The sequence below is a fragment of the Schistocerca piceifrons genome, chromosome 1 (assembly GCF_021461385.2).
Source record: "Schistocerca piceifrons isolate TAMUIC-IGC-003096 chromosome 1, iqSchPice1.1, whole genome shotgun sequence".
Taxonomy (NCBI): domain Eukaryota; kingdom Metazoa; phylum Arthropoda; class Insecta; order Orthoptera; family Acrididae; genus Schistocerca; species Schistocerca piceifrons.
Window position 1 is genome coordinate 56,511,807 of NC_060138.1, and position 72,089 is coordinate 56,583,895.

A 72,089-nucleotide genomic window follows, 5' to 3' on the forward strand; every position below is an offset into this window, starting at 1 on the left:
CATTTAAATAATTTGAAATTACAAAACCTTCAAAGGTGTGTGAAATCTTAAGGGACTAAATTGCTAAGGTCATCAGTCCATAAGCCTACACACTACTTAACCTAAGTTATCTTAAGGACAAACACACACACCCGTGCCCGAAGGAGGACTCGAACCTCCGCCGGGACCAGCCGCACTGTCCATGACTGCAGCGCCTTAGACCGCTTAGCTAATCCCGCGCGGTATTTGAAATTAAATAAATGTCCCTACTGCTAGACCAGAAACACACTCTCACACACAAAATTAAATATATAAACAAATTAAATAAACATATATCACAGGAAAAGAACAGAGGTGAGGCACACAGTAAATAATTGACCAACTTCTTCATGAATAGTATACATCGTATATAAACAATGACATAGATGAATAAATATACACATATAAGCATGATGCAACCGTTTTTTCGCGTAGCTGTGGAGTACTTATGGCCTGACGTATTCAATAGAAATCGGCCACTTTTACCTCTAATATCTCTTGTACTACGCAAGTTACATGCCTGTAATTTATACCAATTTAGGTTTACACTAATAGCTTTCTATAGACACGTCGATCGAGAAAATCGGATTAACCGTTTACATTTTGGAAATTCGTGGCTGGGTGTTACTTGTACAATATATCGTCTGATACTAAAATTTAAACCAATAAGGATATTGAAAATCTGATTACCCCATCAGAATCGTCGTGCAAATAAAGGTAATGTATATGTTTCTTTTTAAGGTTTGATGATTCATCTGGCTACTATTAATTTCTATACGAACTGTGAAATGTCTGCCATTAAGGTTTCACAAAGTCCGCCATCTTTGGCACTTCCGTCACGTCTCCTTCATCGACACAGCGTCACCATGGGATTCCCAGTCCCTGGACCACATGGTCCAGCCGTTGTGAGGCACCACTCTGTTGCTAACGAGCCGCTGCTTGCCGAGCGGCCCGTGCGGTGGCCACGAATTCGAAACTTAGAATGTTTTCAGGGCGCCACAACTCGCTACAACGTCAGCCAGCCATCACACTGATGCGGCTTTCCAACGTGTCTGCAGAGGACCTCTTCAGAGGCACCACAGCACTCCAATGTTCTAATCCCAGACAAATACAATACGTTACATCTTGCAGTGGAGTATTCCTAGACATATCCGACCAGCGCTTCTGGCTCCACAACCCACCACTACATCACTTCTACACCTTAGTGGCCCCATTCACTCCAGATCGCTTCAGCACGGTTTGCGTTCGTCGAATGTCTTGAGAACGTTACGTGCTATCACGTGTAGTGTTGTCAGTGAATTGAAGAGGAGGAGTTCTTATGGTATGGCTGTACTTTTCGTTAGCAAAGTGTGGTGCCCTTACTGACTATGCGGACATAAATGGTAAAGCCAGAAGCATACGGAAACATTTCAAAGAACTGTGTACTGCATGCATTAAATGAACAGCTTCGAAACCAATATTTCTTGTACAAATCTGCATGACATGGACTGGTCTTGCCACAGTCCTGACGTGAAGCCAATGGAATAACTGTGGAATGAGTATTAACGACGACTTTGCTCCACATCCCAGTGTCCAAGATCATTACTACTAAATGTGTGTCGACCAGATGTCAAGCTATCATAAAGGCTGATCATGGGCACGCATATCATTAACTTTCACTGATAGGAGTCTGGATACTTTTGATTAGTTAGTGTTGAAGGGAGCATTTAACATGTCTCGTGGTGCGTGATAAAAGAGAATTCTGGTAGGTGTCAACGCTTAATTTATAAACTTTAATCTTCTGTTCAGATTTCATCTTTATTCGCGTATTGCTGTTTATTCCTGCTGGGCCCACAGCAAATCTGAGGTCAAATATGACATTTTAACAATCTGATTTTCTCTTAGCTGTGAAATATTTTATTTGGCTTGTGCTTGTCGTAATTCTTCACTCAAGCTTGCTTCGGCTACTGTGCCACTGAAAAGAGTAGCTGTTGATGTTATACTTAACATAGGTTACTTAAGCTACGGTAACTTCATGTTTCACAAAGTTCTTCTACAACTTTTCTTATGTCTACGTCGATTAAGTTCAGAAAGCGTATTGGAGCGGATATCTGCCTGGCGACAAGTTGTATGCATCACGTAACTTAATCTGTAGGGAATACTACTTTTGATACATATGTCGACAGTTCTTGCTGTATGATGGTTCATGTATAGAGAGTAAATCGTACCTCTGGAGGTCGGAGAAAGTTGTTGTATGTCATACAAGTTAGAATTTTGTTGATAATGGCTGTCTGTTGTTTTTGTGTACCATGTGGTTTCAATTCTTTTTTTATATAAAATTAAAATGAGCTTTTTAAAACAATTTTTTATGTTTAAATTCGATTTGTTCGTTAAATATGTCGTTGTGATATCTATTTCTATTCCAGTTGTTTCAAAATGCTCATAGTAGGGCATTCATATATTGTATGTAGAATTCTTAAGGCATATTCGATGTACTTTGCTATAAGTTTTTCGTTCCTTAGGTTAAGCTAATGTTTGACTGGTTGCTTTCGTAATTTCTCGTATGTTCTTGTAATCGAACTGTAGAGCTTCTTCCCTTTCACCCAGTGTAAAACTTAGTGCAGTCTTTACATGAGATTTTGTAGGCGCATGGGTTGGAATAGATGTGGACATTTTTCTTTCTTGATCTTAGTTTTGTGCTTCAATTTCTTTTTGCGAGATGAATTATTAAAAACTCGAGAACATTAGCACGTACAATAAAAGGTATACAAATCCCACAAGTAGGTAAATTCATTTCGTTCGATTTTGAAACATCACGTTTTATTACGGAAATAACTGTGACAGATACTGTGCTGTGAGTAGGAGTCAAAGACGTTACTCCATGCATAAGAACAGTGAACATTATCCTTCTTGAATGTAACATTAATGACTCCGATTTTGTTCTGGCTCTGATAAAGACGAAGGGAGCCTGTAATAGTGAATATTGTGTGTTACAACTCGATAGGAAGAGCAAAAGTTTTATTCAAGGAAGAAATAAACGGATGTTCATCTCTGATTAATTATATGAGGCTTTTACTTATATTACCGTTTCTATTTATTTTAATTACTACAGAAAGTTTCAGCTACACTACGTCGACGTGGGTTGAAGAGACGCTGGGCAGATTGGCGGGCAAACCTGCAAGGAAACACGTCCTTACAACAGACTTAAGGGCACACAATACGAAACCTGCCACAGCTCTTTGCCGACGTGTTACCTCGCGACAAAATACACATAAGGTGAGTTTAATTTCAATGGACAGTTCAATACACCGCTTTAAAACCAAGAACATATATTAAACTTGTCTATAAAAGCAATAAAATACAGTGAATATAACAATATTATGTAACAAAACTACCAGTTCCTGAAACAACGGAAATTATAAAAGACAACCTGCTGAGATATAGGAAAGTTGCTATCATAGAAGCCTACGAAATCATAATCTCTTGCTGCTTACTTCATCCAATCTTTTTAATTTAATAAGAAAATCAGTACTGCAGTTTGGTCCCATAGGGACTTACCATAATAATAATCCAAACAGAAGACGACAAAGCAGCAATAGGAGACCGTATTGCACGTATAATTATAGATACACACATTAACACACTAGAAGATTTTTTTTTCAATTCAAATTGGCCATTACGTATCAGAATTGTACATCATCGCCCTTATGTAGACGATATATTACTGCTACCGCAGGAGGCGATAATGGCATTCAAATAATTCATCAGAAACTAAAACTTTGCACCAAAAATAAAATGACGAAGAGAGACAGAAGGAATCTATAAACTTTGTAGGCGTAAAAGTAAGCAATAACAATAGCCGTCACATGTTCGACATTTACAGAAGACCAACCACTGCAGACTATATGAGAAGAATCATTTCATCCATGCTCACACAAATATACATTTTTGAAATCGATGGTCAACAGAGTGGTAAATATGTCTCTGGAACAAAACGCAATTCAAAATGAGTTTTCAGCACTACACTACATAGCACAAAAGATCCATTTCAACTCCGACGTAGACTTCTTAGTATACGAACGTCGCACATGACCTAAAACAATACTTACACTGAAGACATAAAATTGTGAAGAGAAGACACAAGTAAAACCAGACCGATATGTATACTAACAATATACTTAAGCCACATATCGAGTAACATGAACGAACTGTTGATGAAAAAGAACATAAAACTAGCACTTAGAACAAACAAAGTGATCAGGAAAGACAAAAGTCCTCATTATTTTCCAACGCAGGCATCTACAAAATTTCAAACCGGAAGAAGTTTTACAATTCGTTTAAAGAAATATACGAGATACTGTGAAAGCAACTAGTAAAGATTGTGCTGCTACATAAAAAACTAATATTGTTCAACAGAAGACATCGAAAATGGTTAAAAAATTCTACTTTCAATAAGTAAATAACCTACTACGAACATTTAAGAAGAACTAGGAGATGACTCCCATAGGAACGGATATCCCAATGACATCATCCACGAACAAATCGATTTGAAACATAAAAATTATTTTTAAAATCTTATTCTATCTTTAGAAGAAGAAAACCAATTAAAACCACGTGATAAAACCCAATCCTTAACTGCAAATATCAACAAATTGATAATAATTAGCATACACAATTCACCATATCCGACCTTCAGAGGTAAAGTTTACTCTCTGAAGATAAAGCATTATGGAGTGGAAACTATGATTATATATATTAAATATAGTATTTTATACAGGTGAAAATACTTGATTCGTACAAGTTGTCACCAGCCAAATATCCGCTCCAAGACGCATTCCGAATGTTTATTCAGCTAGATGTAAGTAAAATTGTAAAACAACTTCGCGCGAAACATATACAGGCGTAAGTTATCTGTATTAATTGTAGCATCAACAGGTGCTCTTGAAAATGGCATATTACCCTAAACAAGCTTCTCTTTTGTACTTCAGCCCCAACATTAAAGAAAAGTAACTGACTGGAAGATGAAGAAGTGTTCTTAAAGAACAGTGTACTCAGAGGCATTACGCTTACGCAGCCTGACGTGTGATACAGGAGGAGTTTCCCATTCTGTAACATATTCTGCAATGTAATGACATTGTCTATCTGATGAATATTATGTGCCGGTTCGAGAATTACATCCAGACCTCTCCTTGTCCTTATGAAAGGCTAAGAAATAGGGTGGGGTTGGGCGCATAGTTTTAATGTACCTGCAAGTTGCTGTAGACCTGTTACCTGAGAAGGTTCTGGACTGTAAAAACCTGTTTTGCACGAGTCACGGTGTTATGCTAAAGGAAGCATGATCGCTGCTCATTCTCGTTTTGTAAAGTATCTGTCAAGTCAGGCAATAGAGCGAATTTCTTCCGCCAATGATCATATGAAATATTCGTGTTTAGACTATTGGTTCCAGTCAGGAACGACCATCATCACATCTGAGAAAACATGAGAAACAAAATACACCTAGTGGACAGATTACATCTTGGATCAATAAAATCTGATATAACGAAAAATTATTACTTTCATTGGTATGGAAACATACACTTAAGCCGGCCGTGGTGGCCGTGCGGTTCTAGGCGCTACAGTCCGGAACCGCGGGACTGCTACGGTCGCAGGTTCGAATCCTGCCTCGGGCATGGATGTGTGTGATGTCCTTATGTTGGTTAGGTTTAAGTAGTTCTAAGTTCTAGGGGGCTGATGACCTAAGATGTTAAGTCCCATAGTGCTCAGAGTCATGTGAACCATTTGAAACATACACTTAAAATTTGAGGGGGCGTACTTGTTTTGTGGTATATTCTAATGTAATAAGGCCATAGTAGCATCGTCACAAAATTCACAGAGAATCAGCTTAGAATTGTCACATGTATTGAAAATATGTTGTAAACTTAGCCACGGTGCCGGTGGAGTCAAACTGTCAATAGTCCTACTGTACATAGGTAACTTTAGAACAGTTGCTACAACATATGTTTGTGCTGTAAGCCTGTTACATGTTGCTACTGTAAGTCTACACACATACATCACTAACAAAATTGTACAGAATGCTATAAACGAAGAGTGCAATAGGCATAGTGGGATGGTGAAATGTATACGTAATTACAGAAATATAATGTAATAAAAACAGATTAAAGTTAAATGAAAGATTGTTTAAATAAAACGGTTAAGTGATAATATGTGCTTCTGAGACACTCTTGTAATCATTTTACATAAAAATACTAACGAACACAATGACGGTCTTATGAAAGCAATAAAATAAAATTGGTAGAGTAACCAGGGAAGAAAGCGAAAAGAAAATAGCCAAAGTACTAAATAATGAAATCATCGCTAGCTCTTCGCGCAGCCGTCAAAATACAGCATAGATGAGAAATCGGAAGCACTTAGCCGCCAGAATACCAAAACACCACATATCACCACGTCTAATACGGTTTCGGAAACACTTTGCATTCAAAATAGGACCCGCGTATCTCGGAATGCATAAATACTGGCCCTGTAAGGTTTTCGAAGGTTGAAAAAAATGGTTCAAATGGCTCTAAGCACTATGGGACTTAACATCTTAGGTCACCAGTCCCCTAAGAACTACTTATACCTAACTAACCTAAGGACATCACACACAACCATGCCCGAGGCAAGATTCGAACCTGTGACCGTAGCAGCCGCGTGTTTCCGGAATAAGCGTCCTGGGTCGGCGAGCGACGATGCTCGTACCGATCGGACAGCTCCAGACAGACTCCGACACTGGCCAGAGACCGCCAGCGGGCCCAGTCGAATTTGCTGCACGGAGATGTCCTCGGACCAACCGACCGACCAACAATCCACCAAAAGTCAGGCCCAGCTTAGGTGATGCGTGGCGGCAGCGGTCGGGCGGGCGATGTCCACCCTGAGCTCACTGCTGCTGCAAGCCGGCGACAGGCTGGCCCGGGCTGCGCTCCACACGCGTTGCGACTGACTGCCAGGGCCCAACTCACGACCCGAACTGCGGCCGTGAACTCTCCTGCCCGCAAGTTCCGAACGATTCCACGACAGATGACAACTGTAAAGTAATAGCAGCAGAGCAAAGATCGTATCAGAGGGGATATATCGGTACGCGCTACTAGCGCCGATGACGGTCAGGCAAAGCAGGAACTTAGTAACGCCAATGATTTAAACATCTTGGTGAGATGGAAATACGTTAAAACAGGGTGTAAAATACCAAATGGTGGGGCGGCAAGCCAAGCACTGCTCAGTGCGAACCATATAGGCCTAAAGAACATCAGCGCCGATTTTGAGATTTTGACGTTTCTTCGCGCTTCTGACGTCTGTTGATCTTATGGTGAGCCAAGTTTATTTGTGCTGTTGGTCCAAATTGTACAGGTTGTTTATAATTATAAACTTTCAAAACGCTGTAGATATAACACCACTGGTCTGAATGACGTCAAATTACAACTAAATAATATCGGAGAAAAAAACGAATGGCAGCAGAAAGGAAATAGTGTGAAACTTGATCAATAGATGCCGCTGTGTGTGTCAGAATATGTAAAGAAAACACCTGTCACGAGCACCATCCATTGAAGTTGGTACAAACACGCCGTGTCACGGCTTTTCCTCCTTTCACGTCTGCGACGTTCGCCATGACTGTCTCAATGCAGGATCGCGCTCTGCTTGTGAAGCTGTATTACGAGAATGATGACTGTGCAAACGTCGCTCTGTAGTAGTTCCGGACACTGGAGGGTTTGAAAAAAGGCACTGGTCCGATGACTCTCGTGGGTCTGAAGAAAATGATTCTGAAATTGGAACAGACGGGTTCTTTTGGTGTGCAATGTGGTAGAGGGAGGAAACGAATTGATTCAACGTCAGTGGAAGCAGTGACCACAGCAATGCAGGAGGAGACGAGTGGTGGTGTGCAAACGTGTAGCGCACGGAGAATTGCCCGAACATTGGACATACCCGTGAGCACGGTGCGTAAAATACTACGAGACATCCTTCTTTGCTATCCATTCGAAATTACCCATGTTCACGAGTCGCTTCCTGTTGACCTGCCAGCAAGAGAGACCGTTGTTTTAGAGTTTCTTGCTCCCATGAAAGTGGACAATCATTGGCCATGGAAGATATTGTGGACGAACGAAGTCCAATTCCATCTGACAGGATATGTCAATACAGAGAATTGTCGAATATGGGCAACGAAAAATCAACACGAAAATAAACCAGTATCACTTCATCCTGAAAAGGTCACTGAGTGGTGCTGGTTTACGGCATCATTTATCATAGGGACATATTTTTTCGAAGAGACAGGTGCTTCCGGTCCTGTCATCTGTACCGTCAGTGGTAAGCGCTATGGGTGTCTTTTGCGCAACCACGTCATTCTAGTTCTCACACAGCGTGGATGTGTGGATGGGTTCATTTTTATGCAAGATGGCGCACCTCTGCGCATTGCAAATCCAATTAAGCAGCAGCTGTAGAGCCCTTTCGGAAATGCTAGAATCATCTGCCTCCATTTCCCCACATACAAGCCGTCCCAATCACTTGATGTTAATCCGTGTGACTTCGGGCTGTGGGGCTATCTGAAAGGTGTTCAGTGTTCCGATTGCTAACTTAGCTGCATTGAAGGCACGCATTGCGCAACACATTGTGTACGTGACACCGGAAACACTTCTGTCAGTTGTGGGACATACTGTTTCCCGATTTCAGCTAGTTGCAGAAAACGGCGGACAGCACAGTGAACATGTTTTGCTGCAGTCACACGAAAATTAATAATCTAATTTGATTTTGATTCATTCTTTTTATGCAGTTTTCGAACTCAGGAAAATTAAAAACCGATGTGAGTGATGCTTCTTATGCGCTTTTTTTGGCCTCATGACAATTAAAAACCGATTTTTCCCATCCGATATGATATGACATTGCCGTAGTGAACTGGCATTCGTAGCTAACAGTATCAAACCTGTCCACCCATGCACACTGTGTAGTACAGTTTGTTTAACGTCAAACGTCACGTTAGGTATTGTTGTATGATTCGTCATTCGTTGTCGACTCCTATCAAATTATGACGCTTACAGCGGCGTCTATTGCTACATTTTGTAACTATTTATTTTTCTTCTGCCATACGTTTTTCCCGGTCTCCTATAATATTCCGTTGCAATTTGACGTCATTCTGACAGATGCTCAGGTCCTTTCTACAGAGGTTTGAATGTTTCATTATAATCACGCTGTATATACAGGGTGTTTCAAAAATGACCGGTATATTTGAAACGGCAATAAAAACTAAACGGGTAGCGATAGAAATACACCGTTTGTTGCAATATGCTTGGGACAACAGTACATTTTCAGGCAGACAAACTTTCGAAATTACAGTAGTTACAATTGTCCACAACAGATGGCGCTGCGGTCTGGGAAACTCTATAGTACGATATTTTCCACACATCCACCATGCGTAGCAATTATATGGCGTAGTCTCTGAATGAAATTACCCGAAACCTTTGACAACGTGTCTGGCGGAATGGCTTCACATGCAGATGAGATGTACTGCTTCAGCTGTTGAATTGTTTCTGGATTCTGGCGGTACACCTGGTCTTTCAAGTGTCCCCACAGAAAGAAGTCACAGGGGTTCATGCCTGGCGAATAGGGAGGCCAATCCACGCCGCCTCCTGCATGTTTCGGATAGCCCAAAGCAATCACACGATCATCTAAATATTCATTCAGGAAATGAAAGACGTCGGCCGTGCGATGTGGCCGGGCACCATCTTGCATAAACCACGAGGTGTTCGCAGTGTCGTCTAAGGCAGTTTGTACCGCCACAAATTCACGAAGAATGTCCAGATAGCGTGATGCAGTAATCGTTTCGGATCTTCCTTTGGAAGAAATGGCGGCCCAGACCAGTACTTTTTGAGGATGCAGGGACGATGGGACTGCAACATGGGGCTTTTCGGTTCCCCATATGCGCCAGTTCTGTTTATTGACGAAGCCGTCCAGGTAAAAATAAGTTTCGTCAGTAAACCAAATGCTGCCCACATGCATATCGCCGTCATCAATCCTGTGCACTATATCGTTAGCGAATGTCTCTCGTGCAGCAATGGTAGCGGCGTTGAGGGGTTGCCGCGTTTGAATTTTGTATGGATAGAGGTGTAAACTCTGGCGTACGAGATGATATGTGGACGTTGGCGTCATTTGGACCGCAGCTGCAACACGACGAACGGAAACACGAGGCCGCTGTTGGATCACCTGCTGCACAAGCTGCGCGTTGCCCTCTGTGGTTGCCGTACGCGGTCGCCCTACCTTTCCAGCACGATCATCCGTCACGTTCCCAGTCCGTTGAAATTTTTCAAACAGATTCTTTATTGTATCGCTTTTCGGTCCTTTGGTTACATTAAACCTCCGTTGAAAACTTCGTCTTGTTGCAACAACACTGTGTTCAAGGCGGTGGAATTCCAACACCAGAAAAATCCTCTGTTCTAAGGAATAAACCATGTTGTGTACAGCACACTTGCACGTTGTGAACAGCACACGCTTACAGCAGAAAGACGACGTACAGAATGACGCACCCACAGACTGCGTTGTCTTCTATATCTTTCACATCACTTGCAGCGCCATCTGTTGTTGAAAATTGTAACAACTGTAATTTCGAAAGTTTGTCCGCCTGAAAATGTACTGTTGTCCCAAGCATATTGCAACAAACGGTGTATTTCTATCGCTGCTCGTTTAGTTTTTATTGCCGTTTCAAATATACCGGTCATTTTTGAAACACCCTGTATGAACATTCAGTTGTTTCTCTTACTCTGCCTCGTGATGACTGGGTGTTGTGTGATGTCCTTAGGTTAGTAAGGTTTAAGTAGTTCTAAGTTCTAGGGGACTGATGACCATAGATGTTAAGCCCCATAGTGCTCAGAGCCATCTTTTTGGTTTCTCTTACATTCACTGAAATATCAGACCGACAACGGTGTGCTATAGGCCCTTATTGTTCTCCTCATTTGTATTGTAGTCAAGTGAACTTGTTGGTAGACACTACTTCAATTTAATCATATCCAAAATCGGCAGTTTGCGTTCGTAGTTGGTCGGTTACTGCGCACGAATTGGTTTTCACGTGCAGTGTCAACATGAACTCTGTTCAATCTCTTTTACAGTGGTAACAGAAAAGAAAATTACCAGGGAAAGTTACCCGCAGCGGACCTAGGATCTCCCAGACTGGAACGGTTCATTGAGAAAGTAACAAAATCAAAAAACCACAGTACAAGCGGACATTTAACAAAGAAGTGTACAAGAGCGTAAGATGTCCTGGCGCAATGTAAGAATGTCTCAATTTCAGCCTCGAAGCTAATTCATGGGCTAATACATGTGTTACGGATCTTGTACATTTGTCCGAAAAAATAAAAAAGCACGAAAACTCTCACATACACAAGAATTCGAATCGGGGAGTAGCACAAACATTAGTTCTTTCCTGCCCTAACCTGTAGCCTAGTTAATTATGTACAAACGATCAAAATTCGACAAAACGACTGTTTCTTTTCTTAGACAAGTTACGCAAATTATTAATATTATGATTGGTGGTGGTTGTAATTGTATAAGGTTGGTAAGAATAACTATTATACGGCAGCTGTTATTAATTTCACACTCTCAGATTTATCTGAAACTAAAAATTTGTTAACACCAAGAACGTATACTCACAAGCCAGCACTGGCTGCCACTTACCGGTTGCCTGAATGTAGCGCCAGTACGGTGCCGTCACCGCAAGCACAACCGAGTTCAGTGTAGCTATAGCCTCTTGCACAACTGAGTTTAAAGTAAGCTACAGCCTCTTGCACAACTGATTTCTGTAGCCTCTTCCACGCTGCCCACCTTCAGCACCTGTCCAGGATGTATCATGTTTCCTGTGCGACGTTTTCCAGCATTCCCTCTCATTTCCACTCATACCCGTAAGACATTAACTCTGTACTAAACATCTGTTCTTGTCAGCCTAATATATGAAACGTTATGCATTCCATGTTAATGAAGGAGTTGCCTGTACTTCGTGTCAGCTTCCTGGTAGCAGTGGCACATGCTGGCCTGGCACTCAGTCAGGTTGCCTTATCCGTTTACAAAGAGTTGTACCACTCACCGGTAAACGAAAATGGCGATATTTTGAAGGGCGGCATCACTTTCATACATCTTAAGCAATTTAATCGGCGATGCCAGAAAAGATGTAAGGAGGCATAAGTGCTTTAAGTTCAACATTTAACTTGCATTTGGAGTGATGTTTCATGGTTACAGTAGAGCTCTGAGCTACTGTCCCGTCGGTCGACACTACTGCAACAACAGTTTGGTCCATCAGCGACCACTTGGCGTCTGCCTGACGCCAATGCCAGTATTGCGAAGTCACCTCATTGCAGAGTTTAGCACAGATTACGGTACTCTAGCGGAACCTAGCAGCTGTCTGACTTTAGCACTAGTTCAGTGTGACTTTTCCTCATATCCCTTCACAATCTTCAAACGTTAAATCAAAAGAAAAAAATAGGATTTTATGAAATTAGTGTCTGACACGTCCTGCATTGCGGACCACTTAGAATGTCGTCAGTAGCTCGCACCGGCCTCCCAGCAACAGTAGCTAGAACCACACTTGTACTGCAGATGAGGGTCGTACGCGAATCAGAAGTATCTTGTCATGATCATTAAATGGCAATGGTCTGGCACCGCGCGCCGCGGTATTTGAATCCCCGCCAGACATTATGGACGTCGAAGACCCCTAGAGATCTCTGCACATCGCGTCGTAAGCTGTGCCGGCGCGCGCGTTCTGGCCTGCATGTTGTGTGATGGCGCCACAGCGGAACATGTGGTTCCAACAGCCAATAGCGGCGCCCCCGATAGAGTATTTACCAGCTGTTGCGTGAGCCTCGACAAGTCCCTCATATCACCACCCACCCTTCTGATGCCGTTAAACGCGCTAGTGGCACCACCACCTCTTCCGCTCCCAAAAAGGCCCCGCCCAGTCCTCCCCCCCCCCCCCACAATGCCATGGATGTCTCCCCGCCTGGCTCGCTCCCTCCGCCTCCTCCTCCTCCTCCTCCTCCTCCTCCTCCTCCCCCTCCTCTTTATGCAAATACCTCCTCTCCCATCCCGATCCTTCCCTTCTCGAGGCCCCCACAATGCCATGGATGTCTCCCCGCCTGGCTCGCTCCCTCTGCCTCCTCCTCCTCCTCCTCCTCCTCCTCCTCCTCCTCCTCCTCCTCCTCTCCCCCTCTTTATGCAAATACCTCCTCTCCCATCCCGATCCTTCCCTTCTCGAGGCCCGGAATCTCTCCCTCCACCTCCGCCAACACTTCCCTGGTGCCCCCATCTCTCTCCTCACTCCCAGACGGGATTCCATTCTCATCTCCTCCCCCAGCCCAACCCTCCATACTGACATCCTCTCCCGCCACCCCATCACCCGTTTTGGCCCCAACACCTCCCTCACCCCTGCTCCTTCTCCGTCCCCTACCCGCCAACCTCAACCCCCGTGTCGCCCGCTGACCATCACCACCGTGATCACTCAGCTTAGTCCGACGATCACGGAAGAGGAGGTCTTGGCGGAGCTCAAGGCACATCCCACGCTGGAGGTGCGGGCAGTCCGCCACATTTTCAACTCGGCCGGCCCCACCCGCATTATGCGGGTTTTCTCCGAGGACGCCCCCTCCATTGACCATCTCTTGAAGGAGGGTGCCCTCCCCTTCAACCAGCGCTGCAACGTCGACCCCTCCCGTTCGCCTCCTCAATCCCTGCGCTGCCAGAAGTGTCTGCACTATAACGCACACCCAACAGCCGAGTGCCACGAGGCCCCCACCTGCCCGCATTGTAGGTAAGCGCACTTCCTCCGGCAGTGCCCAACCTTCAATCCCCTCCCTCCTGCAATACCTACAATCTCCCCCCTCCCACCTACTCCCAAAAGTGTAAAGCCCAACCCCCTCCGACCACTCCAGATCTCACCATCCCTGTCCATCCTCTGGACGCCCCCACCCCTCCCGGCAATTCCCTTCGCCAAACCCCTACCGCTGAGGACCTCATCAGATTCCTCACAATCGTCCTTCAGAATGTTCATCCTTTTCAGCGCCCCCACACTCTCCAACAGATATCCGTCGCCGCCCGTTCCATTTTCCAACTCAAAATGTGCGCCACCTACTCCAACAACCAGGCCCATTTCACCTTCTCCCGTCTTGACATCCTTGTCTAACATGGTGCGACAGCACCGTATCCTTTTCAACAATATCTGCTCCTTTCCCGCCAACAAGAACGTCTTCTGGCACACCCTTGCCACCAACCACGTGGATGCCGTCCTCCTTAATGAAACCTTCCTCCAACCCCCCCACACCTTCCACACTTCGCCTATCTCCTCCACCGCACCGACTGCGCGTGGCAGAGTTGCCAATGGTCACCACCGCCAGATCCCCGTTCGGCTGCAACCTCTCCTTCCCGACCCCACCGAACACCTGATCCTTAGTCTCTTCTTCCCCGGCCTTACCGTTAAATGCGCCACCATATATGTCCGCCCTAACGCCTCTCTTCCCTTCGACTTCCTCTCCCACATTGACCGTACCTTCTCCTCCTACGAGATCGCCGCTGACCTCAACATCCATAGTCGTTCCGCCGCCAAGGTACGGTGGTGGCATCGGTTCCTCTCCTCCCTTCAAGGTGACCTCGTCCCCATTCCCCAGCACACCCGTCCCGAATCCAACTCCACTCGCGATGTTATCCATTCCTCCCCCAACCTCCTAGGACGCATAACGGTGGATGTCCTGGAGCATATTGGTAGTGACCATCTCCCTGTCCTCCTCACCATTTCAGACGGTCGTCACCCCCACCCTGACCCTCGTAATGACCCTCCCCCTAAGTACGTCCATGACTATTCCCGTGCCAACTGGAATGCCTACCAGGTCGATAGCCACCCCTTCACCTACCGCCACTCTGACAATGTAACCCATGCTGCTTCCTTTCTCCAGCAGACCTTGTCTGAGGCCATGGAGGCCCATGTTCCTACTGTCGCCATCCACCCCCACCATCCTACCTTACCCCCACAGGCAGTCCTCCTCCTGTGTGAATCCCGCCGTCTCTACCATGCCCTCCTCCGCATGCGTGACCCGGACACACTACGACGCCACCGGCAACTCCAGTGACACATTCGTAATTTGCTCGCGGCTAAGAAACGCCGGGACTGGCAACAGACATGCACCCAATTAAATGCTGCCCTACCTATCAACTCGTCCAAGTTCGGGTCAGCCTTCCGTCGCCTTACCGGAACTAAACCCTCCCCCTACTATCCTCTTCTCCATGACGATCACCCCTTCCCTGACACCCTTAGTAAGGCTAATCACATTGCCTCCTACCTCTCCGATGTGTTTTCCATCCCCGATGATCCCCAGTTCGATTACTCCCTCTTCCTGGATGTCCGCAATCGAACTGACACCTCTATCCCTCCCCTCGCACCTGGTTTCCAGTACTTGGACAACATTACACACATGGGACTCAATGCATCACTACACAGGATATCATTGCTACACTCCGCACAAAATGCAACACCGCTCCTGGTCAAGATCGTGTCACCTACCATCACCTTCGTGAAGCTCCTGTCTCTTTCCTCTCCACTCTGGCCAGGCTCTACAATGTAGTCCGGTCCACCGGTTACTATCCTGACCTGTGGAAAACCTCCCGTATCCTGATGTTCCTTAAACCTGGCAAACCACTCACCGCCGTCTCCTCCTACCGTCCCATCAGCCTTACCTCAGTCTTCAGCAAGGTCCTGGAATCTATTCTCACCCGACGCATCCGCCAGCATCTCCGCCAGCACCGCCTCCTTCCCGTTACCCAGTGTGGCTTTCGGCCGTCCTTCTCTTCTGACGACCTTCTCCTTCACCTCACTCATCTCCTTTCTGAACAGCTTAATTCCCGTCGCTCCGCAATCTTCCTCTCCCTGGACCTCGAACATGTTTATGACCGAGTATGGCACTCCGGTCTCCTATTCAAGCTCCAAACCTTCGCCCTTCGCATTAACTACGTCCGTCTGATCGGTTCCTTTCTATCCCACCGTCCTTCCTACGTCACCATCCATAACACGGATTCCTACACCTTTTTCCCCTCCGCCGGTGTGCCCCAAGGCTCCGTCCTCTCCCCCTTCTGTACCTTTTGTACACGGCGGACATGCCGCCGCGTTAACCCCCATCCACCTTCTCCAGTTTTTGCCGATGACACCGCCTTCCTTGCCATTGCCCCCACCCTTCAGTGCTCCCAACACCTTCTCCAATCCCATCTTGACCAGTTCACCGCTTGGTGCAACCAGTGGTTGCTCAAGGTCAATCCCTCCAAAACCCAGGCAATCATTGTAGGCAAAACCACCCCTTCCTTCCGCCTCCTTGATTTCTATCTCACCATCTATGGCCGTCCTATCGCTCTCACCCCCACCGGTAAGTACCTTGGCGTCGCCCTCAACTGTCGCCTCTCCTGGAACCCCCATTTCCAGACAATCCAAGCCAAGGCACACTCCTGACTCCATCTCCTGAAGCTCCTTTCCACCCATACGTGGTGTCTGGACCCCTCCACCATCCTCAACACCTATAAGTCCCTCATCTGCCCTATCCTTTGTTACGCCCATCTGGCCTGGATCTCCGCCCCCCTTCATTTTATAAATCCCTTCAAATCCTTGAACGCCATGCTCTCCGCCTCGCCTATCGCATCCGTCTCCCTTCCCCCACGTGGATCCTGTACGATCTCATTCCGTTCCCCCACCTCCTCTTTTCCTTGAGAGGATACAGATCCTGTACACCTCCCGCAAACTCAATCCTCCTCACCCACTTGCCTCGCTCATCCTCTCCCACCCCCGCCCACTGCCGCGCCTGTATTCCCACGTCCCACCCGGTCTCCATCTCTCCACTCTCCTTACCCTCTCCCACGGTGGCTTCCGCCAGCTCCCCCTCCCTGATGATGTCCTCCTCCCCTCCATCTACCCCTCCTATCAACTTTGATCCTGCCCCCCCCCCCACTTCCAGTGTCCTATCCTTTAGGCACCCTCCCTACCTTCTCTCTCCGATTCCCCCGATACCTCTTCCTCCATCTCTCTTCCCCAGGCTTCCCCTCCCCCTTCCTCCTTTATCTCCTCTGCCCTTGGAGCCTCTACTCTCCCCTCTCCCTCTCCCACCCCAACCCCCTTCCTCCTCTCTTGGCAGATCCCCGGACTCACACACGCTACGTGGACTTTCGCGCGCTGGAGATCATCGCCATCAGTGTCTCGTGTGTGTGCCTTCGTTTGTGTTTAGTGTTTGTTCGCCGTCACGCCACCATGGTTCACGTGTACCGTCGCCATCATCCCTGTTATGTGCGCCGTGTCAACTAGTGTTAGTGATGTTTTCTCGTCCAATGTGAACGGCTCCATGTTTTTTGTTTATTAAGTGACTACATTTTTTGCCCACCGTTTTGATTGTATTCTCTGTGCCACCTACATGTATTACTTATTGTAAAACTCAAGGCTGAAGAGCGGCGTACTCTGCTGCTGACAGCCCGCTTTGTGTAAGGTAATCAAAATCACAATAAAGAAAAGAAAAAAAAAAGCCTCGACAAGACAGCGTGTTTATCGCACTTTGATCTCGTTAAATATGGACGTCTTGGATTCGTTTGGTTGTCTCTGTCACTCTGTTGCGTTTAGCGTGTTGTCGTCGTAAGGTCTTTCTCCATCGACCGTCGTTGTTTCGTGTTCGTCCTTTCCGTTCGTTTGTTTGTGCACGGGCCGCTCTCCGTTTGGTCACGCTGCATTTCCTCGGCCACCCACGACCGTTCCGGTTGCGGTCACAACAGGTTACAACAAATGCCATCATTTTCACAGCGAAAGACCTTAATTCATCACGGATTGGCCCTCCCATGAACCATGGACCTAGCGGTTGGTGGGGAGGCTAGCGTGGTTCAGCGATGCAGATAGCCATACCGTAGGTGCAGCCACAACGGAAACGTGTCTCTTGAGAGGCCAGACAAACGTGTGGTTCCTGAAGGGAGGCAGCAGCCTTTTAAGCAGTTGCAAGGGCAACAGTCTGGATCACTGACTGAACTGGCCTTGTAACGTCTACAAAAACTGCATTGGTGTGTTGCAAATGTCAATGGCTGAAAGCAAGGGAAAAATACAGAAATAATTTTGCCCGAGGGCATGCTGCTGTATTGTTAATTGATGATAGCGCCCTTTTGGGTAAAATATTCCGGAGATAAAATAGTGTCCCATTCGGATCATTGAGCCGAAACTACTCAGGAGGACGTCGTTATCAGGAGAAAAGAAACTCGAGTTCTATGGATCAGAGCATGGAATGTCAGATCCCTTAATCGGGCATGTAGGTTAAAAATTTAAAAAGGGGAGGATGGGTAGCTTAAAGTTAGGTACAGTTGGAATTAATTAAGTTCGGTGACAGGAGGAACACGACTTCTGTTCAGGTGAATACAGAGTTATAAATACAAAGTCAAATAGGGGTAATGCAGGAATAGGTTTAATAATGAATTAAAACATAGGAGCGTGGGTTCAAATGGTTCAAATGGCTCTGAGCACTATGGGACTTAACATCTGAGGTCATCAGTCCCCTAGAACTTCGAACTACTTAAACCTAACTAACCTAAGGACATCACAAACATCCATGCCCGAGGCAGGATTCGAACCTGTGACCGTAGCGGTCGCGCGGTTCCCGACTGAAGCGCCTAGTACCGCTCGGCCACACTGGCCGGCAGGAGCATGGGTAAGCTACTATGAATAGCATAGTGAAGGCATTACTGTGGCAAAGACAGACACGAAGCCCACACCTACCACAGTAGTACAAGTATATGTGCTAATTAGCTCCGCAGATAACGAAGAGATTGAGGAAATTTATGATGAGATAAAAGAAATTATTCAGATAGTGCAGGGAGACGAAAATTTAATAGCCACAGGGGACTGGAATTCGGTAGTAGGAAAAGGAACGGAAGAAAAGTAGTAGGTGAATATGGAACGAAGGAGGAAGCCTCCTAGTAGAACTTCTCCGAGAGTACAACTTAATCATCACTAACTCTTGGTTTAAGAATCATGAAAGTAGCTCTACATCTACATGGATACCCTGCAAATCACATATAAGTGCCTGGCAGAGACCTGGAGACATCGGAAAGTTTCTGATAGATTGTACAACGGTAAAATACAGATTTAGGAACCTGGTTTATAATTGTACAATACATTTCCAGGGCACACGTGGACCCTGACCACAATTAATTGTTTATGAACCGTAGGTAGGAATTTAAAGAGGTGGGACCTAGATGAACTCAAAGAACTAGAGAGTTTAGAGAGTTTCAGAGGGAGTATTAGGAAACGATTGACAGGAACAGGGGTAAGATATACAATAGAAGAAGAACGGGTAGCTTTTGGAGATTAAATAGTGAAACCAGCAGAGGATCAGGTAGGTAGAAAGACGAGTGCTAGAAGAAATCCTTGGGTGACACAAGAGATATTGAATTTAATTGTTGAAAGGAGGAAATATAAAACTGCAGTGAATGAAGCCTGTGAAAAGGAATTGCGTCTCAGAAATGATATCCACAGAAAGTGCAAAACGGTTAAGCGGGAACGACTAGAGATCAAATGTAGGGATGTAGAAACATATTTCACTAGGCGTAAAAAATTAAAGAGACCTACGGAAAAAAGAGAGACACCTGTATGATTATCAAGTCCTCTGATGGTAAACCACTATTGTTAGGTTTAAGTAGTTCTAAGTTCTAGGGGACTGCTGACCTCGGATGTTAAGACCCATAGTGCTCAGAGCCATTTGATGGTAAACCACTTCTAAGCAAAGAAGGGAAAGCCGAAAGGTGGAAAGAGTATATAGAGTGTCTATACAAGGCTGAGATACTTGATGGCAATGTTATGGAAATGGAAGAGGACGTAGATAAAGCTGGAATGGGAGACGTGATACTGCGTGAAGAGTTTGACAGATCACTGAAACACCTAAGTAGAAACAAGGTACCGGATGTAGACAATATTCTGTTAGAACTATTGATAGCTTTTGGGGAGCCAAACTTGGCCAAACTCTTCCATCTGGTGAACAAGATGTGTGAGACAGTTGAAATACTCTCAGACTTCAACAAGAACATAATAATTTCAATACCAAAGAAAACAGGGGCTGACAGGTGTGAATATTACTGAACTATAAGTTTAACAAGTCATGGTTGCAAAACACTAACACGAATTATCTACAGACGAATGGAAAAACTGGTAGAAGCCGACCTCAGTGAAGACCAATTTGGATTCCGTAGAAGTGGAATACGCGAGGCAATACCGACCCTAATACGTCTTGACTCGCGTTCGGGAGGACGACGGTTCAATCCCGCGTCCGGCCATCCTGATTTAGGTTTTCAGTGATTTCCCTAAATCGCTCCAGGCAAATGCCGGGATGGTTCCTTTCAAAGGGCACGGCCGACTTCCTTCCCCGTCCTTCCCTAATCCGATGAGACCGATGACCTCGCTGTCTGGTCTCCTTCCCCAAACCAACCAACCAACCTAATACTTCTTATAGAAGATAGGTTAAGGAAAGGCAAACCTACATTAACAACATTTGTAGACTTAGAGATAGCTTTTGACAGTGTCGACGGGAATACTACCTTTCAAAATTTTGTAGGTTGTAGGGGTAAAATACAGGGAGCGAAAAGCTATTTGAAATTTGTACAGAAATCAGAAGTCAGTTATAAGAGTCGAGGGTCACGAAAGGGAAGCAATAGTCGAGAAGGGAGTGAGACAGGTTTGTAACCTGTCCCTGATGTTATACACTCTGTAAATTAAACAAACAGGAAGGGAATGTAAAGAAAAATTTGGAGACGAAATTACGAAGGTTGTCCAGAAAGTAAGTACCGATCGGTCGCGAAATGGAAACCACTGGGAAAATCAGGTAAAGCTTTGCACAGATGTGTTGGGCAGTGTCTCTAGTATGCCAGTCGATCGTGTCGCGTCGGTCTTTTCAGTTTTGAGTGAACAGTGAGCACGTAAAGATGCGTAGGGAATAGCGTCTCCCGCCACGTATGAGGACATTGGTTATAGATTTCGCCTGTGTCATGCAGCCAGCATAACACAGCTGTCGAGCAGTTCCTTCTTCGCGTCAATTCTGGGCCCTCTGCCGCACACTGCTGGCTCAATGAAGAGGCTCCTGCAGCGTTCCCGATGAGAAGTGTTTGATCACCCACAATACAGTTCGTAATTGGCTCCCCCTGATACTCATCTCTGCTCACAAGAACCACTGGCTATGGGGAAAATTTTTTTCCACAGCCATCGAGCAGCAGACCAGTGCAGATAACTGGCCGAAAGCACAGGCAGCTGCTTTCTGTGACGAAGATGGTGGGAACTTTATACAACACTACGACAAAACTCGAAGTTGGAGTGGCGACTATGTAGAGAAGCAGGTGGAAGGGGTACCTAACTTTTGTAAGCAAAACGTTTCTGGTTTTCTCCGTGGTTTCCATTTCGCGACCGAGCGGAACTTACTTTCTGGACAACCTCGTAAAAACAAGGGAGAAGACACAAAAACCTCGTGGTTTGTCGATGATACTGTAATTCAGTCAGAGACAGCAAAGGACTAGGAAGGACAGTCGATCGGAATAGACAGTGTCTTGAAAGGAAGATATAAGATGAACATCAACCATAGCAAGACAAGGATGATGGAATGTAACGTGTCTTGTACAATAGGAAACAAGGGAGACATGGATGGCCAGTATCCTCTTGTAGAACACAAATGCACACGTGGATTAATACGGTTCTTTATTTACAAGAACTGGCAATTTAATTATCCTTAATAGAGTCCATGTGCTGTGGTACAAGCTCATCATCAATAGTCCTCTTGCAGACACTATCGGAAATCTGGCTGTTACAAACTTTAGTCTCGCTGTTAGTTCCGATCTGGTTGCTATGTCCTGTCGTAGCCTGAGTGAGTCAGTGAGGCACTCCGGTCAGCGGGGGCGGCCTAAATACGTACTGTCGAGTGGGCGTTGGTAGCGTGTTGCTAGCGAATGTGACCTATGGTCTCTCTTGTGACAGGCACACTTGATCCAGCACCTACTACTGTTCTTCGTGCTACACCTTTGCCGACTGGTGTGCTGGCGACAGCTTACGCCAGCACAGAATGTAGTCGAATTAAATCAGGTGATGTTGAGGGAATTAGATTATGAAATGCGACCCTCAAATTAGTAGATGAGTTTTGCTATTTGGGCAGCAAAATAACTAAGGTTGGTCGAATTAGAGAGGATATAAAATGTAGACTGGCAGCAGCAAAGAAAGCATTTCTCAAGAAAAATTTGTTAACAAAGAGTACATATTTAGACGTCAGGAAGTCGTTTCTGAAAGTATTTGTACGATGTGTAGCCATGTATGGACGTAAAACATGGAAGACAAACAGTTTGGACGAGAAGAGAATAGAAGCTTTTGAAATGTGGTACTACAGAAATATGCTGAACATTAGATGGGTAGATCATATAACTAATGAGGAGGTACTGAACAGACTTGAGGGGAAGAATAATTTGTGGCACAGCTTGACTAGAAGAGAGGTTTGGTTGACAGGAAATGTTCTGAGGCATCAAGGGATCACAAATTTAGTACTAGGGGGGAAGGGGGAAGAACAAGACATGAACAGACTAAGCACACTCATAAAGATGCAGGTTGCAGTAGTTACTCGGAGAGGAAGAGGCTTGCAGGGATAGGGCAGCATGGAGAGCTGCGTCAAACCAGTCTTTAGACTGAGGGCAACAGCAACGAGCTAATTCACACAGTACACAAATTTTATACAAAATGCTTGCTCATGAATCAGCATATGCATGATGAGTAGTCACATGGAAACCTAACACCCACCAAAACTGGACAATGGAATGATTCCATTCAAAAGTAATTACCACACGCATTAAAACATTTTGAGATGGAACGATCAAATCTTGTTTCACATAACACGGTCCGCCGCTGAGGGATCCACCACCCCAACTGCTGTCACACTTCATCGTCCGACTGTAAATCGACCTTCACGGACGTGTTTCTTCAGATCGCCAAAAATGTGAAAATAACACACTGAAAGATCCGAGCGTTTCACAACCAAATCGCTTTAGCGTAGTCTTCGTCCGTTCGTCAGTGTCGTGGCGGTCTGTATTGTGCAACAGCATATTTCCGTCTGACAGCAATCTTGGGCCTTTTCACTTCATGGCGTGTCGCAGTTTTTGCAAAGTGTCTTCATTGCACCGTCCACTGGTTGTGGTTGTACGCTCGAGCAATTCAACGATCAGAGAACCGCTGCAGTCGAAGAAGAAGGTCACAATGATCTTACCAGAACTTGGGTAAATGATTTATATGGGGGGACAGATGAGAGATGTTTCCACAGTTGGCTTTGCCGTTTTCCCTTCGGCTATTGAAGTGCTGATGAATGGATTCATCCTGTGGCACAACAACGCCCCCCGCCCCCCTCTATCCACAACACTGCCAACTGCAGGAAGACAACACTTCAGCGATCTGTTTGGGAAACACTGCCGCATGTCCCTTGTCGGACAGGAATAGAATGTTCTTCATTTCTTACTAGTGCAGCCTCGATTCTGTTGTAGATTATCTTTTGCTCCTTGTATTTATCCCAGCTGCATTCATAATTTCATAGAGTGCGGTAAAGTCAATTTCGTTAAAAGCTTTCTCGAAGCAAAAACTTCCAGTCAACTTGGTACCACAACATCCCAAAATAGGGAAAGGAAAGAGCTTGCAGTATCTGACCGTCTACACCCCCTTGTTGCCCAATGTAGAACTTGGTGAAGTTTGGAGTAAGTTTGTAATTTGGGTGGCTTGTCGCATTGTCACAGCACTCACTACACTGACATAGCGACACACTGCAGCAAGTGACAGGGACGGTAAATTTTTAATAACCTATTCTGTTAATAATAGAAATATTCATCTTTTTTGTTATCTTCCTTGTTGTATGTCATTGGATTATTGTTCTCTTCTTTTCTGCGGATCATCTTTCTGTAATTGTCTGGATGAAAATCGGATTTGCCACTTCAATAATAATGTGAGATCTGGAGGACTTCCTTCAGAATTATATATTTTCAGTCATTTCACAACAAAATACAAATCAATAACACAAACATAACTCTTTCTCCACCGTCGCACTTCCGACACGTGAAACATACTGCACAACAGAACAGAGACATAGCTCTAACATGTAGCCAAGAAAATACTATCACGTATCGATCTATTTGTGCACAATAATCTTTCAGATACATTTCATAAATAAAATACAATTAATTGTCAATCTTTATTTTGAGAATTCCTTAATCAATATTGTAATTACATTAAGAATTTATAAACGTTGATATTTAAACATTTTCACATAGACAAACTGCCTGCTGGCTTCTGTCTCGGGTTCTTCGACCGACGTTCATCTAATGATTTTTCTGACGTTTCGCCAGCACGAGTGGCTGGCATTGTCAAAGCTTCACCCTCCATTGCCGGCAATGGAGGGTGAAGCTTTGACAATGCCAGCCACTCGTACTGGCGAAACGTCAGAAAAATCATTAGAAGAACGTCGGCCGAAGAACCCGAGACAGAAGCCAGCAGGCAGTTTGTCAACAAGTGGCCACGAAAGCCTCAACAATTTTGCATTTTCACATAGTTTTACAGCAGTCGATCTTTGGTTTATACGTCTTCACCACGGTAAGTTCACTTCATATGATCCAAGACCGGGTAGTACATTTATCTCACTAGAACCAGTTTTATTACAAGTGGGAGAGATTTCCATCACAGTACCGAAAAGGATTTTGCATTTTAAAGCCCATGTTTGCTTGACCTTTTTGCTTAGAATGATTGCATCTGTCAACTATTATTACTGATCATACCTCCTGTGACCTTTATATGTTGCGAATCTTCTTCACTTTGTACACTATTACACGTCGGAGGATGTATCAGGCGTATTCTGACATTTCTCCGGAACCCGTATTAATTACCATCTTAGTCGGTTTCCAAAACGCGTCAGCGGTTTAGGTTCTTGAGTCATTGACCTGATGCTTCGGTTATCCTTGTTTAGCGTAGCACAAAACAGAGCCATTCGCAGCCCCTACTGAATGACGGACTGCTCAATTACAGAGCTCAGCTGCATATCGTCATCTCGCGTGGAGCGCCCAGCTGTTGCTATTACCAGACAGTTTTCGGCGTTCGGCCACCGCTAACGACGTTATAAGTCAATCTCACGCCACTAAAACTGCGCCACGGCACTGATTAACTCGGGAATTACCGTTGCGTAGCAACGCGAAACCCTAAAAGTAACACAAAAAGTATTGTCGTTATGACGTCTGCCAGAGAAATTGCTGTTGATGAATTTACTACCGCTCAGTTATATGAAACTGTTTTCATTTGTGTGGACTGGACTGGTTGCTACGCAGCGTGGCACAGAGAACAAGATTTTAGTGTGCAACTCACTGTAAAAAGAAATGCTTCCTGACAGCATCATATCACAGATTATCCTTGTTATAGCGACAGCGTGGGCTACTGTTAATCATAGGGTATTGTAGGTAGTAATGTTCTATTTTTTATTTCTTATTTATTTATTTTTTAAATCATTTCAAGTCATTTTCAGAGGTATTTTTACCTAAGACTGGCAGTATTAAACACTTTCAGTACAAGTTTGAAGTAAAACAGCACAAACCATTTAGAGTGCCACCCTATACAATCCCATTACGCTACAGGAATAAAGTATTCCAGGAGATATCTAAAATGTTAGATGACGATATTATTGAACCAGCTCCCTCCTCATATAACAGTACGCTCCATATTGTACGAAAACGAGATGGGAGCACCAGGTTAGTGCATGATTCCAGACAGATCAACACAATCATAATCACTGAGACAGATCGCCCAGAAAAATTAGAGGAATTGATACAAAACTTCTACGGTGCTAAGATATTGTGTCAGGCAAATCCAACACCTTCCATGAAAACCCTGACGGGATAAGCAAATCCAGTAGTATGTCACATAAATCGTGACATTAAATTAACCACAGTAATACGAGTAACGAGTGAGCAAATGGAATACCACAGACTAACACAAGAATGCCTAAATGCATGTCATACCTTCCCATCGTGAGACAGACGCAGTTCCGAGGGGAGAAACGAGAACAGAAGCCGAGAGCAGAACCGTGTTAAGCTAGAAGGCCCTACGATAAGGGACGGACACCCACGTCGCAATCTAACCGCTAGGACCACCCCCCAGCCTATGTTAAAAGCTAGAGCCCTCCAGAAGAACAGTATAGATCTTACGATAACACTAAAAGGGCCACCCCAGCCGCAAGTTTTAGCGTGAGACTTTTTCACGTCTCTGTTACGTCAGGACCACCCCCCATCGCATGTTAAAAGATAGAGCCCTCCAGAAGAACAGTATAGATCTTAACGATAACACTATAAGAGCCACCCCAGCCGCAAGTTTTAGCGTGAGACTTTTTCACGTCTCTGTTACGTCAGGACCACCCCCCAGCCCATGTTAAAGGATAGAGCCCTCCAGAAGAACAGTATAGATCTTACGATAACACTAAAAGGACCACGCCAGCTGCAAGTTTTAGCGTGAGACTTTTATCGCGTCCCTGTTACGTTGCAAACTTTAAAAACATTGCCCCACCACGAAAAGTATAACGTATCTCATTGGATAGACAGAATTTTTGTAGGCGGAGCTTAAGGTTGACATTGAGACCCTGATTGGTCAGATGAAAACACAGCCAGATAGTTTTTTTAAATCAACTTCGGTAAATTGTAGAGAGGAGAAGTTAGGAGGGAGTTGCTTCCGAGACGGCGAGGTAAGTGGAGCTGTGCTGCCCGCCGCCACCTGACGAACACCGACAAGGTAATGAATGCACGCGATGCCGCATAAAAGCGCATAAAGCTTCACTCAGAACTGCAGAAGTCTCATCTGTTACACCCCCTTTTTGCGTAATACTAGTGTCGATCGTCAATTAAAGCTCATGGTGTTCACATTTGCCACTTGAAGTAAACATCTGAAACGCGATGATTTTTCTGTTATTTAGTTATTGAGAAGCCACATCAGCCACAAGTTAGATAAGTAATTAAAGATAAGTGAGGGTCACTGTAGACCATTTTGATAGTTTTCTCTTTTGTGAAACTTAATTTAAACCTAGATTATAGATGTGATATGGCATAGGTCATCCTTCGATCCATCGTAGAACGTGGAAACCCACTCAGGGAATATTCATTCACATTTTTGTTGAACGCAGTTGGTTTTTATCATCCTGTATTAAAACATTTCCTTTTATCAATAGTGCAATTTATAAACAATGTTTTGTGAGTAGAATAAAATTTCCAGTGGTAAACTTAATTGCTTTTTCGACGTTATTTTACCAGCTAATTAAAAATAGGAAAGCCTTGAACCCCTTCCACTAAATTTAGTTAGTATTAAGATTCTTTTACAGGGAGTGCAGTGGAGCTGACGCTGAAATCATTAAGTATCTGGTTATATCATCGCTAGTCTCACTGAACTCTTCTGGACTCTACAATTCATGTGTGGTCTGGCGTCTCCTTACCAGCAACAGGTCCCAGGTTCTAACTAGTCAATTCCTTAAAAAACACGCTCAGAGCGTCGTTGCGCGAAAGTGGTAGTGAGACACGATATAGAACAAACAGACACCACGCAGAATGTTAGATACTGACTTACTTCAATGTCTTCCTTTCATCCCAAACACTCGAGTGGCTTTCAAGAACAGGGCTCACTAGATTCCTATATGTAACTTCCTTTACATACCAACCACACTGTCCCAAAATTAGATCATTCGCCTTACCTACCACAATCAGCGTATGCTCATTCCATTTCCTATCACTTTGTAACGTTACGCAAAGGTATATGAAAGACGCGACGTTGTCAAACAGGACACAACAATACAATCGGCACTAACATACATTTGTCTAGATGTTGAGCTGCCGGCCGGTGTGGCCGAGCGGTTCTAGGCGCTTCAGTGTTCCTGCAGTCACTCAACCCTGACAACTTCCTGTACGCCACAGTATCGTCACCAAGCAACTATCGAGAGCTGCGTATCGTATCTGCTAGATGATTTACGTACATAGAAATATAATCTAAGACAAAAATAACTACACATCAGGAAGAGAGTATGCGAATGGGACGGAGATCGGTAGATGTGATGTACATGTACAGACAAACAAATGATTACAATTTCTACAAGAATTGGATGATTTATTCGAGTTGAAGAGCTACACAAATTGAGCAAGACAATAACGCAAGTCCATTCCTGGCCGTTATTTAAGCCTGTATTCAGTTTGGCACTAATTGATACAGCTGGTGGATCTTCTCCTGAGGGATAGCATACCAAATTCTGTTCAACTGGGGCTTACTTCGAAGCGAGACTTATCTCTGAAGACAATTCCCGTATGACCTGACAGCCAGGATTAATGGTCTGGGGTGTCATTTTGATTCACAGCAGAACCCTTTTTGATTGTTGTCTATGGCACCCTTACAGCACAACAGTACGTCGACGATATTCTGAACCATGTTTTGTTGCCCTTCGTGACAAAGCAATTTCACCAAGATAATGCCCGCCCGCACACTTCTGCTTGTCTTCATCTTGCCAATCTCTACCTTCTCAAGAGATCCGGTGACCTCCCACGCCAAACCGTGAGAACCTTTGGAGCATTACGGACAGGGCCCTCAAAACAGCTCGGTATTCCGACGATGTAGCACCCCAATTGGACAGAATTTTGCACAATATCCCTGAGGAGAATATACCAAACAACTCTTCAATCAAGGCCAAGCTGAATAAATCCTTGCACAAGGCCCAGAGCGGACCGACCGCCTCGTTATAGACTTGTTGAATTTGTGACACTCTTTCTCTGTCATGTACGGTACATCTGCTAATTCCGTCCCATGAGCACGATTCCTTCGTCTCTTCCTCTGACCTTTTTTTTTTTTTTTTTTTTTTTTCCCGAAGTCAGGTAGGGCTTGGATGGAATGAAGCAGAAGTGTGTAGGTGGGCATTATCTTGCTGAACAGTAAGACCTGGATTTCTTGCCATCTGGAGCAACAAAATGGGGCGTAGCTTATCGTCGCCATATCACTGTGCTGCATGGGTGTCATGGATGGCAACCAATTCCACATCCCAATACCTCTGTTAACAATCTGCAGTGGGGCACCATATCAAATACCTTCGGAAATCTAGAAATATAGAATTTACCTGTTGCACTTCATCCACAATTCATCATGCGAATGAAGGAAAAACATACTTTTGCACGAGTAACACTTTCTGAAACCATGCTGATTCGTAGACATAGGCTTTGCAGTATGTAGGAAATTCAATGTATTCAAACTCAATATATGTTCAGCAATTCTCCAGGAAGGATACTGGTCCGTAACTTCATCAGTCCATGGTTTACACTTTCTATACAAGATTCACCTGCCCTTCTTTCCAGTCGCTGGGGACTTTGCACGGGGCAAGAGAGTTGCGATAAATGCAAGCAAAGTAATAGGCGATAGCACTGGAGTACTCTTTGTAAAACGGAACTGGCTTTCCATACGTACCTGGCGACTTCGTTGTTCTCAGTTTTGCAGTTGTTTCTCTATGCCAGAGAAGGTATATTACTATTCCGCCCATACAGCACTCTGTGTGATGATCAAACGACGGTATCTGTGTACGATTCTCCTGCGTGAACAATATCTTAAAAACGAAATTTAAAACTTCAGCTTTCGGTTTGCTGTCTTCTACTGTCATACCAGACTGATCAACGAGTAACTGTGTCGAATCCTACTTAGCGGTTTTACGTAGGACCAAAATTTTCTCGTGTTCCCGGCCAGAACTTTAGCTAAAATATGACGCTGGTAGCGATTGAATGTTTCGGGTATACATATTTTCACAGACGCACAAAGCCCTGCCAACCTTGCCTCTCGCCAATCGCATGTTGTCTTTTGAACCGAGAGTGCAATAGACTTTGTTTCCTCTCGATTTTCTGAATTTCCTACTCAGCCCATACTTGTCCAACATTTTACTATACGTTCATAATGGCACACTTGCTATAAGAATTCTGACATTGAAAATGGAACTTACTGCATCATAAATAGTGAACTCAGTTGCAACTGTAGCAGAAAGATAATCATTGTTGATCTGTGTTCATCATAAGGCAAGAACGCCAGCAAAAAGTAGGTGATAGAACAGAAGAAACAGACAGAAGGCGAATAAATGTTTTGCTTGACTGAGGAACAGAGATGAAAGGAAGAGCAGAGCGAGCACAAAATACTAGGTCTACACCTACTTTGACGGCACGGTAGAAGACGCACCAAAGGTAGTGGTGGGGGTTTCGTCGTGTATTGCCACTGCACAGTAGGGGGGGGGGGGGGGGGTGCAGTTATGACAGCTGAAGCCTTCGCTCAAAGCATGACTCGCATAACTTTTAAGCTACAAATAAGTAGTCTGCAAACAACTATATTAACAGGTTACGGTAGCATAGCCAATAATTTGGCAATAACATTAACGAGCCCAATAACGAGCTACTTGAAAATTAGGGTATCGTTTTATGTAAGCGTTTGAAGTGAACAGCAATAGCTCAAATAATTAGCATGAAAAATTTATAGCGACCAAATCTTCATGCTAAATTGTCGGTTTACTCCCTGACTTGAGTATTACGGGCACATTAGGAACAAAACTAGATTTTCCTTCTGTAGTGGGAATCATTTACTTACTTTCAAAAGACGCATAAATTTCTTTTGTTCTGCACAAATATGCGAGAGGCATTCAAAATGTAATAAAGCACATCTTTTTTTCGGTTATTTCCGCAGAAAACAATGCGGAATTTCTTTTTCGACGTCGAGCAATATTCCCGCTTCAGCCCGTATGATTTCATGAATTTCCAGTAGGTGATAGGTGACCGGGTTACACACACCAGGTGTAGATGTATGAAACCGGGAGATGGTTGCAATAATTACACGTCTGTTGTTTGAAACTGATAAACAATATTTTATTCGAAATAATCTCCATTGCTATTTATACAGGTGGGAACCTGTCCGGCAGGCTATGAATAGCACAAAAAAAAGGAACAGTTCTTTTGAAGCGAACCAGTCAGCGAGCTATTTTCATACGAACTGAAGCGCTGTTCAGCGAGAGCGTGTCCCAGTGATGCAAATAATCGGACAGAGCCAGAGTCTGGAGAATAAGTCAGGTGGCCTAGAATTTCCCAACTGAACGCCTCGATCGTTACCCTTAGCCTTTTTGCTGTGTGGGATGTGGCGTTTTCATGGAGCAATATGACACTGCGCTGCCTTTTTCCATATTCTGGTCTTTTTTCATGTAATGCTTGATTTAAATCGCTCATTTGCTGTTGATAGCGATCAGTGTTAACGGTTTCACCAGGTTTTAACAGTTTATAATAGATGACACCCTTCTGATCCCACCAAACACGGAGCACAGTCTTCTTTCCAAAGCGGTTTAGTCTTGCAGTGGATGTCGACGGTATGCCTGGATTCGCCCTTTGTCTATAACGCTTAGGATTCTCAAAATACAGATTTTTCATCACCTGTCACTAAATGATCAAGAAACGACATTGTTTTGTATCTGGCGAGCGGCATTTCACAAGTGGTCTTTCGATTCGCTTGCTGTCTTTCGTTCAGTTCATGCGGAACATTTTTCCCACTTTCTGCACCTTTCCCATAGCTTTCAACTGAAGAGAAACGGCCCCCTGAGTCACAGTAAATTGTTCGGCGAGTTACTGTTGAATTTGAATATCATCTTCATCCAGTAAGGCCTGCAATTCGTTGCCTTCGAACTTTTCCTATGGTTTCCTGCACTCGTCGTTTCTCACGTCAAAATTACCACTTTTCAACTTTTTCAGCCACTCGAAACACTGTATTTTTCTAATAGCATATTCGCCGGAAGCTTCGCCACGCAATCGATGCGATTCTGCAGCAGTTTTCTATAAATGATAACAGAAAACCAATACTGTCAGCTAATCGCAGTTTGTGGGCACAAAACTCGCAATGTTTACGGTTTTTAAACTGATACCGATGTACGGAACTTGGGTTACTGCGTGTTGACATTCGTCGTCAGCCGTTGCAGGAACCAGATGGCGCTGCAGACGTGGTCTCGCCCTACACTGACGGCTACCACCATCTACAGAGTGGTCCATTGATCGTGACCGGGCCAAATATCTTACGAAATAAGCGTCAGACGGAAAAACTGCTAAGAACGAAACTTGGCTAGCTTGATGGGGGAAACCAGATGGCGCAACGGTTGACCCGCTTATGGCGCTGCCATAGGTCAAACGGATATCAACTGCGTTTTTCTAAAAATAGGAACCCCCAATTTTTATTATATATTCGTGTAATGCGTAAAGAAATATGAATGTTTTAGTTGGAACAATTTTTTAGTTTTATGATAGATGGTGCTGTAATAGTCACAATCATTGGCTCATAATTTTAGGCGAATAGTTGGAAACAGGAAGGTTTTTTAAATAAAAGTACAGAACGTAGGTACGTTTGAACATTTTATTTCGGTTGTTACAATATGATACATGTACCTTTGTGAACTTATCATTTCTGAGAACGCATGCTGTTACAGAGTGATTACCTGTAAATACCACATTAATGCAATAAATGCTCAAAATGAAGCCCGTCGCCCTCAATGCATTTGGCAATACATGTAACGACATTCCTCTCAACTGCGAGTAGTTCGCCTTCCATAATGTTCGCACATGCATTGACAACGCGCTGACGCATGTTGCCAGGCGTTGTCAACTTTCCCCGCAGAAAGAAATCCGGGGACGGCAGATCCGGTGAACGTGTGGGCCATGGTGTGGTGCTTCGACGACCAATCCACCTATCATGAAATACGCTATTTAATACCGCTTCAACCGCACGCGAGCTATGTGCAGGACATCCATCATGTAGGGAGTACATCGCCATTCTGTTTTACAGTGAAACATATTGTAGAACATTACGTAGGAAATCTGCATACATTGCACCTTTTAGATTGCCATCGATAAAATGGGGGCCAATTATCCCTCCTCCCATAATGCCGCGCCATACAGAAACCCGCCAAGGTCGCTGATACTCCACTTTTCGCTGCCATCGTGGACTTTATATTGCCCAATAGTACATATTATGCCGGTTTACGTTACTGCTGTTGGTGAATGACGCTTCGTCGCTAAATAGAACGCGTGCAAAATGTCTGTCGTCGTCCCGTAATTTCTCTTGTGCCCAGTGGTAGAATTGTACACGACGTTTAAAGTCGTCGCTATGCAATTCCTGGTGCACAGAAATATGGTACGGGTGCAATCGATGTTGATGTAGCATTCTCAGCACCGACGTTTTTGAGATTCCCGATTCTCGTGCAATTTGTCTGCTACTGATGTGCGGATTAGCCGCGACAGCAGCTAAAACACCTACTTGGTCATCATCATTTGTTGCAGGTCGTTGTGGACGTTTAACATGTGGCTGAACACTTCCTGTTTCCTTAAATAAAGTAACTATCCGGCGAACGGTCCAGACACTTGGATGATATCGTCCAGGATACCGATAAGCATACATAGCAGACTCCCGTTGGGCATTTTGATCGCAATAGCCATACATCAACACGATATCGACCTTTTCCGCAATTGGTATACGGTTCATTTTAACACGGGTAATGTATCACGAAGTAAATTCCGACATCAATGGCGGAATGTTACGTGATATCACGTACTTATACGTTTGTGAGTATTACAGCGCCATCCATCACAAAGCGAAAAAAGTGGTTCAAATAAAACATTCATATTTCTTTACGTACTACACGAATATGTTATAAAAATAGGGGTTCCTATTAAAAAAAAACCACAGTTGATATCTGTTTGACCTATGGCAGCGCCATTTGCGGGCAAACCATAGCGCCGTCTGGTTTCCCCCTTCAAGCTAGACGAGTTTCGTTCTTTGTAGTTTTTTCGTTTGATGCTTATTTCGTGAGATATTTGGCCCTGTTACTATCAATGAATCATCTTGTATAGGGAAATTCCGGATTCACACCTCAACACCTGGCAGGGCAGACTTCAAAATTCCGTCTGTAAAAGTGGTAAGTTCCAAGCAGAGAGCTGTGATGACTTTTTTTTTTTTTTTTGGCATCGCACCGTAGTGCATTGCAGATATTCATATGCACTTGCAGAATGTGTACAAGGATATGGTGGTGAACAAAAGCATGATGATTCGTTGGGCGAGGCGTCTGCCATCATCAGGTCGCAGGAACCTGTCCGGTCTCTCGCGTGCCAGTCGGCTGCACACAGGTGTGACTGCTGCAAGGTTGGAACGTGTGGACACTCTCATTCTAGGTGATCGACGGATCACGCTGCTTAACTTCTCGTTCTCTATTACAATGCAGGACCACAAAGAAATCTGTACACCAGAGAGGAGCTCTCAAAACTCCACCTGTACCTTCCGAATTCCATTTGTTTGGTCCAAGGAATGATCGTGGGAAGCAGTACGTGGCTCAGTGGTCCGCTATTGAAGCTGCAAGATATTGGCTCTGACGTCGGCCAGCGAAGTGGGACGATGTGGGCACAGCGACCCTCGCAGTACGGTGGCTTAAGGCCGTCGCATTGAACAGACGTTAGGTTGTCACCAAAAAGGTGTGGAATGATATGGTGTATTGTATAGTCCTGCATTAACCCACTGTTTCCAGAAGAAAATGTGTTGCATTACTAACATAAAGCCATTAATTCATATTGTATACGGCTTTTACCTGTCTATACAAGGCGCTGTCATTCTGAAAACGGCGATTTTATTGCTTCCCTCGATATACGTGATCATTTGTTGCATGTAGTGTGAGCACTATGAATCCGATTAAATCTTTCATCGACCTATTCGCTGGATTTTATTCTATATGTTTCTACGTTTATTTCGTGTATCTAAACGTTCAACTAGCTACTTCTCGTTATCTGATGACTATCAGCACCTGGTAAATGTGAAACAAAGTGAATTATACGAACGTTTTGATTTACTCTTTGTACGGGGTCAATCAATAAACTATTCTCCCAACCAATTTCAATAACAAGTGACAAACAATTAGTTATCTTTAAATGTAGTGATAAGGGAAAGGATTAATTCGCCCCAACACTTCACTTTAGATTTTGCATTTATTGTCACACCCTTCAGTGTAAACCACAGAACACGCAAGTGTAACAATGAGAGAATATTTTCACTCGTAATATTTGGTATATAGCTTACGAATTACTTAATAAGCAATAGGAAGCCATGATTACTCCTTTAAACAAACATAAACCATAAACTATATAGATCAACGGTTCATAGAGTCCCATAGCACTAGAGCAATGAATGAAGCCGGTGGGTGACACATGGGACAATCAGACGCACATTAAGTGTTACATCGTAAAGACGATCAATCATTAAGAATTATAACCACAGTTTAAAGAAAATTCATCTAAAGCAATTAACACCAATAGCAAATAATTAAGTCACCTCTCAGAAATTGCATCAAAACCAAGTCTTTCAGTTCTATAACAATGTTGGATAGTCGAATACGCCGGACCACCGCCACACAAGGCTAAATTTTACCAAACAGCAATTTCTCCTAACCTAGAACTATCTTAACAGTGTACAATACTTAGGTTATCCAGAACTGCTTCGTCTTTCTTGGGCATAACGCTGGAGTAGATAATTAACCTCTTATTTCATTCTCCTCGAACATTGAGCGGCAATAGACGCTCGGGCAACTCTTAGTGTGGTTCGAGAAAGAGGATGGCTCCACCAGGTGGAGGAAACTTTAACCCGACCTGGAAAGGGAAATCGTCTAACACGAGCCACTAAGTTGGACGAAGACCATTTGGCGAATTTTAATAATTACCCAAAGCTTGCTGGCCAGAGGCAAAGGTAACTTTATTTGTGATCACAAGAATTGATAAGTTCTGCAAATGAGATTACGGCAGAAGTACCACCGTAGTATCAATACGGTAATCCGGGACTGAAGAGAGCAAGACAACAACGGTCTCTAGCTGATAGACCCAACATTTAAGACAGACCGAGCAACCAACATCAATCGTGACTAGGAGGATTACCAAATAGAAACTGTAGCACAGTATGATGACAATTGCTGTAACATTGACGGCTGATGTGCGGACTGCGATGGTTGTTGTTATCCTCTGTTCTCTTTGAGAGCAATGCCCATCTGCTCGGTCGCTGATCTGTCGGAGTGCTGACTGCTGCTGCAGGAACTCCGCTGGTCATTTACCTCCACGTTCGACTGCTGCCGCTTCCAAATATTGTGGCTTAAGATATCAAAGTCTCTAAAATGTTAACTTAAGCTATAATAAGTATTTACCTACTTTTATGCCGTATCTCTGCCTTAAACAACCTTAAAAAGCACATAATTACTATACACAACCATAAGTAACGTTTAATTATTATAAATAGTTATTACACACCCTACACTCTTGTACTAAATCACCATCGCGAGTTCAGCAGAACGAATGATTGCACAAGTAAAAGTATTACTCCCGACGGAAATATTTTTCATAATTTTGCATTTAGTTTAACTCCCAATGTTGTGTCCATCTGAATACTGGGTACAGATCAACTTTCATTTAGAAATGGCAGTACTGATATCTTCACGTCTAAGATGTAAGTCCCCCCCCCCCCCCCAAGAACCATGGACCTTCCCGTTGGTGGGGAGGCCTGCGTGCCTCAGCGATACAGATGGCCGTACCGTAGGTGCAACCACAACGGAGGGGTATCTGTTGAGAGGTCAGACAAACGTGTGGTTCCTGAAGAGTAGTTGCAAGGGCAACAGTCTGGATGATAGACTGATTTGGCCTCATAACACTATCCAAAACGGCCTTATTGTGCTGGTACTGCGAACGGCTGAAAGCAAGGGGAAACTACAGACGTAATTTAAACCGAGGGCATGCAGCTTTACTGAATGATTCAATGATGATGGGTATAATACTCCGGAGGTAAAATAGTCCCCCATTCGGACCTCCGGGTGGGGACTACTCTGGAGGACGTCGTTACCAAGACAAAGAAAACTGGCGTTCTACGGATCGTAGCGTGGAATGTCAGATCCCTTAATCAGGCAGGTGGGTTAGAAATTTTAAAAAGGGAAATGGATAGGTTAAAGTTAGATATATTAGGAATTACTGTAGTTCGCTAGCAGGAGGAACAAGACTTTTGGTCAGATGAATACAGGGCTATAAATATAAAATCAAAAAGTGGTAATGCAGGAGTCGGTTTAATAATTAATAAAAAAAATAGGAGTGCATGTAAGCTACTAATAACAGCATAGTGAACACATTATTGCGGCCAAGATAGACACGAAGCCTACGCCTACTACAGGAGTACAAGCTTATATGCCAACTAGCTCTGTAGATGACGAAGAAATTGAAGAAATGTATGATGAAATAAAAGAAATTATTTAGATAGTGAAGGGAGATAGTGAAGGGTGACTGGAATTCGGTAGTAGGAAAAGGGAGAGAAAGAAATGTAGTAGGTGAATATACATTGGGGCTAAGAAATAAGAGAGGAAGCCACCTGGTAGAATTATGCACAGAGCACAAGTTCATCATAGCCAACACTTTGTTCAAGAATAATAAAAGAAGGTTGTATACATGGAAGAGGCCAGGAAATACTGACAGGTTTCAGATAGATTATATAATCGTAATACAGAGATTTAGGAACCAAGTTTTAAATTGTAAGACATTTCCAGGGGCAGATGTGGACTCTGACCACAATATAATAGTTATGAACTATAGATTAAAACTGAAGAAACTGCAAAAAGGTGGGGATTTAAGGAGACGGGACCTGGATAAACTGACTAAACCAGAGGTTGTAGAAAGTTTCAGGGAGAGCATAAGGGAACAATTGACAGGAATGAGGGAAAGAAATACAGTAGAAGAAGAATGGGTAGCTTTGAGAGGTGAAGTAGTGAAGGCAGTAGAGGATCAAATAGGTAAAAAGACGAGGGCTAGTAGAAATCCTTGAGTAACAGAAGAAATATTGAATTTAACTGATGGAAGGAGAATATATAAAAATGCAGTAAATGAAGCAGGCAAGAAGGAATACAAACGTCTCAAAAATGAGATCGACAGGAAGTGGAAAATGGCTAAGCAGGGATGGCTAGAGGACAAATGTCAGGATTTAGAGGCTTATCTCACTAGGGGTAAGATAGATACTGCCTACAGGAAAATTAAAGAGACCTTTGAAGAAAAGAGAACCACATGTATGAATATCAAGAGCTCAGATGGAAACCCAGTTCTAAGCAAAGAGGGGGAAGCACAAAGTTGGAAGTAGTATATAGAGGGTCTACACAAGGGAGCTGTACTTGAGGACAACATTATGGAAATGGAAGAGGAAGTAGATGAAGGTGAAATGGGAGATTACTGCGTGAATAGTTTGACAGAGCACTGAAAGACCTGAGGCGAAACAAGGCACTGGGATTAGACAACATTCAATTAGAACTGCTGACGGCCTTCGGAGAGCCAGTCCTGACAAATCTCTACCATCTGGTGAGCAAGAAGTATGAGACAAGCGAATTACCCTCAGACTTCGAGTAGAATACCATAATCCCAATCCCAAAGAAAGCAGGTGTTGGTAGATGTGAAAATTACCGAACTATCAGTTTATTAAGTCACGGCTGCAAAATACTATCATGAATTCTTTACAGACGAATGGAAAAAACTAGTAGAAGTCGACCTCGGGGAAGACCAGTTTGAATACAGTAGAAATGTTGGAACACGTGAGGCGATAGTGACCCTACGACTTGTCTTAGAAAATAGATTAAGGATAGGCAAACCAACGTTTCTAGGATTTGCAGAAATAGAGAAAGCTTTTCACAATGTTGATTGGACTACTCTCTTTGAAATTGTGAAGGTATCAGGGGTAAAATACAGGGAGCGAAAGACTATTTACAATTTGTACAGAAACCAGATGGCAGTTATAAGAGTCAAGGGACATGAAAGGGAAGCAGTGATTGGGAAGGGAGTGAGACAGGGTTGTAGCCTCTCCCCAATGTTATTCAATCTGTATATTGCGCAAGCAGTAAAGGAAACAAAAGAAAAATTTAGTGTAGGTATGAAAATTCATGGAGAAGAAATAACAACTTTTAGATTCGCCTATGACATTGTTATTCTGTCAGAGACAGCAAAGGAATTGGAAGAGCAGTTGAACGGAATGGACAGTGTCTTGAAAGGAGGATATAAGATGAACATCAACAAAAGCAAAACGAGGATAATGGAATGTAGTGGAATTAAGTCGGGTGATGCTGAGGGAATTAGATTAGGAAAGGGACACTTAAAGTAGTAAAGGAGTTTTGCTATTTGGGGGGCAAAATAACTGATGGTGGTCGAAGTAGAGAGGATATAAAATGTAGACTGGCAATGGCAAGGAAAGCGTTTCTGAAGAAGAGAAATTTGTTAACATCGAGTATAGATTTAAGTGTTAGGAAGTCGTTTCTGAAAGTATTTGTATGGAGTGTAGCCATGTATGGAAGTGAAACATGGACAGGAATGGAATAGAAATTTTCGAAATGTGGTGCTACAGAAGAGTGCTGAAGAGTAGATAGGTCGATCACATAACTAATGAGGAGGCACAGAATAGAATTGGAGAGAAGAGGAGCTTGTGGCACAACTTGAGTAGAAGAAGGGATCGTTTGCTAGGACATGTTCTGAGGCATCAAGGGATCACCAATTTAGTATTGTAGGGCAGCATGAAGCGTAAAAACCGTAGAGGGAGACCAAGAGAAGAATACACTAAACAGATTCAGAAGGATGTAGGTTGCAGTAGGTACTGGGAGATGAAGAAGCTTGCACAGGATAGAGTAGCATGGAGAGCTGCATCAAACCAGTCTCAGGACTGAAGACTACATCAACAACATTCTTAGTCTATCATTGCACTTCATGTTAAACACCGATCATAACGTGCTTCAGTACTGAGTTTTAATTATATATTTTGCATTCAGAATACAATTACTTTTCTTTGGCGCTCAGTTAGATTCATTTACTTTACTTCAAATTTTGCATCTCGTGAAGTTTAATGTTTTATCTCACGACAATGTTCACACGTGCAACACAGGCCAAGCAACAAGCAGTCTTACTCAGCAATTGAAGGCGTTATCTACAGTACACATCGCCCAAGGGGAAACCTTTGGAATCACTGTATCCAGTTTTCTCATATACATACAGAATCTTATAGAAAGCTTCCAATTTTACTTGCCAAACTTAACAAACTAAATATCTCGCAAGTGCAAGGCAATGATTTCATTCATAGCTGACATCTCGGCAGCAGTGCGTCCTGTCCGAACCCCATAATGTCAAAATGGAGGTGAGTAGTTACAGGTGTCCCCCAGGGTTACGTAATAGGACCTATACTCTTTTTATTGTGTGTGAGTGATGTGTCAGCAGTTCTGCCCTGCTGCAAATATCACATGTATGCTGATGACTTTCAGTTGTTACTAAGTGCAAAACCAGTAAATCTGAAGACAGCTACAGAGAATCTCAATAACGATTTATGTGCACTATCGAAGTCGGCGCCGAATACAAAGTTAAAGCGCAACCCATCCAAAACCCAAACTGTACTTATTTACTCTATGCTCAGTAGCCTGAAATATGAGACCAATATTAACATCTCTCCATCACAAAAGAGTCTAGGAGTAGCAATAGATGAATTTTTAATTTATACAGAGCACTTAACTCAGTGTGCAAGAAGGCATGAGCGTCTCTCCATGGTCTATAAAAATATAAAAACTCTTTCCTTTTGACGTGAAAAAGTAAATTGTACAAACGCTTCCAGTAATTGATTAGAGCGATGTTATCTTTCAAGGTCTTTCGCTGAAAACCTCAAGGCGCCTAGGACTGGTTATGAATGCCAGTGTTCGTTTTTTGACCATATTTCACCATCATAAGCACAGCTATCCCGGCTACGTATAGACAAACGCAAAGAATTCCTCGCTCTCTGTCTTCCCTACTCTCTTATTAACCTACACAGTCTTTCATATCTCTCCCTGACCTTAATTAGCTAGAAACTAAAAACCAGTGAGAACAAAACGCCACTCCATCGCTGAGACACTTTCTCGAAGTCTTCCACAGTAGCAAGAACTGGACTCCGGAATAACCTCCTACATTGTATTAGAGAACTGAATAACATCTCTGGCTTCAGAATACAGTTAATGGAATATCTAATGAAGCAACAATCACCGTCACTTCTGTCCCTGTACGCACTCGTTACCCTTGGGCATCCTTCTTTCAAATAAGATCTTCCTCATTCCCTAGTATTCTTAGCTTGCGCAGTCTTCTTAAGTTTCCTTTCCCCAGAAATCACTATATCAGGAAACATCTGTTTTGGACACTTATAACTTCTTTTTACTCTTGTGATATTGTTGTCATTCTTAGTGTGATTATTATTGCCAGTATTATCATTATTACTACTACCAATATAAGTGGCTGCAGCAACAGTAGTAGACGTATTGCCGATATTAACTGTATTAGTTCATAGTGTTATTTCCTCACACTGTCTCTAGATGCACACAAATCACTTTAATCCTTTTTGTCATGTTAAAATTGTTATTTCTTTGGTAATTATGATCTGGGAGAGGTACTGCACGTGTGAAACTGGTCCGCTGTACGAGACGAATTGATGTTCCTAATCATGTAAGGTTACATAAATAAATTTCCGACGAAGTGATTTTCGAGGTGAAAGGTTTCGTGAAAAGCCGAAATTGCGAATTATATAACCAAGGTCTCCGGAAAGTCATACCTCTTTGGGAAAAAAATGTTTCGCGCTGAAGTATAGATACGTAGAGAACGTCGAGCGTTATACACCAATTTCTTGATCTCAACATGATTTTGTTCGAGCTGATGATTAAAGCCGGCCGCGGTGGCTGAGCGGTTCTAGGTGCTTCCGTCCAGAACCGCACTGCTGCTACGGTCGCAGGTTCGAATTCTGCCTCGGGCATGGATATGTGTGATATCCTTAGGTTTGTTAGGTTAAAGTAGTTCTAAGTTCTAGGGCACTGATGACCTCAGATGCTAATTCCCATAGTGCTCAGAGCCATTTGAAACGTTTGATTATGATGATTCAATCTGGCTCCAATTCATTGTAAAAAAGCTCATTAATTCCTGATAGTACCGAAGTCTACAGAATCGGGCGAAAGTGTTCCTTCCTAACGATTTCCCTGAATAATACTTCTGGGAAACATCTTATACTGCCAGTGGAATGGGTTGTTTTTATATACTTCTCAGAAACCCTCGGCTGCACACCAGGGACGCTCTCAAATCTTGCTGTTTATTTTTAGACCGTGGAAGTTGAGCTTCCTGCGTCCGGCCGAATGATCTGGGTTCGGAATACTGCCCCAAGAGTCTTACAGAAGTACCAAGATTATTTTCGAGAGAATAAAAGGATTCCCGGGCATCGCAGTGAAGCACTTATGCATCACGCTCGATAGTCAATACATTTACCATTCAAATTTCACACAAATAATGCCAAACAAATTTGTTGCTTACGATCTTTGACCTTATCTAGTCGCTGAACTTCTACCATAACTTATAACTATAGTTCAAAGCACTGTCTAGCTCCACGGTATAATTATATAATACATAAAGTGCAAGATACGTTATAAAATGAGCTACCAACCACTAAGTTGATGACAATTTTAACACATTTTATTGTTTCTTCGCATGGCTGGTTTCGAACGTTTTGTCCACCACTATAAGACTGCACTATATTTACGGGACACACAGTTAACTGCTCTTGAATGTTTCGAATACCATGATGACCTGCCCTGAAAACAATTCTGACAAATTTTTCAAAAGGGAACGAAAATCGAGTATAAAGTAATGACTGAGCTGTACGATAGATGTGTAAGACTTCTTGTACTTACAGCGAATGTCTTGAAGTTGCTTTGAAGCTTTTTTCCTGTAGCTCGAAATATTTTATTGAATAAACACACCAGTAGCACTACGTTGTGTGTATTTTAACCACATTCAAGAATCCACAAAATTGAAAGAGGCTCGCTATTTGCACTTGAACGTTGAACAACTTGATTTTTCATTAACAACACTTTTTCTGCATGCGCGGATAGCAAACAAAGACGCTACAAAGCTAAACGTTAGCCATTTCTGATCTGCAAAGTGACTTCCCGCAGGTCACATCGCCCGACCAATATTTTATCACCCGTTTTCAGTATGTTAAGTATAACAAATTTCCGCGAAAGTGATACAGGGCTGCGTCAATATGACCACTATTGTTTTTCTTTTTTTGCGGAAGAGGAGGTGATGGTTTACAATTCTTTAAACTTGTCTAATACACACAACATATAAATTTCTCTTCTTTGTGGAACTTTTCACCTCAGAGTAGCAGTTACAGCCAAATCTTTAATTATTTGTCGGTTCTATGCGATCGTGTATATTTTCGTATAGGGTTTCAGCTATGTTGATTCCCTTAGGTCCACATGCGTTATATTCCAATGTTCTAACGTATCTCCTATCATAATATTCCTTCTAATGAATGTTTTCCTAATATTTCTTTCTTCGGTGTCTATATTTTTGTATAGGGTTTCCGCTATGTTGATTCCCCTAGGTCCATATGCGTTATAGTCCAATGTTCTAACGTATCTCCTATCATAATATTCCTTCTAATCAATGTTTTCCTAATATTTCTTTCTTCGGTAATTCTGATGTGAATCTAATCATTTCTAATTTTTGTAGTCGACTAAATTTTCAGTATCTGTCCCTAACACCAGATCTGAGAAGCTTCGATTCTCATCTCTTTCCGTTTTCCAAGAGTCCTTATTCACTTCCACATAGCGCTCCTATAGAAACATACAATCTCAAAAATTTCAGTAGTTTTCTTTCAGCACGGAATGCCCCCTATCCTTGTGTTCGTCGGCTTTTTTTGCCCTCCCTTTTGCCGTGATTTATTATTTTGCGCGAGGGTGACGGAATGCCTTCAATACATTTATTTCATGGTCCCCAATTTCAGTTTTTCACCATTATACGTGCTACTCCGCATTCCTTTCTTTTCTATTTACTTTACTGCCAGTACATGTTCTGTGCTTGTTCGACTGTTCATCTCACTCAATGACTGCTGTTATTTCTGCTGTTTCCCAGTGTACAAATTGCCCCATTCTGCTGCGTTGGAGCTCCTTCATTGAAACTCTGCATTAGCGCCTAAATGACGTAGTAAGTTAAGAATGTAGCCCAATACAGTAAGTTAAATTGTAATGAAATTTCCCCATTTTCGTAAATTAAATATATACCGGAATAATTAACGTACTTCTGCGTCAGCAGGAATGCTCTTTGTTTATTGTTACCAAAATTTTTGCGTGATAAAAGTTGATTCTCCTGTAACACACCAGATACTTCCTGCTACTGAAAAAAAATTCTTGAAATTATCCGTCTCGTTCTACATCCATCTTCTTTCTTGGAGTTCCTTTATCACGTTCTTCGTGTAATTAGAGTTTTCAAGCTTCATTTTTCCTTGTGAGATTATTCTGAGTATTACTAACATTCATTGGAAGTCAGAACCACCTCTAATTTGCAGTGACATAATATTTTTTGTGGAGGCGTAGCTTCCATTAACTGATCCTGCAAGGCCTGATACGGGAGCAGTGGTAAACCTACTTTTCCTTCCTTTTCTTGAAAAGCGTTCTGCAACAACTGAACTATCACAGCTGACAAGTTCCTTGTGACAAATAATTAGTATTCTGAAGACGGTAATGTTCTAAATCATACTAACTAATTAAACCATCTGTATAAATGCAGACTTCGCCTTGAAGTGTCCCAGTTCACATTTGTGATGTATGCTTTCTTTTCTTTCGAAAATAAATAGCCAGTATGTTTTGAAAGGGATGTTATTTTCATTGGGGCACACACACCAGCACGCTCAACTCCCATTCTCTGCCCATATCCCTCATCACAATCTACCTGTTAGTAACTGGCTTAACTAACTGAAGACACTGCAGCAACTGTCAACAACTGCACACCCTTCGCTTTTTTGTAAAAACGGAATTATCCTCGAATCCGCCTCATTGCCCAAGGTGACACACTCAGCCTAAAAGTGAGCACGTAATGATTACCAAGTAATTCGACAGAGAGCTATGAAAATTATTTTATGATAATTACAAAATGATTCATACAACAGGGCTTGCACGAGAACAACACCATTGTACTCTATCATTTTAAGCACAGTTTCAGCACTCTATCCACAGCTGCTTAGATCACGATGAGTTCAGTACTGCCGTTACACGAACGAGGATCAATTAAAGCAACTATAATGCGAAAATTGTACGAGGCTAGATCAGTCACATGTTTCAGAACGACACGTACCTTAATGTTCAGTGCTGTGATAGACGTCGCGCAAGCGCTTGCCCATATCAAAATGCTCGCATCTCGATACCACACAGCCAAACTGTAAGCCACACGGAGAACGCTCCGCGCCACTGTGGACAGACTTCATCCTGCCCGGCCCATTCCAGCGCCGTCTGCATGATTTCTATTCACTGATAAGAGGACGGCCTCTGACACGACTAATCGATCAGGCTCTCATTTGGGTCGTCGCCTGTGTACCACCCCAAATGAAAGAGGAACGTAGTTTGCCTCAATCTCCTCTTAAAGTTCATGACGCGCAATCGACTCAGAACCGACGGGATCGACAGATGATGGAAACTGAGCATTTTTCATGTGTGGATCCATAAAAGCACATTTTTCTACAAATCGAGGAAACATTTACAAACGCCGCTAATATATCTATGAAGTAAACGCTTTCCGAGGAAAGCGCCCTTAGCATAAGGACCAAGGTATTTGGCTATCGAGCCGACAACCTGTGTTCCAATTCACATACATTCCGCAGTTTTTCTTTATTTGTATTTTCTTCCCTTCGAAATTGGTGGGAATAGGAGGGTTAATAAGATAATTAAATCACTAAGGGATAATTAAAAATGGTTCAAATGGCTCTGAGCACTATGGAACTTAACATCTGAGGTCATCAGTCCCCTAGAACTTAGAACTACTTAAACCTAAGCAACCTGAGGACACCACACACATTCATGCCCGAGGCAGGATTCGAAACAGCGACGTAGCGGTCGCACTGTTCCAGACTGCAGCGCCTAGAACCGCTCGGTCATGCCGGCCGGCTAATAATTACAAGGTGGGCAAATAAATTTCTCAGACCACTTGGATTAGTATACAATTCAAAAATTAATCTTGGTAGCATTAGAATAGTTTTCTCACTCACATTATTATATGTCCTCAATTTTCCTCCATCAGTTCTCATATAAACACACATTCGAAGCAAATATGCCCAAGGTACTAAGAACATCTAATGCATACAGTAAGTATTTCCGCAGCTGCATGGTTCCTCCAGAACACTCGACTGAAGACACACTTGGTTTACAATCAAAAACATTTCTTTTTGAAAAATTAATGTTTAGGCATAAGACACATACGATAACATTGCTTGAAAGGTCATGCCGGAAGGCGATCAGGACTTGTGGAGTAAGGTGTTATTCAGTTGTACAATTCTCTGCGTGTTTCCAAAAGCCAGACTGCAGCGTTGAAGCTTCGAAGCACAGTTTTTAACTTGACATGAAATCGTGGACGTGAAAATCTACTCAAACTAACGATTACGAAATCAGAGAAATAAATTCGCGGGTGTGTTGAATTTGAGCAACCGTTGTGGGGGGGGAGAGGGAATTTCATTTTTAACGCTGACACATATTATAGGTAGTTGTCAACAGCAAAGCTTACATTGTGAATCGTGGCTGTGTAGAACTGCGTGTGTGTGTGTGTGTGTGTGTGTGTGTGTGTGTGTGTGTGTGTGCGTGTGTGTTTCAATCAAACAAGCAAATGTTAATTTTCTTTCCTAAACACACCTCATTTAGGGTTCGTACGATCTGCTGGCCTTAACTGCCTGTTACCCAATATGTTTTTTCGGTGTCTTGGGCTTATATTGTTTATCAACTTGCCTGTACACAATTACAGAATTTTATAGATAACTGACCCCTACGGTTGCCATAGCAGACTTGTCTCCCTGGTTCAAAGACATTTTCATTCGGTTTTACTGGTGCGAGGTGGGGTACTTCCATCTTGAGAGATGAGAGAATTGCGAACTGATGAAGAGAACTAGAAATTGTCAGTATGGCAGAGCCGCGAGGGAGCGACTTGCTCGTGGCGGATCGCGGTTCCGAGGCCCGTAATTAGCCAGTGGGAAGATGTTCCCTTAGTGGAAGATGACGGGAAATTGGGGTCGGCTCCCTTGCTCCAGAAAATTGCATTTGTCGGAAGCGGTAGACCAGAGACATTCGTTCGGCTCGGCTTTCCGCCCCTCTTCTGTGGCTCAATAATTTAATTATTGGGGTTACCGGCGAAAGAAAATCGTTCCTGAATCGACATCGAGAGAGACGTAAAAGTAGGAAGAGCTGCTACGGGTCCACACTTCCGAGGGTGATTCCTCCACACTGCTACGATTTCAGGACTCTATTTGCTAAGCTTACGCCATCGTTATACTGAAATATTTAGTCTCTATGATCGCAGTAAAAGTGACTGCGGAGCCAAGGGTTAATTGGAAATAAATGCGAGCCTTCAGTGGGGTATCTACATCTCAAGTACATGATTACTGTGCAATTCACAACTAAGTACTGTTCCACTATCGAAAGGAGCACAGGAAAAAACGAACACGTAAATCTTTCTGTGCGACTTTTGTTTTCTCGTATATTATTATGATGGGAATTCCTCCTTGGAACAAATGTGGGGTGGCGAACACCAAGAAGATATGACACACCCAGGGAACAGGTGGCGAAACCAAGGTTCAAGGCCTTGCAGCCGTTTTCTCTCTTGTGTTGTGGGTCACCTTAGGAGGGATTCTCTACAACAGAAGAAAGAGCTGAATGCATGCAGTCCACCATGTCCTAAGTGTGCCGTGGGAGATGTGTCCTCGTTTGCTGCCTTTGATGATATTAGGATAATGATTACGTAGGATCCCCATTCATCTGTTGCGAAATTAACAACGAGCCGATATGTGGGATACTTGATACCAGTAGCTCAGTTCTGAGTGAAAGGGGGTTTAGTACCCAGCAAGAAGCGCTTATGTAAGCAGGACTGTATAAGGATGGGACTCCATAGATTATGGTCAATACACGCTCCTTGGATATGGTAAGGTGGGGATTTGCAAACCTGGAAATTAGGGACTGTACCTCGTAAAATATCCACTAATTTGAATTTGGGGCCCAATTTAAGAACAAGAATAGGACTGATTCCCAATTACTGACGAGATCAGTTCAGCTTCCAGTGTTATAGGAACAGGACATTATTTCTTTGTTTACATTACGATTCTCAAGGAATTCCCTTACAATTAGCAGTTGGTCCTATATTGGAAGAAGTCCATCTACTGTTTAAAGGGAGTGAGGCGGATGAATCCAAGACAAACATTAAACAGAGAATAGTAAAAGTGGTCGCGGTCACGTCATATGCTCTAAGAATTGTATACTTCATTCTAATACGCATGGTAGTAATGGGCCAAGAATTGTTGGCCCACAGAATCAGTATATACGTTGTTTGCCTGTTACCACCAATCTTACGATAGAACAAATTTCTTTGAAGGTACTTTGCAGTTTCGTAGGTGCACGTAGATGTTTGATACCAAATTCTTCTAAGCAGTTCATGTTGCGTCCAAGACATGCTAGCGCCCTCTACAGTTCCCTGCGTTTTATCTTTGCCCGCTCACGTTGTAGAATATAACATTACACACGACCTTGGAACGAACGTCTGTTACAACTATTTACTTTTAACTTTTCAGTTACAGTGCGTTTTAAATTTAGACTGTGTCATGGTGTATCTCATTCTAACACTAAATCCTAATGAAGTGGGTAAACCATATTCATTTAGTATAAGAACAGGACTTTCAGTTCTAATTAGTCTATGGAAAGGTAATTTATTCTACGACAGGGAGTAACAGCACACCTTTGCGTTCATATAATAACTACCCAATATTAGTGATTGGGCTAGTCCTTAGAATACAGCCTAATGAGCTCTCCAAAGAACGCATAAATTAAGAATAAAAAGGAAAAAATGGAAAAGAGGTGAAAATTGGCAGCACGTTGCCTTCAGCATGGAAGGACCCATGCTCGATTCTTGGTACCTCATTAGATATTTTCGGATGTAGAGAGGTTTGGAAAGGAGTTCAGTCCTGTGAGGCCAAAAGAGGAGCTTCAGAATAAGGAAACAGTTTATTATTCATCATTACTGGTATTAATGGCTAGAGGGACTGGCGAAATGCTGATGGCAAGTGCCATGAACATAGATCGCCCCTCATACTGCTTTGTAGGCAGCAGTTTGGCAGTCGAAACAGGCCTATTCTTAAATGTTTTCCCCTTTTTTCTTTATGGAAAAATTACATCATCTATACAAATGAAAATAAATGTACATGTGTATGTATGTATGTTCCAGATATTCTCCTAAGAACGATTTCAACCAAATTTCATATGCATACTATAGTGTAAGAGGTGGGGTGAATGTGGGCTTCTAAAGCCTCACATATAGAGTACCCTGTAAGACTGGTGCGATATGTGGGTAATATCAGAATGTATTCCTAGGGTTGTATAAGCGAATGGCCACAACCTAGTAGGAAGAAAGGATGAGATTGAAAGAGGAATTGTGGAGGAGGAATGGACAGATAGAGATGGGAGTTGTAAGTGGATGCAGAGAGAGAGTGAAGAGCAAATCCACAGAGTGAGAGAGGGAGAGGAGGAAAATACTTCCTAGTGGGATGATGACACATACAGAGAGAGAATACAGAGAGGAAGATATGAGCATCGAGAAATTACAGGACGAGATGGATTGAGAGAAGGGGTGTAGGGGATGTGCCGATAGAGTGTCGAGGTAGAGATTAACATAGGGAGTTGGAGAATGGTGTGGACAGGGAGAGGCGGAGGATGAGATGGTCAGAGAGAGAGCAAGAAGGAAATGGACATTAGGGAAGTGGAGATGGACAGAGACAATGGCGAGGTGGGCATTGACAGGGAGATGGGGGACGAGGGGATGGATAGGGACCTGGATGAGATGGTCAGATATTGGGAAGAAATGGACAGTAAAAGAGGGGAGGAGAAGATGTGTGCAACACACATCCCGTACACATGAGTGAAGCCACGGGTAAAACGCTGGTAAAGAATATGAAATGCACCAGATATTTATGGACGCCAGTGCATTTAAATTTGGAATGCTACTACTGTATGTCTGGTTGCAACTGAGAACTCATATAATTACTTGGTTTCACAAGGATCAGTTAAGATTTGATAACTAACAGGCAAACTCATTACCAATATTGTTAATGACTTGTTGTATTAGAAGACCATTCCTTTTATAGAATATACAGACATACATTGAACTTCCTCAGTCAACACTGAAACTGAAATGGAATGTAAGAGCGACATGTTAGCCTATAGTAATTCAAAAATAATAATGTCAAAGAATCGAACTACCTAGCTACATAACGAGAACGTGTTCCATAATATAAAAGCCAATGGCGAACAGTTGTGGTCCTGTGACATGGTGCACGGTCATCAACAAACATTCCATCATTGAATGGCTGTTAACGGTCTGCAAGTAACCGAATACTATCACTTCCAGTCAATGGTCAGTTCAGTGGAACCAGAAGACCCATTCGATTCGTCTAAACGCCGGCCAAACCATTCCACGAATAATACGAGACTGGAACAGAAGGGAGAACCGATAGAGGTATTCAAAGTACCCTCCGCCACACACCGTCAGGTGGCTTCCGGAGTATGGATGTAGTTGTAGATGTAGAAGATGATCATGGATGACAGGAAGCTCTGGCCAAGTGTATATGCGACTGAAACCAGAAAGTAACATATTCCCATTAATTATCCATCGTAAGTTCTTTTCTCATGAGAATTTCACACCTTTTTACGCTATATACATAGCGTGTCATGTCTCAGTTTCAAGAGCATGTATTTTTTCTCTCAGTACGGTAAAATCAGTAGTAATTTCAGATGACAATTCGTGTTGCAGTAAACAAACTTTGTTTATTGAAACATCAAATGTTATTAACGTTATTATTACGATAAGTCAAACTGTAAATCACCTATGCACATTGCTTTTACATTGAAATGACAAAATTCACATACACATAAGGTGGTAGTATCGCATTCAGAAGAGCAATGCAAATACGGAGCTGTCATTTGTACTCAGGTGATTCATGTGAAAAGGTCTCCAATGTCATTATGACTGCATGATGGGAATTAACAGACTTTCAAGGTAGAATGGCAGTTGGAGCTAGATGCATAGCACATTCCATTTCGGAAAGCGTTAAAGAAAACAATCCGAGATTCACAGTGTCGGGAGTATGCCGAGAATACCAAATTTCAGGCATTACATCCTGCCACATGCAACGCATGGCCGATGACCTTCACTTAACGACCGAGACCAGCAACCTTACGTAGAATTGTCAGTACTAACAGACAAGCAACACTGCGTGAAATAACCGCTGCAATCAACGTGGCTCGTACGACGAACGTATCAGTTAGAACAGTGCGGCGAAATGTGGTGTTAATGGGCCATAGCAGCAGACAACACAGGCGAGTGCGTTTCTTAACAGCCCCATGTCACCTGCTGACCCTCTCCTGGGCTCGTGACCATATCGGTTGGACCCTAGAAGGGAAAATTGTGGCCCTTTCAGATGATTCCTGATTTCAGTTTGTGAGAGCTGATAGTAACGTTCGAGTGTAACGCAAACCCTGCGAAGCAATAGATCCAAGTTGTCAACAAGACATTTTGCAAGTTGGTGGTGGATCGAAAATGGATTGGGTCCTCTGGTTCCACTGCACCGATCACTGACAAGAAATGATTGTGTTCAGTTACTACCAGACCGTTAGCAGCCACTCAGTGATGGAATGTTTTTGGATGACCGTGCACCATGGCACAGGACCACAACTGTTCGCCATTGGTTTGGAAAACGTTCTGGACCATTCGAACCAATGACTTGGTCATCCAGATCGCCTAATGTGAATCACATCAAAAACCAATGAGATATAACCGAATCGTCAAATCTTGCACAAAATTCTGCACTGGCAATACTTTCGCAATTATGGGCGGCTATAGAGGCAGTATGGTTTAATGTTTCAACAGGGGACTCCCCACAACTTGTTGAGTCCATGCCACGTGGACTTACTGCACTACGCCGGGCAAATGGAGGTCCCACGCGACATTAGGAGATTTCGCTTGAATTTTGTCCACTCAGTGTAATAACATAATAAATCTTTGAAACAGATAGACGATATATCTGGCTATTCCACTCTATGCAATATATTTTAACACTTGTTTTGCCTGAGGCTTCTTCAACAGATAGCTGTAATGAAATTTTACAAGCATTGTCTAAGAAATATCAAAAATAGTCATTCCTACAGCTATAGGTTTGTCAAAAACTATGTTAAAAAGCTTACGTAGCTGAATAGCAACTCAGTTTTCGTTAAATACCACACAGTGCTGGAAATTCGGTCATGCACTCAGAGCAGCAGCTCTATATCTCCCTTCCTAACTTGTCACTCCCTCCATATCACTTATATTACGCTCTGTCTATGTCCTTTCACCAAAAACACTGTTATTCAGAAGTTTGAAGAAAGTCTTTTCGAAATCATTTTTGCATTCATACACATCTCAGGATTAGCATGGTAAGCTTGACAGAATGATAATATCTGGTCAATTTTTGTTAGAATTATATTTTTTTGTAGACACTGCTTTAAATTTGTGTAGTAAATCGCATGCTGCGGAAATCACTGCTGGCTGGTTGATAGTAAGCGACGGTACCGAGTATTTCCGAGAAGGAACTAACAAAGCCGAGACGGGCTGTGTCGTGCCCCGCAAACTTGGCCCGCGTCGATTTCGCCACGCCGCGCCGTGGCCGACCATGAGTTACACATTGCGAATACTAAATTTGCCATATCAGCTGAAATATTAGAGAAAATGCACCTGGAGACTCCTTAGAGAGGCACCTGTTATACACTCATCAACCTCTTCCTCTCATTTCAGTAAACTTAGTCCACTTCACACCCTGTTAGGAGAGTATACTGTCAGTGAAAACCGCTTCATCGCGCGTGCTCTATCGCGCCGCTAGGTGACCTGTAGAAATGAGACGCCACCAGCATCATGCATTCTGATAGAACATAATTGTGTTCCTATACATTCCATCAAATGTCCATCAGATAAGGTACAACGAAGGCTAGCGCTACTGTTGGAGATAAAGTTCTCGTGGCACAAAGCCGAGGCGAGCTGAAACGCCGTGCCGTTTGAGAGAGCGACAGAGTGGTGAGGGGGAGGGCTTACTTGTGGAACTGCTGCCACAAAGCGTTTTCCCGCAATTCCGCCACAAACGCAGCCTCAGAGCCGAGTTGCCGATGCCAGGCAATCTGCGACTGCGTAGGCCACCTCCCGCGTTTCACACGCTGCCCGTGTCAGCGAGAGCTGAAAGGTGCCACGCAGGACACAGAGGCACAACAAATAATCCTGGACAAATAGGGAGTATCATGACGAATATAGGGATTAGCGACCACAAGGGAGTTGCTGCTAGGCTGAATACCGCAACACCCACAACCATAAAAAAAATGCAAAGTACATCTATTTATAAAAGGTGACAAAATTGTTCTTCACGCCTTTTTAAGAGACAGTCTCCACTCCTTCCAATCTGATAACGCAAGTGTAGAAAAGATGTGGAATGATTTCAGAGAGATAGTACCGACAGCAATTGAGAGATATGTACCACATAAATTAATAAATGATGGTACTGATCCTCCATGGTACACAAAACGGATCTGAAAGCTGTTGCAGAAGCGACGAAAAAAGCATGCCAAATTTAAAAGAACGCAAAATCCCGAAGATCTGCAAAGTTCTGCAGAAGTTCGAAATATAGCGCGTGCTCCAATGCGAGATGTTTTTAATAATGACCACAACGAAACTCTGTCTCGGAATATGGCAGAAAACCCAAAGAGAGTCTGGTCATACATAAAGCACACCAGCGGCAAGACGTAGTCAATACTTTCACTACGCAATAATAGTGGTGAAGTCACTGATGAAAGTGCCACCAAAGCAGAGTCATTAAACACGGTTTTCCTACACACCTTCAGCAAAGAAGACAAAGTAAATATTCCCGAATTCCAATCAAGAACAACTGCGAAGATGAGAAACATAGAAGTAGATATCCTCGGTGTGGCAAAGCACCTTAAATCACTTAATAAATGCAAGGTTCCGGTCCAGATTGTATGCCAGTCAGAGAATGCTGATACAATAGCTCCATATTTAGCAATTACATACAACAGGCCGCTCACAGAAAGATCTGTTTCTAAAGACTGGAAAGTTGCTCAAGTCACACCAATACCCAAAAAGGGAAATAGGAGTAATCCGCTGAATTACAGGCCCATATCAACAACGTCGATTTGCAGCAGGGATTATGGAACATAGACTGTATTCGGACATTATGAAGTACATCGAAGGAAACGATTTACTGAAACATAGTCAGCATGGATTCAGAAAATATCGTTCTTGCGGAACACAACTAGCTCTTCATAGTCATGATTTAATGAGTGCTATCGACAGAGAATATCAAATTGACTCCATATTTTTAGATTTTCGGAAGGCTTCCGACACCGTTCCTCACAAGCGTCTTGTAACCAAACTGTGTGTCTTTCCTATATATAATAGACGGAAAGTCATCGAGTGAAACAGAAGTAATATCCGCCGTTCCCCAGCGAAGTGTTATAGGGCCTCTATTGTTCGTGATCTATATTAACGACGTAGAAGACAATCTGAGTAGCCCTCTTAGATTATTTGCAGGTGATACCCTCATTTACCCTCCTGTAAAATTATGAGATGACCAAAATGAATTACAAAATGACTTAGGTAAGATATCTGTGTGGTGCGAAAAGTGGCAATTGACCCTGAATAAAGAAAAGTGTGAAGTTACTCACATGAGTGCTAACAGAAATCCGCTAAATTTTTATTGCACGATAAGCTACACAAATCCGACGGCTGTAAATTCAACTAAATAAATAGGGATTACAATTACAAATAACGTAAATTGGAACGCTCACATAGATAATGTTGTGGGTAGAGCAAACCAAAGACTGCGATTTATTGGCAGAACACTTAGATCTACTAAAGAGATTGCTTACACTACACTTGTCCGTCCTATTCTGGAGTATTGCTGTGCGGTGTGGGATCCGTATCAGGTGAAACTGACGGATGATATTAGAAAAGTTCAAAGAAGGGCATCTCGTTTTCTATTATCGTTAAATAGGGGAGATAGTGTCACAGACATGATACGTGTATTGGGGTGGCAGTCATTAAAACAAAGCCATTTTTCGTTGCGACGGGATCATCTCATGAAATTTTAATCACCAGTTTTCTTCTCCGAATGCGAAAAGATTCTGTTAGCACCCACCTACATAGGGAGAAATGATCATCTCAATAAAATAAGAGAAATGAGGCCCGCAGAGAAAAATTTTAAGTGCTTGTTTTTTCCGCGCGCCTTTCGTGAGTGGAACGGTAGAGAGACAGCTTGAAGGTGGTTCATTGAACATTCTGCCAGGCACTTAATTGTGAATAGCAAAGTAATCACGTAGTTGTAGATATAGATGTAGACGCCACTGATAGATGTACTCGGCGCATGTGTAGCTATGGCACCAGTAGAACAATACAGGCTGATGAAAACGGAACAGCGTCAGTCAACGATTTACACGTTTCAATAGTTCACAACGTCATCTTCAGGTGGAGAATTACATTCCTACTATTTGTGCGGAAAGCAGACACGTTTTCACAACACCAGGCTGACCGAAAATGAGATTTGGTTGCGTCTTTCAAGGTACACTGAGGAGACAAGCATCATCCAATAGCTCTACGCACGTATAGAGAAGGTGATGAAACCGCGTACATAAGGTATAAAAGGGCAGTGCTTTGGATGAGGTGTCATTTGCACTCATGTGATTCATGTGAGAAAGCTCCCGACATGATTATGGCAGCACGACGGTAATTAAGAGGCTTAGTAGGCGGAATATTGTTTGGAGCTAGACGTATGAGATAATGGATTTCGGAAAACTTTAGGAGATTCAATATTACGAGATCCACAGTGTCAACAGTGCGTCGAGAATACCAAATTTCAGGCATTACCTCTCAGCACGGAAACCGCAGTAGTCGACGAGGCCGACGCCCTTGACTTAACGACAGTGAGCAGCGGCGTTGGCATAGCGTTGTCAGTTGTTGCGTTCTGCCAACCCGTCTAATACGGGGCGCCTAGGAAACCTGCTTTCTCCGATAGCTACACAACAATTCAAGCAAATCGTATTAATAGATTTTTTATAACGCTAATATTAATGACAGTACTTAATTTTGTGAAATTTGCAATGGGATGTGGCGACTTGAAACATAAGCAATCTCGTCAGTATATACAATTCATAATACAGTCGAAACTATACAAGTCCAAACGCACTGCTCTAGCGTCCACAGACTGCCTAGACTTCGACTGGGCCGTGGCCAGGCGGCGCGGCGCTTATGTCCTCTTCGTATAGATGGTGCTACTTGTCTCGTTGTCGTCCTAGAGAGGGGTCAGTCAGCGTGCTGTTGGCTGACGCAGTCTCACCGCCCTCTCTGCTATAAAGGAAATGGTTCAAATGGCTCTGACCACTATGGGGCTTAACATCTGAGGTCATCAGTCCCACAGACTTACAACTACTTAAACCTAACTAACCTAAAGACATCACACACATCCATGCCCGAGGCGGGATTCGAGCCTGCCACCGTAGCAGCAGCGCGGTTCCGGACTGAAGTGTCTAGAACCGCTCGGCCACAGCTTCCCGCTCTGCTGTAACGTTCCTGGTCGACGTGCCAACGCATGACATTACGCAGAAGCATCAGTGCTAACAGACGAGTAACACTGCGTGATATAACCGCAGAAATCAGTAGTGGACGTACGACGAATGAATACAGTTTTGCGTTAACGGGCAGTAGCAGCAGACGACCGAAGCGAGTGACTTCGCGAACAGCAATACCGTCTGCACCGCCTCTCCTGGGCTTGTTACCACATTGGTTTGCCCCTAGACTACTGGAAAATTGTGGCCTGGTCAGATGACACCGATTTCAGCTGGTAAGAGCTGATGGTAGGATTCGAGTGCGGAGCAGACCCCACGAAGCCACAGACCCCGGCGCTAGTGGTGGCTCCGAATGGTGTGGGCTGTGTTTACACGAGATCGACTTGACCCTCTGTTATGTTCGGCCACTTGGAGCCACTCATGAACCTCATGTTACAAAATAACGATGGAAGTTTTATGGCTTATAATGCGGCATATAACCGAGCGCAATGGTTCTTGACTGATTGAAAAGGATTCTGAACAATTCAAGTGAATGATTTGGCCATCGAGATCGACCGCTATGAATCTGTTCGTGCACAAAATCCTGCACCGGCAACATTCTAGCAATTCTGGACGGCTATAGATGCATCTTGTAGGGGACTACCTATGACTTGTTGGGTCTATGCTGCACTACCCCACGGAAAACGAAATCAGACGCGATATTAGGATATATCCCATAACTTTTATCACCTCAATGTAAAGTAGAAACAAATAGATGGCGTACATTTCTATTTGTTGAATGCACTCTTCATTGTAAATCAAGTGTTCCATGGTAACTGCTAGTTGTGTGAAGATAATGTACAACAGATAGCAGTATGTAAGACGTATTTAGCTTTACTTTAACTCAAGGAACGAAACTAACTCATTTTTCGCTTGACTTGCGGATGAAAGAAGGTGTCTACTCTACGCACAAACGCCAAGGATGTAATTCTCTACTTGAAGTTGTATCACAAATAAATTACTTGAATCAAAATACCTTTTTTAATCATATCTGATTAACAGTTGTAGTCCTGATGATGCCGTCCTTACTTAAGAATTACTATAAATACTGGTAAATATAAAAGTAGGCCGCTGATTTCTCTTGCAATAGTTTTACACATTGTAGGTAATTCTATATCGGGTCGTGGGGCTTAACGCACTGGGCTTAGTTCTTATCAATATTGTCCTACTGTTAACCCACCTATACGAAGTGGAGGCTGGAGAAGGGTATGAGTACAGAAAAACAAAAAATAAATTAAAGTCGTAAGAATATGGGGGAGAGGGACTAAGGATATATCTCTACTTGGTTATTGGAAATGCAACAGCACGAATATGCACATCCTTCCGGATCTAAACTGACATGGGGAACTTTGAGTTCAGCCCACGTAACACATCTGTATCAAAGAAAAAGATGTCCTATGGTCTATGAGATGCGTGTAAAGTAGTGGCGACAACACTAGCCAATCGCATTATAACATCGGCCACCAACTTGGGCAAAGTGCGTCCGATGCCTTCCCTCAGTTTATGGATGGGTCACAGAGGTTAGGCTAGGTTAGAAGTTATAGTATGCATGACGTAGGTTAGATTTTAAACTCCTAGCGAGGCGTGGATGTCACGAAGCCTCTGTGCTTGAAGGCGAATGCTGCAATGCCGCCTTTGCTATTCAAATGATGCTGAATGCATGTGATGGTGCTATGTCTGTCCCGAAAAGAACGTGGCAAGTACTGCACACAGTGTACTCAGTTAACGGAATAACCAGTCATATTTTACAAATATATGACATAACGAGAGGAACCTTCTGTTATACACTGCACATTGAAAAGTAAACTAGCGAACACTCCGCACAACTTCAAGCATGTTCAAAGGAGGAGATATATATCAGTTAAACTTCTATGACTGTTATTCAGCAAATGTGTGAAAGACAAGCATAAAGATTAAGATAAGATAATCTTAATACCCAAGACATTGCAGAGGGGAACACGTGCATCACGTTTGTAAATCCCTTCCTATAGCACAATCGTCAACCTACTGGCATAAAACGCTAACCAATACTGACCTTACCACAACCCATAATGATCCATTACAGTAACTACAAGCCTAAGATACGCCAGAATTCAACAAATTATTTGTTGAGTTTATGTTTTACTCCTAATGTTTCCCTTAAAATTTTTTCCTACTTGTGCGTTCCGAGATGTGGACGAAGATGTAGATAAAACTGTGATTTCAGTCCAAAGTTTCGAACTATATCACAAGCATGAAATTTTTCACACTCAGGACGCCACAAAATGTCAATCTTTCTGGGATTGAACTTCTCAGTTTCTCACAGACCATATTTCATGTGTGAGAACGCCAGTCGATTTTACTGAAGAAAACAATTTGATCTGCATTTCACCGTTTGTCGTCGGAAGTCGGTACATTCGGACTATGTGATGGGTTACAGTGCGACTGCGTACATAGCGGCGTACTGATTTTCGATGATCGTTCGTGTTCGGCCGATATCGGTCGTCAGTGGAATCCACTGATATCGGTGCCACTATGACGCAACCTTAGACGGAGTCATCCGACCACACAAATACATGTTACAATGACTTTCCGCATTATGCTCTGTGGCCATGATCCTTTCCCAGTTAGACAAACAGTTTACGCTTAATTGTTCATTTTATCAAGTTTTGCGGTAATCTTGAATGAATAAACATTAGTAGCTGTCTTGCGACTCCTTAACAACAACAAAACTAAGAAAGTAAATTATTATTGCATGATATACTTGCAACTCCCTAACGGTCTGCGGTTGCTGCACGAACTCAGGCGAATCAGAGAATGCTACGCCGTATAGTAACAGGCTCCAGCTGACGTTACTCCCAAAATATAAGTTTATCATTTCACAAATCTCCTCTCAAAGGAGTTTGTGCATCTAAGTTAACAACGCATTTGCCACATCGCTTCGCACGAAGGGAATTCATCGTGCATCAACATGAGCACACAGTAAAGACGTGCGGCATGGTGAAGACAGAGAAAATTGAAAGAGACCCCTCAATCACTCATTTACAATTTGCAAAGTTAATCTGTACAAAGATTCCTACGTTTTCTCGGTTAACTTGTCGCGTCAAACTGGAATTAACTAACAAGCCCTCCGAGATAGTCTGCATCGACGGTGTCGGGGACTAGGTGTGACTGTCGCCACTTTATACCCAATAGGACAACACCTAAGTGGTTAGATTCGGTCATCACGTCGCCATTGAGATTCAGAATGCTCAATGGCGCCGTCTGGATCGAGAACTGTAGTCTTGAATCCTAGAAATCAGGCAGATTCCTATCGTCTGTATATCTGGACCTGCTGTATTTAAGCAGAAATAGCCGATCAGTTTGTACGTCATGGAATATTATTTTCTTATTATGGGTTACAAACTGTAAGAGTGTCAGATGCCGGGCACTCTCAAAGCAGTAAGAAACTGCAACGCCGCATTGCCAGGAACCTATGAAACTGATTTGATTTCTTCCTTCGCATTACCAACAAATTTGGCATTCTGTATTGTGGTGATGTTACTGCTTCCCAGACAAAAGTAAGAAGCTTGTACGTTAATAACACCCTACGGTTAATTTCACCATTTTCACAAAAACGGCAAAAACACGTCTGATACGAAAAAAAAGCGAAGCAGCTCTTAAGCAACTAGTTTATGATTGCTGTAAGTAGTGTTTGCATGAAACGGCAAAACTGTATTTAATAGTGGATTCCAACTGTTTTCATTACCAAGAAGTTTGTTTCATTATGATGGGAGACCGCTGTAGAGACTTGGACGCACAGGGTGATTCCATGTCGCGGGTTTCCTTTTTTGAATTTTGTAATACCCTTTGCCTGTAGGTTCTCCACAACAGTTTTAATAAATAAAGAGGATCTTACCTGATTATAGTAGAGCATCAAATATCCGAACTAACTGGGGGCATGGAATTAGAAAAGCCGGTATATTTAGATAATTGAACTGTATACTTTTATTTGGCCATTTAGAAATAGAAACTACATAATATATTTGTAATGACATGAATATTTTTCATTATTACGAGAACAGCTACAGTAGGAATGTATGTAGCATAGACTAGTACACAAAAATATGTAATAATACTTTTTTGCATGCACAGAACGCGTCTACAGGTGTAACGTTTAAAGATCCTTAATTTTGGTCAGTTAAGACAGGTCCTTTTTCCAATTCTATTTGTTTTTACTATCACATCCAGCTCCGATCATGTTTTTACGATTTCTTGAGTGACTTTCTCTCCCTCCTCTTCACTTTGCAACAATCACTTATGGAACAATTCTTCTCTGTAATACAATTAGAAATTTCCAATAATGCCTTGATCCATGAGCTTTAATAAGGAGGTTATGTTAGGTAGAAGAAAAATCAAATTTATGAACTACTCCTTTTCTTGTAAGATATCACATAACGAATGAGTTGGTGCGTTGTCAAGGAACAGCAAAATTTTCTCTCTTTTGCCGTTCTTTGTGTGATGGGCTTTCACAGAGGGTACATTAGCTTCAATAATACATTCGTTGAAAATCGTACGGTGCAACTTTTGTGAGGTGCAAATAATAGGCATCGTAGGTTTATTAACACGTTTGTAACGAAGCAGTTTCTAACTTTTGCCGTTGAAGACTACCAGTACCACTAGCACAAGCTAAAGCGTTAAGACGATCGTTGCTTGTTTTAGGACCTAGTGCTGATAACTGACGACATGAAGCAATGGTTTTTCTTGGCAAAGGTTTCCAGCTGAGCCCACTTCCGCCAGCATTGTACACGTTTTCGAGAGCATAATCTTCTCCTCTTATTGCCACCCTTTGTTTGATTTTGAAAGAATTACCTCTTGTAGGATTAACCGACAGTCTTTCTCCTTATAGTTAAAGTTCATAAAAGCCGTGTCTTGACTTACAGTGCTTCAATCACCCGGTGCTTGCCTTAAAGTTGGACTGCCCTCCAAGATTTTCATTAAATTGAAGTGCCTTTTCACGTGGAACTGGGCCAGTGAGATGTTCATCTGGTGTAAAGCGCTTCTAAACAACATCATCTACATCCGCGTTCGTGGCGAGCTCCATAGTTTTACCACTTGTCGATCCATCAGAAGAATCAAGCTTAGATAAAAAATTCGGGATACTCGTCTGTTGTCTTTTTATATCTCTAGCTGTCGACCTACCCATCTAGTACTAATTAGAAAAACAGGTTGCAGATTCACCTTCCTCTATCCTTCTATTAGTTTCGTATTTATCTCCGATATAAAGAACGACACATTTACATCTAAGTATTCTATATCGCAGGTTTACTGTATGCCGGGAAGTTGATACAGGTGGTCGCAACAGGGAGCCAAGGGTTACTACTGTCGGCATCTCGGTAATGGCAAACATTTCTTCAGAAATATCCGCTGAATAAATTAGTTTTTTCTAGCAGAGTTTAGAGGCAGGAATTGACTTTTGGGACCTTCTGGCGCATTCAACATTAGTTCAAAAAAAATGGTTCAAATGGCTCTGAGCACTATGGGACTCAACTGCTGAGGTCATTAGTCCCCTAGAACTTAGAACTAGTTAAACCTAACTAACCTTAGGACATCACAAACATCCATGCCCGAGGCAGGATTCGAACCTGCGACCGTAGCGGTCTTGCGGTTCCAGACTGCAGCGCCTTTAAAGCACGGCCACTTCGGCCGGCTCAACATTAGTTCAAAAAATTGCTCTGAGCACTATGGGACTTAACATCTGAGTTCATCAGTCCCCTAGAACATAGAACTACTTGAACCTAACTAACCTAAGGACATCACACACATCCATGCTCGAGGCAGGATTCGAACCGGCGACCGTAACAGTCGCGCGGTTCCGGACTGAAGCGCCTAGAACCGCTTGGTCACCGCGGTCGGGCAACATTAGTTACTGCTCTTTGTAAGCAACAGAAAGAAGAGTTGGTGCCTGGCTGTTCTATTTACATCCATGCACTCCAGAATGTACGAGACACCTCACGGTATGTCAATACCTCAAAATGTGATTCAAGAACGTGTAGATAATACACTTTGAGTTATGTGCAGTGATCATATGAGACTCAGTTTGTTGTTGTAAGACCTTTTACCTGGAAACCGGAAGATGCATAGCAACCACGGCGAACATCGGAATCTTCTCACCGTCATTACCTTCTGATCTATAAGACTTGTAATGAATAGCAAAAGTGTTCTGTTGATTGCAGTTCGTATACTGGCTGCAATAATAGCTCGCTTTGACTGTTATTTCTCCTCAAGGCAGAGAGGGTGTAAAGGATCATGCTGCATTTTATTGCAGATTACAGGGTGCCGTAGCACCATGAAAATAATACAACCCTTAAACACGAATGCATCAGTGGCACTGCAACATGGCCGCGTGAGATTAGGCTAGCGGTCTGAGGCGCTGCTGTCATAGACTGTGCAGCTGGTCCCGGCGGAGGTTCGAGTCCTCCCTCGGGCATGGGTGTGTGTGTTTGTCCTTAGGATGATTCAGGTTAAGTAGTGTGTAAGCTTAGGGACTGATGACCATAGCAGTTAAGTCCCATAAGATTTCACACACATTTGAACAGCTTTGAACTGCAACATGAACTGATCGCAGAAGCTGCAATTCCGTTGGTAATTACACTCACCAAAAAACGTTTTGCATCAACCCGGTTCCCAGAACTCCTCAAGATATAGGTTAACTGTCGATATTGTATCACAGACACAGCCCCTTTAACAGTTCAGTGATGTCTCTAAACCCACCCAAAGATGTCACCAACCATACATGACCAGCGCGTATTAGACGGAGGGGATCGGACACCCTATCAGTTCCAGTCATTCCACCAGGAAGGAGGTACATGGCTCGTGCTGTCTGTAGTCCAGCCATGCCGTGACGGTCAATACCGCGGTTCGATCGCGTCCGCATTGGTACTTTGTGACAGAAAGGGCTCTCAAGAAGGGAAGTGTCATCGTGTCTCAGGGCTCTCAACAAGGGAAGTGTCATCGTGTCTCGGAGTGAACCAAAGCGATGTTGTTCAGACATGGAGGAGATACAGAGGGATGCCATGCCTCACTCAGGCCGCCCAAGGGCTACTACTGCAGTGGACGACCGTGGTGGAACCCTGACAGCACCGCCACCATGTTGAATAACACTTTTCGTGCAGCCACAGGTCGTCGTGTTACGACTCAAACTGTGTGCAGTAATCTACATGATGCCCAACTTCACTCCCGACGTCCATGGCGAGGTCCATCTTCCGAACCACGACACCATGCAGCGCGGTACAGATGGGTCCAACAACATGCCGAAAGGACCGCTGAGGACTGGTATCACGTTTTCTTCACCGATGAATGTGGTATATGCCTTCAACCAGACAATCGTCGGGGACCTGTTTGGAGGCAACCCGGTCAGGTTGAACGCCTTTGAGGCACTATGCAGCGAGTGAAGTAAGGTGGAAGATTCCTACTGTTTTGAGGTGGCATTATGTGGGGCCGACGTCCGCCGCTGGTGGTCATGGAAGGCGCCAAAACGGCTGTACAATACGTGAATGCTATCCTCCGACCGATAATGCAGCTTTATCGGCAGCATGACATTCGTCTTCATGGACGACAATTCGCGTCCCCATCGTGCACATCTTGTGAATGACTTCCTTCACGATAACGACACTGCTCGACTAGAATGGCCTGCATGTTCTACAGATGTGAACTCTATCACACATGCCTGGGATAGATTTAAAAGGGCTGTCTATGGACGATGTGACCCACCAACCACTCTGAGGGTCTAAGTCGAATCACCTTTGAGGACTGGGGTAATCTGGACCAACAGAGCCTCAATGAACTCGTGGATAGAATGCCACGACGAATACAGGCATGCATCATGCAAGAGGACGTCGTACTGGGTATTAGGGGTACCGGCGTGTACAGCAATCTGGACCACAACCTCTGAAGGTATCACTTTACGGTCGTATAACATAGAATGTGTGGTTTTCATGAGCAATAGAAAGGGCGGAAATTATGTTTATGTTGACCTATATTCCAATTTTCTGTACAGGTTCCGGAACTCTCGGAACTGAGGCGATATAAAACTTTTTTTGATGTGTGTAGTTCGCCTAAAGCGTTACAGTTGGTACAAGAAAGTATGCAATCGTCTGTGCGTGAATCACGTGGCATACTGAACCACCATAAAGGAAAGAATTAAACAAAGAAATGATCTGTGTGCATTGGAAAACGCTGGAATATTTAACTAAACGATATTGTCACGAGGTCAGCAAGCCTGTTATTCAGATGGACTAACAAACGTCCAATACTTTATCGTGTGCCTCGAAACTATCAACTTCACCGAACAACAAACGTTAAATTTCAACATACGTAAATTCACGTTAAACATCTGAATATGATGCTAACAGTATTAGTTCACACTGCGATATACGAGACGTAATCGCACCACACATTTGTAACACGTGGCCTATGACCAACAGAAAGCCACTTCAAAGCAATTTAACACATTACCGGCCCATTGAAAGCCGCTGTACACCGAAACGCAGCCCTGGCAAGAACAGAGAGAGCTTTGTGTGGTTCACACAGCGTGCACACAGCGTAAACTCGCGACCGCTCTCGCTACCGATTGGCTACTGCTGGAACTCGGAAATTGTCTCCCTTGATGTATCTCACTTCGGTAATTATTCAGTCTGAAACATTCTGTAATCGATCGCTTCGTACAGAACATCTTTGCAGTATGCTTTCAATACCCAAAAGAAAGATTGCAGTCCATAAAACTGATGGAAAGCAATATAATTAAACAGAAGGGAAGTATGGTGATCCCCAAGGAGGTTTTACATAATCATCGCTGTTTCTGATCTACATATGCGATTAAGGACATAAACTGTCTTTCAGAGTCTTGTGAAGTCGTCATATGAGCAAAACGAATTGAAAAATGATTTAGCCAATGATGTGAAAAGTGACATTTGACTAATGAAAAGTGTGAAATAATCCGGATGAGTACGGAAAGGAATGCGTTAAATGTCAGTAACACGATAAATTGCACGAAGATAAAGGCTGTAAACTCATTTAAGTAATATGGATTACATTGAATTTATTGGCAGAAAACTTAGAAATTGCAATAGGGCTGCTAAACATGCTTACACTACACTTGTCCGCTCTCTTCTGGAGCATTAATGTGCGACGTTCGATCCACGTCAGATAGGGTTGACGGAGGACAGCGGAAAGCTTCAGAGAAGGGCAGCTAGTTTTGTATTACCGCGAATTAATGGAGCGAGTGCCACGGATATGATACAACCTTTGGAATGGCACTCATTAAAACAAAAGCATCTTTCGTTACGGAAGGACCCTCTCAAGAACTTTTAACCACCAACTTTTTCCTCAAAGTGTAAAAATATTTTGTTGACGCCCACCTTCATAGATGTAGATGTAGATGGTTCCGAAAGTTGTCACTGTGACAGAAATTTTCGATGATTACCTTTCGTCATACCTACATCAATACTCACTTTACTTTGTATTTGTGTAGTCATTGGCCGAATTGGAGTTTTGCATAAAATAGCTCGTATTTCGAACCCAGGAACATGCTCATGTATAAAAATTCTCACTCTGCTCTCTCGTAATACTGAGTAATTGACTGTAGATTTCTCCCGCCGGGCTGGTTCATTCATTTCCATTCACTTCAAAATCTACAAAGACTGCTCACGGTAAGTAAAACCATGTAATTGCCAGCACCAAATCTTGATCATTTAGACCCCCATGGCTGAAATGGCACTATTTTAATGACTGATGAAAACCACTTCAGCTATTTTATTACACATTTATTGTGTTGTTCCTAGGACACCTTCAGGTTGTCGACTTCTGATGCATAGCTTTTTTTGATGTGTGTATTTTGCCCTTCGAAGGGGAAAGCTGTAGCCAAAAATTTTTCTTAAAGCTTTCGATGCGAAGAAAAACACATTCGTGTTAGGGATTGCCATTCCACATGGCTTATCATATCCATGATACAACCGCGTGAAAATATAAAGCTACCAGCCTATCCTTGATTTCTGTAATCTCAACTGGTGTTGAATCCGTAATATATAACAACTCTCCAGAAGGGCTATGTGAAGTGTTGGCAGAAGAGCCAACACCGTGTTGCTAGAGGAGGCCGAAATGTACGCTTTTAAGATCACGCAGACTGGCGTGAGGTCTGGAGCATTACAAGGAAATTTAGAACTTAGAAAAACGGACGCAGTTGCTGTAATACTTTAATCCATTTGGAGAACATCGCTCTTGTTTAGACATTATTACAATATAAACTGGTAATGGCGTCTTGCTAGGTCGTAGCAAATGACGTAGCTGAAGGCTATGCTAACTATCGTCTCGGCAAATTAGAGCGTATTTGTCAGTGTAGCATCGTTAGCAAAGTCGGCTGTACAACTGGGGAGAGTGCTAGGAAGTCTCTCTAGACCTGCCGTGTGGTGGCGCTCGGTCTGCAATCACTGACAGTGGCGACACGCGGGTCCGACGTACGTATACTAACGGACCGCGGCCGATTTAAAGGCTACCACCTAGCAAGTGTGGTGTCTGGCGGTGACACCACATTATGAATAGTTTCTAAGTTCGATCCATAAAACACGATCTTTGGTTCACCTTGCCTATCATATTTTCTGAACAGTCTTTCCAATATTTCGCTCCCAGCTGTAGGCCTTAATTTAAACTGATAACTTCTAAATTTGTATCATTCATCACGCAACAGATATTCAATGTGCTTATGTGGTGAACATTATCCATAAGGGACCAGTGACATTTTCTCTCGGTGGAGGTGTTTAAATGACTCCGTAATTGGTTTTGACCTTCTGTTGACTTCATTGTATGCGATAAGCGATGGCATCCTGCACTAAAAATCCAAGACCATTATACGTATCAAGAACAACAAAGGACCAATTGGATTTCATTGAGGAACGCCAGATATAGCACCAGATTTACTTGATGAATTACTGTCAATTAATACTCACCATAAAGTTTCTCACTGAAAACTACAGATCCTATCATATACTTTAGACGATACTCCATAACGCAGTTTCATTAGAAGTCGAATGTGAGGACTGATAACAAAAATATTCTAGAAATGTATGAATAGTGAAATCACATAATCTCCGCTGTCGATAAAGAACAGTCTATTCTTTGGAGACTGAAGTTGGTTGAGTATACGCAGGTCATCATATTTTAAATTAGCCATGTTTGCAGATGTTCTTCATTCTAATTCTGGAATAATTCTTTGGTGAAAATTTTTTGAGACTGTGTTCAATAACTCTTCCTTAGTGGTGCTATCAAGTCTAGCAATATCCTTGTTATCCCGCAGCGAATAAACCTGTGTCATTTACATACTTTACTTACGACCACAACTTATTACTATTTAGGGACATGCTTTTGTTGTATACGTTATTGGAAATATGTCGCATTGCAGTTTGTACGATACGGTTTTGTTGTATACGTTATTGGAAATATGTCGCATTGGAGTTTCTACGATACGGTATTTCTTCGTTCTTTTTTTTATCCAGGTACAGGATCATTTCGGTTTTGAAGATAATGTTGTGGCTAAGGCGAGCCAAAGGTTGCGTTTCATTGGCAGGACACTTAGAAGATGCAACAAGTATACTAAAGAGACAGCTTACACTACACTCGTTCGTCCTCTGTTAGAATATTGCTGCGCGGTGTGGGATCCTTACCAGGTGGGATTGACGGAGGACATCGAAAGGGTGCAAAAAAGGGCAGCTCGTTTTATATTATCGCGTAATAGGGGAGAGTGTATGGCAGATATGATACGCGAGTTGGGATGGAGTCATTAAAGCAAAGACGTTTTTCGTTGCGGCGAGATCTATTTCAGTCACCAACCTTCTCTTCCGAATGCGAAAATATTTTGTTGAGCCCAACCTACATAGGTAGGAATGATCATCAAAATAAAATAAGAGAAATCAGAGCTCGAACAGAAAGGTTTAGGTGTTCGTTTTTCCCGCGCGTTGTTCGGGAGTGGAATGGTAGAGAGATAGTATGATTGTGGTTCGGTGAACCCTCTGCCAAGCACTTAAATGAGAATTGCAGAGTAATCATGTAGATTTAGATGAAGCTAGTGAAATTTGCAGGTTTGCCGTAGTGGGAAAGATCCCCCACAGTTCCTTGTACGAAACTGGTTCACCTGATTCATACAGGAATGCCTAAAGTTAGATGCTCGCTCATTTCTAAGACCGAGAAATGTCGGGAATCCTGGCTGAAGTGAGGAGTGACTAAAGGTACACTACCAGTAAAATTCTTCTGAGCTGTAGACCGCATCGTCAATGTATAAAATTCTCCGACTTTTTGGCCACTTTTGCAAGCGGCCTTCCTCAGGGGTTTGTGCTGAGTCCAGTCTAGCTCAGAACAAATGCCTGAGGATGGCAGTTTGCAATAGTGACCGAAACGTCGGACAATTTCATGTACTGACAGTGCTGGCAATAGCCCAGAAAATTTTTATTGAGGCATTCTAGCTCAGCTCAAAGCCCTGAGGGTGGCCAGTTGCAATAGTGGCCGAAAACGTCGGGCAATGTTTTATATTGACAATGCGGTTAACAGACCAGAAGAATTTTACTGACTATGACAAAGGCTGCCGAAGCCTACGCTTACATCAGTATGTACTATCTGGTGAAAAAGAATCATACACATAGTAGAAGACATTCATATGACATGTGACCACCCTTCACCTTTATGGTGTTTCGGTCTTCGCTGAGGGCACTTTCAATTCGGTGTGTGAATGATCGTGGAGAAATTGCAGCCCATTCCTCGTCAACAGCAAAAGACAGAGAATACGTTGGACGTTTGCGTCTGAAGCGAAGTCAATATTCTATAGTTCATCCCAAACGTGTTCCATTGCGTAGAGGTTGGGACTCTGATCAAGACATTCCATTTCAGAAACGTTGTTGTCAATAAATAATTTCTGAGATATGCTCCTTTTTTACAGGATCGACTGACACACTGACAGAAACAGTCATCGTCTCCGAACTGTTCCTCCACTGTAGGTGGTACACAGTACTGTAATAGGTCTTAATATCAATCCTCATTTAGCAGGAGACTACAACATAAATGTCAAAAAATATCCACAAATCAAGAAAATCTTCTGCATATTTCACAGCTGGCACTTAACGTGATGGCAGCTAATGTTCTCCACGCATGCTCCAAAACCATATCCCTGCAGCATAATGCCACATTGCGTTGTAAGATTTATCACTCGAAACCATTTGTATCCAGCCATCCACTGTCCAGTGCCGCCAGTTTTCATATCACCTCAAACCTAGTTTAACACTGACAACAGATATATGTGGCTGATGAGCAATTGGTCGCACATTGCGCACATTTCGTTTTAACTCCCTGAGAACAGTCATTGTGCAAGCTGGTCTGTGGAAAGCACTGTGAAAAACGCGTGACTCATTCCTCGCGATTTTTTGCACTCATCCTGCGCAATGCTCGATGCTCGCTGTCCGTCAGTACATGATGTCTGGCAGAATTTGGTTTCGCTGTGGTTGTTCCTTTGCGTTTCCGCTTAACATCGTATCACCAGGAGCAGACTTGGGCATCTTCAGAAGGACAGGAATGTCCAACATACATTACTGGCCATTAAAATTGCTACACCAAGAAGAAATGCAGATGATAAACGAGTATTCATTGGACAAATATATTATACTAGACCTGACATGTGATTACATTTTCACGAAATTTGGGTGCATAGGTCCTGAGAAATCAGCACTCAGAACAACGAACTCTGGCCGTAATAACGGCCTTGATACGCCTAGGCATTGAGTCAAACAGCAATTGGATGGGGTGTACAGGTACAGCTGCCCGTGCAACTTCAACACGATACCACAGTTCATCAAGAGTAGTGACTGGCTTATAGTGACGAGCCAATTACTCGGCCACAATAGACCAGACGTTTTTAGTTGGTGGAATATCTGGAGATTGTGCTGGCCAGGGCAGCAGTCGAACATTTTCTGTATCCAGAAAGGTCCGTACTGGTCGTGCATTATCCTGCTGAAATGTATGGTTCCGCAGGGATCGAATGAAGGGTAGAGCCACGGGTCGTAACACATCTGAATTGAAACGTCCACTGTTCAAAGCCCCGTCGATGCGAACAAGAGGTGACCGAGACGTGTAACCAATGGCACCCCATAACATCACGCCAGGTGATACGCCAGTATGGCGATGAAGAATGCACGCTTCCAATGTGCGTTCACTGCGGTGTCGCCAAACGCGGATGCGACCATCATGATGCTGTAAACAGAACATGGATTCATCCGAAAAAATGACGTTTTGCCATTCGAACACCCAGGTTCGTCGTTGAGTACACCATCGCAGGCGCTCTTGTCTGTGATGCAGCGTCAAGGGTAGCCGCAGCCATGGTCTCCGAGCTGATAGTCCATGCTGTTGGAAACGTTGTCGAACTGTTCGTAGAGAAGGTTGTTGTCTTGCAAACGTCCCCATCTGTAAACTCAGGGATCGAGACGTGGGTGCACGATCTGTTACAGCCGTGCGGATAAGATGTGCCTGTCATCTCGACTGCTATTGATACGTGGCTGTTGGGATCCAGCATGGCATTCCGTATTACCCTCCTGAACCCACCTATTCCATATTCTGCTAACAGTCACTGGATCTTGACCAACGCGAGCACCAATGTCGCGATATGATAAACCACAATCGCGATAGAATACAATCCGACCTTTATCAAAGTCGGAAACTTGATGGTGCGCATTTCTCCACCTTACACGAGGCATCACAACAACATTTCACCAGGCGACGCCAGTCGACTGCTGTTTGTGTATGAGAAATTGGTTGGAAACTTTCCTCATGTCAGCACGTTGTAGATGTCGCTACCTGAGCCAACCTTGTGTGAATGCTCTGAAAAGCCAATCATTTGTATGTCACAGCATCTTCTTCCTGTAGTTTAAATTTCGCGTCTGTAGCACGTCATCTTCGTGGTGTAGCAATTTTAATGGCCAGTAGTGTACATTTGTTAATCACGTGATATCAAATCACAAATTCACTCTTGAAGTAACTGTGCTCTCCTGATCAACCCATTATCTTATTACTTCTTGACTACTAACACAACACTTCCGTATCCTTCAATACTTCTAGGTAAACCTCTTGTGACATTTAGTCTGCGTGGTGTCGTTGGGATACTGTAGATCAAGTAGTGTAGTTACTGCGCTGAAGTAAAAGCGCTCCTGTAACAGTGGGGAACTGCGAAATTGGGCCTGTGAGGTCACT